Here is a 52,106-nt window from a genome sequence, read left to right as displayed (position 1 = left end):
CTTAATGATCATGCTTCTTTTTATTGTTTCTTGTGCTTCACCAGATATGTCTTTGAAAGAAGGCACTCCCTCCACTCCAGCTGAGTGTTTCCTCCCAGTGAGAAAGCACCCAAGCCAGAGCAAGAAAGATATATTCTGGGAGGTGCTGCAGTATTCTGATGCGGACAAGACGGAATGCAGGCAGTGGAGGGAAAGCGAGAAGCAGGAAAGTAAAGAAAAAGAGGCATACACTAGGGATGCAATGGAGAGGCTGTTAAAAGTTTTGGGGCAGCAAACCACCATTCTGCAGTCCCTCCTGATGCTCCAGACTGAGCAGATGGGTGCCCGCCCTCCCCTTCGGCACATTCAGAACTCTTTCCCATGTCCTCCCCAAACTCCAGCCGCACATTCCTTTCCGATTTCTGGGACGTCTCACTTTACCGTTCACTCCACCTCCGCAGACACCTTTTCAAATGAAAACTGGACTTATGGTCAGCTGTGCTTGTGTGCATCATGTTGCGTTTTTTTTGGCAATAAAAGCAAAGTTATTTAAATGATAAGCTCTGTTTATTTGTTTCTGTGGAAGTTATGATAGCAGATGGCAGCAGGAAACAAGCAGGCAGATTTATCATTTCCTTATATTGAACCCTAGGCCAGAACAATCAAAACTGCTTCCTACCCTACCAAAACTGGACTTCATTATACATTACAAACCCAAGGATAGCAACAAATATTACTCATTCTCCTTTTCAAAGTGCTACTGCAAAGCCTCCCTGATTCGAATTGCCCCCCATTATGCCCCTCTAACAGCCTTGGTGTCTGGCTGCTCAAAATCAACAGCCAAGTGCTCTGTCTCAGCAGTGCACCCCTGAGCAAACTTTTTACCCTTCCCTTTACAAATATTATACAACAAGCAACACATGGCTATGGGAATATTTTCCTCATTGAGGTCTAACTTGTTGTCATAAATATGGGGGAAGGGTAAACCCCTTTAAAATCCCTCCTGGCCAGAGGAAAAATTCTCTCACCTGTAAAGGATTAAGAAGCTAAAGGTAACCTCATTGGCACCTGACCAAAATGACCAATGAGGAGACAAGATACTTTCAAAAGCTGGGAGGAGGGAGAAAAACAAAGGCTCTGTGTCTGTCTGTATGATGCTTTTGCCGGAGACAGAACAGGAATGGAGTCTTAGAACTTAGTAAGTAATCTAGCTAGGTATGTGTTAGATTATGATTTCTTTAAATGGCTGATAAAATAGCTGTGCTGCCCCAACTGCGGAGGGGCGACAGACGGCACACATATTCCGATTTTGGCCCCAGATGCCTTGTGATGGAATATATCCATCGGAAGGGATATTTTTTCCATGGTGTTGCAGGCATTCATGGATCACCGCAGGTGATTCATAGTCATCAATGTAGTATGGTCCGGAAAAGTGCATGATGCATGAAAATAGGAACACCAGCCTTTACAAAATCCTAAAAGCAGGGACTTTCTTTCCAGACCAGAAGATCCCTGTAGGGGATGTTGAAAGACCCACAGTGATCCTGGGAGACCTGGCATACCCCTCAATGCCAGGGCTCATGAAGCCGTACACAGGGAAACTGGAGACAAGTAAGGAGCATTTCAACAATAGGCTGAGTAGGAGCAGGATGACCGTGGAATGGGCATTTGGCACGCTAGTGATGCCTTTTTGACAAGTGTCAGGGTTCCTTCCCCACTCTGAACTCTAGGGTACAGATGTGGGGACCTGCATGAAAACCTCCTAAGCTTACTTTTACCAGCTTAGGTTAAAACTTCCCCAAGGTATAAATTATTTTACCCTTTGCCCTTGGATTCCACTGCCACCACCAAACTTTATCTGGGTTCCTGAAAAAATGTAGTTTGGACACGTCTTTCCCTCCACAATCCTCCCAACCCTTGCACCCCACTTCCTGGGGAAGGTTTGGTAAAAATCCTCACCAATTTGCATAGGTGACCACAGACCCAAACGCTTGGATCTTAGAACAATGAAAAAGCATTCAGTTTCTTACAAGAAGACTTTTAATAGAAGTAAAAAAGGAATCACCTCTGTAAAATCAGAATGGTAGATACCTTACAGGGTAATTAGATTCAAACATAGAGAATCCCTCTAGGCAAAACCAATGTCATGCATGTTGCCAAGAGTCAAGGTCTTGTGCAGCAGGATGTGATTAATGCCCTGCCCAGTCGGGTTGACACAGCCCCAGCGAATGACTTCCCAACTCCAAACTGATTTGTGACCGAAGAGTAGCAGCCTGGAGTCACCAGCTTCCACACTGCAATCGCCACATGCTTCTCCACCGAGAAAGCAGGTCTCATTTGGGTGTCCTTCCACTGCAGGGCTGGGATAAGCACAGTACACAATTCCAGGAAGGTGGCTTTTCACATCCAAAAGTTCTGCAGCCACTACTTGTCATCTCAGACCTGCATAACAATGCGATTCCACCACTGCGTTCTAGTTTCCCAAGCCCAAATGTGACGTTCCCTCATGTTAACTGTTCCGTGAATGCCAAAATTAATCTAAAGCTGCTGCTATCCACATCAGACACCACATCAGCCAACTGTGACTCCTGTTGCCTTTGCAACTTCAAGATTGTTACCAGCAAATACACTGCTGGTAACACACCAGTCACTTTCCTACTGACTCTTGACAGGCACACATGCCTGTGAATACTACAAGCATGGTGAGTGTTCCCAGGGGTGGTGGACATTGTGCTTAGGAGAAAAGCAATGTGAAAAGGGTCGTGGGGCACTTCTCAGGGGACAACATTGCCATTCGTGATGTGCTACTGACAGCTAGCAGAGCTGTGCGGCATCCATTCCTGTAGAAAGAGGTATCAGGCTGAGCAGAAATCAAGGGACGTTGAAAAATGCTAGAAACTGGAGAGAGAAGCACATGGAATGTTGGGATGGAAAGCAATGCATCATGGGACATTGATTCCGGAGCTATGATGTGATGCAATCTGCTTTGCCTTCCCACAACACCAATCGGCACAAGATAGAGAACTGAACTGTGGGATAGCTACCCATACTGCACTGCTCTCACTGTCTTTGCGACTGCCCCACATGTGGACGCTCTATGCTGAAAGAGAAAGACAGCATGAACATACAACAATGATTTCCTTTTAAGGCTTTTTGGCCATTGACCAAACTTTCAGTGAAAAAAATCTGCCAATTTACACATAGGCTCAATACAATGAAACCCAGGCTAGCAAGCCCATGCTGCAGGGAGTTTCCATTCATGAAGTTACTGAAAATCTGAGAGTGGGGAAAAAACACCTTTGCCAAGACATATGCCGGGGGAAACATCCCAACTAGAACCCACCTCAGGGAAAAGACTTGGGCATCATTGATAGCAGCTCCACGGAAACACCTGCTCATTTGCAGTAGTGGCCACAACAAAGACAATGTTCAGATGCCTAAGGAATGGGAGGGAAAATATCCTGCTCTGGAGATGCACTCCCTTTTGGTCACCCAGTCTCTATAAAGGATGTAGAAGATAGAAAGGGGATTTCCCAAGCAGGCTGTGAGAATGGGGGAGGCTGCAGTATGGGGACAGACTGAAAAGTCTGGGACTGGTTAGTTTAGAGAAGAGACAATTAAGGGGGCATACAATAGAGGAGAACAAAATAAAGAATGGAACTGATTACATTGAAATGGACAAACAGAGAACAGCTCCCAGCCAGTAATAGCTATCTACAGATACCCTTCAAAAGGGCCAATTCCCCAAAGAGGAGGCAAATTATCAGCAAAACTGATTGTGAGGAAAAATTTAGACAGACAAATGGGAATGAAAAATGGAAGTTCTTTAAGAAGAGTTTATGAGAGAACCAAAAAGCATTGATTCCACAATCAAGAAAGTGGAGAACTTTGATTGAAAACCCAGTTCAGTAGCAAAGTGAAGGCAGCAATTGAGGGGGGGAAAGCAATATATAACAAATGGGGGAAAGGGAAAATCGATAGCAAGCAATAGAAATTGGAAGTTATGAAAATTGATACAGGATGTTACAGACATCGGGGGAAATCCATGCTTTGCAGGGCTAAGGATAAGAAAAAGGAGGTTATTAATTATCATAAGAACAAAAGAAACCCAAGAAAATGTATAGGCCAATTCCTAGAGGGAGAAAGGAAACTTGTTAATGTTGGAGAAAAGGGAGACGTGTTCAAGAAATAGTTTTGTTCTGCATTTGGAAAGGAGCAGTATCAGGTACTCAGCTCACACACAGTCATGAAATACTTTTCCAATCCATTAGCTGTCAAAGAGGATGTTAAACAGCATCTACAGTAGAACCTCAGAGTTACAAAAACCAGAGTTACGAGCTGACTGATCACCAAACATCTCATTCCGAATCAGAAGTAGGCAGTCGGGCAGCAACAGAGCCTCCCCACATCAGACCCCCAAATGAAATAAAGGACAGTTCTTCATTAAAGTGCTGCTCCGATTAATCTCTGGGAAGCTGTTTAAGGGGATCAGGTTGTATATTCACGCAGTGGCAGGTCTGTTATGTCACCTAAACTTTTGGCACCCAGGTGATCACTGGCCACATTGTGATATTCCTTGGTATGCCCACTTCAGAATATGCTGGTCTTTCACTCTAGCTATGTGTCCCCAGCAAGAAGGCTGCCAAGACTGGCACAACGCTGATGGGAGCGGTAGTGGGTTCAAGAATTCCTCACGCCTGTTCTTGTGCTGCTGATCTTGATACGGAGCAGCTGCTGGAGACTGTGAGCAATGAAAACATCAGCCTGGAGTTCCTCAGCCCCCCACATTTTCCTTTCATCCACTGGAGCTGGGGTACCCATTGTTCTATAGATCTCTAGCTTTGTAGCAAGCCTGCGGCCATGACATTCCCACAAATGCTGCACTGTAAGAGCGCAGCCCCCACATCTTTCTAGCAGCATCCAGCCCTATCTAAGAAGCTGCCTTCTGCCCAACAGTGCCTCTAGACAGGTTAATACTGAGCTGGTTGCAGTTTGCAATTGCAGGCTGCTTGGTGGTAATGATGAGGGACTTAGTGTTATGTGGATTATTAACCAGACTAATGCGCACTGCTTCATGCCCAGCCAGATCAGTGCTCAACCGCAGCAGTTCACAGTGCTACACCTGCTATTTCCACTGAAGTGGATGGACTTACAGAGCCTTGAGTGTTTGTAACTGGCACCTAGGGTGGGATGCGCATTAGAAGTGGCAGAGAGAGGGAGGCATGTGTGTGTGTGAGGAGTTAGAAAGGAAAGGGAGAGAAAAGGCACCAAAATTCATGGAGAGAGAGAGTGAGATGGGACAAAATCCACGAGAACAGGGACTCCCTGCCTCTTCCATTCTGCGGAGCACTTTCCAAGGGAGAGACTGTCAGGGTTCCCCCTCCCCACACACTCTGAACTTGGGGTACAGATGTGGGGACCCACATGAAAGACCCCGTAAGCTTATATTCTACCAGTTTAGGTTAAAACTTCCCCAAGGCACAAATTCCTGTCCTTGTCCTTGGACGGTATTGCTGCCACCATCGAGTGATTTTATCAAAAACTCAGGGAAGGATCACTTGGAATCCCTATTCCCCCAAAATATCCCCCCAAGCCCCTTCACCCCCTTTCCTGGGGAGACTTGAGAAGAATAGACCAACTAATTGCCTTAGCAATGTGTGCACAGACTAGACCCTTTGTCTTCAGGACACTGAAATTTATCAGGTTTTTAAAAGAAGAACTTTATGATAAAGAAAAAAGTAAAAGAATTACATCTGCAAAATCCAGATGGAAGGTAACTTTACAGGTTAATAAAAAGATTTCAAAGAAAGAGGATTCCCCTCTAGCTTCATCTTCACAGTTACAAAAACAGGAATCAAACCTCCTCGGTAGCATAAAAGATTTCTCAGTTGAAATCCCGGATGATTCACCACTTGTAACACCAACAGACGCTGGTCGTCAGTGGGCGGGATCGAACCTTGGACCTTTGGAGCTTAGTACATGACCCTCTACCACATGAGGTAAAAGCCAACTCCCTATTAGTTAAGGCTGTCAAGCAGACTCATTTTATCTCTCTCTTTAAGTGGTCTCGGTGCCACTAGATGGGACAGAACACCACACCCAGGAGGCGTGTGGGTTATACAGAGAGAGTTGCATGCCAAACGCCAGGGCCCAGAGACTAGATTTGGCTTCACTCCCCCAGACTCTCCAATTCCTTCAACACACCTTCCCAGAGCCCCTCCCCTCCCGCCCCCCCGCCTTGGGCAAACTCTGTTTTCAGTTTCCTTCTTTCAGGGCACAGGATCGTTAAAGCAAACAGATCCAGGCTTTCCAAAAGGGGTTGCTAAACCAATTCCTCTACTTTACACAGCACAAGAGATACCCGGATCCAGTTAAACACAGTACCACACTTGTACACTATTCCCACCTCAGTGTCCTCACTGCCCTGGAGCATTCTTTGGGATTTCGTCAGAGCCCTCTAAGGTGTCCAGAGGCCACCTCCTGGCTTCTCCTCCATCTGGAGTCTGCCTCTCTGCTGCAGCCATAGCTCTGAAACCAAAGAGTCCCCTCTGCCTCCATTGTGCCTCTCTCCTGCCCCAGCTTCTTCTGACTCATCCAGTCTCTGTGTTTGTAAAGGGCTGGACCAATACTGCCTCTCTCTGGTCCCTCTTCTGGGGAGGTTCCATTCCTTCCAAGCCCACCCCTCAGCAGAGAAGCTGGAGAAAACGGATTTTATCTAAAATGCAGTTACTCCTTTCTTCTATCCACTCAAGCCTCCTGCCTCTGAGCACAAGGAGCATGAGCGAAGAGTACAGTAAAAGCCCCAAGACATAAGGATAGAGATCATAGAATCATAGAATATCAGGGTTGGAAGGGACCTCAGGAGGTCATCTAGTCCAACCCCCTGCTCAAAGCAGGACCAATCCCCAATTAAATCATCCCAGCCAGGGCTTTGTCAAGCCTGACCTTAACAACTTCTAAGGAAGGAGATTCTACCACCTCCCTAAGTAACGCATTCCAGTGTTTCACCACCCTCCTAGTGAAAAAGTTTTTCCTAATATCCAACCTAAACCTCCCCCACTGCAACTTGAGACCATTACTCCTTGTCCTGTCCTCTTCTACCACTGAGAATAGTCTAGAACCATCCTCTCTGGAACCACCTCTCAGGTAGTTGAAAGCAGCTCTCAAATCCCCCCTCATTCTTCTCTTCTGCAGACTAAACAATCCCAGTTCCCTCAGCCTCTCCTCATAAGTCATGTGTTCCAGACCCCTAATCATTTTTGTTGCCCTTCGCTGGACTCTCTCCAATTTATCCACATCCTTCTTGAAGTGTGGGGCCCAAAACTGGACACAGTACTCCAGATGAGGCCTCACCAATGTCGAGATGGTTCCTACAATCAAATGTGAGTAAATAGGTGTGACATGGTCAGAAAGGGTTATGCAACTAGCATGCTAATTGACCAAAATTCAACCTTTAAAGACATATTAGAGAAGTATATAAATGGTCAATAGGACCATTTCTCATAAATAGCAACATAGCCATGGGAAATGGACTTGAGCTTTAAAATGCAAACCTGTACTGTTAGAGAATTAGAGGTGTCAGGGTTCCCTCCCCACTCTGAACTCTGGGGTACAGATGTGGGGATCTGCATGAAAGACCCCCTAAGCTTATTTCAGCTTAGGTTAAAAACTTCCCCAAGGCACAATTTCTTCCTTGCCCTTGGTATCGCTGCCACCACCAAGTGATTTAAACAAACATTCAGGGAGGGCCACTTGGAGCCCTATCTCCTCCAAAATATCCCCCCAAACTCCTACACCCCCTTTCCTGGGGAGGCTTGAGAATAACCACCTAACCAATTGGTTACAAAGTGAGCACAGACCTAAACCCCTGGGTCTTTAGGACACTGAAAATCAATCAGGTTCTTAAAAGAAGAATTTTATTTTTAAAAAAAGGTAAAAGAATCACCTTGGTAAAATCAGGATGGAAGGTAACTTTACAGGGTAACAAAAGATTTAAAACACAGAGGAATTCCCTCTAGGCAACTTTAAAGTTACAAAAACAGGAATAAACCTCCCTCTAGCACAGAGAAAAGTCACAAGCTCAAACAAATGATAACCTAATGCACCTCACCTTGCTTACTTTCACTTTTTGTAGTATGAGAGACTCGTTTCAGGATGGTCTGCAGGAGAAGGAGTTTTCTGCCTGGCCCTTCTCAGTCCCAGGAGAGAGCTCACAAACAAAGAGCCCAAACAAAGCCTCCCACCCCCCACCCCAGATTTGAAAGTATCTTCTTTCCCATATTGGTCCTTTTGGTCAGGTGTCAACCAGGTTACTTGAGCTTCTTAACTCCTTACAGGTAAAGGAGGAATTCTAGCCTACCCTTAGCTGTATGGTTATGACAAGAGGTAATCCTAATTGTATGTGTTTATATATATCTTGTTAGATGTTAACCATCTAAACAGATGGTTCCTGTCTGTTGGTATATCTGTTGATTCAAAGATCAAAAGAAAATAGTAACATTGAAATTAAACGTGGGTGTAATAATTTCATTGTCTAGACTTCTATTTGATGTTTGTAGTTAACTACCAATGCATGCTTAATGGATAATTACCTTATGCTGATGAATGGAAGAGTTACCAGTGTATTCACAGAAAATAGGTAATTCTATTTCAAAGCAACAATTCTTCATTATCATAGCCTGCAAATGGTCCTTAAAAGAATACTTGGGTCCTGATCCTGTCATCTCAAATCCGCTTCAGCTTCGTCAGGAGAAGCTCAAGTCACAAGGCTGAGGTCTGCAGCTCCATTCTGGATCACCTTGATCCTGAACATTGGGCTGCAAGCGAAGGGTTAATTCTGAAAGATCTCTTGGCAACTGTAAAGCTCACCATCTCGACCATGAAACTGACTTAAGAATTCTACTCATATCTCTATGTATAACGATGTCCAGTTACTGCAGGGCAGAGGGATGCACTGGGTCATTAACTGGGGCCGCCTCCTACCCGCACGCAGGCTCCTTGTCAGGCTGCAGCATCTCCCGTCCCATCCCCAGAGCAGAGGGAGCCCAACTGGGGGGGCTGGGTGGGAGGAGGAGATTGTGATGGGATGTACCTCTGCGAGAAGCCTGGAAGCTGTTGGAACTGCTGTGCCCCCAAACCATTCAGCTGGGTTGGCCTCTTCCCCTGCTCTGCTGGTGACACACAGCCAGCCCCTCCGGGCCCTGTTCTCACCCAACACGACAGCAGGTGTTGCCACACACTCAACTAAGTTACCTGAGTGCTTTACCTAAGCTACTCATGGACCATCAGCCAATATCCCAGCTCCCCAGCCTTGCACCCCTCCAGGAGCATAGAGTCAGAATTACACCGTCTTGCACAACACAGAGATGTGTACGGTGCAAGCTCATTAATTAGCCTCTCCCCCCTCGATGGGGGAAGATATGCACCTTTCTTTGCTAATGGAGCTAAGAGTCCCAAACACTTCACTCAAAAACACACTAGTTAAGATGAAACATAAATCAGGTTTATTAACTACAGAAGGATAGATGCTAAATGATTATAAGTGATAAAAGAACAGATCAAAACAGGTTGCTCAGGAAGTGAAACAAACCTGCAGCTTAAGACTTATACATGCTTGATAGGATTTGAATCAGCAATATCTCACCCTGACTGATGATACAAGCAGGCTTACAGATTCCTGAGGAAAAGGCTGTACCTGCTTTGAAGCCTGGGTTCCCCTGCCCCATTCAAACTCCTTTGTCTTCCTCTGAGCTTCTTGCAGATGTTGAGTTGTGGGGCAGTGAAGACAAGAGATGATTTCACTCCCCACCTTTTATAGTTTCTTCCAGTTTTCTGAAAAGTCTGTGTATGTGACGTGCAGGGTCCACCCCCATTGGCCAAACATTCTCCGTTGTCTCCGTACTCCCTCCGTGGAGGCTTTCTTATACAGAGTTCCTGTGCTAGTGGATTCTTCCCTCGATGAGTGTTTATGACAGCAATTAACACTGTCTAGCTAATCCTTTGACATAACTGAAAGGCTGGTTTTGGGTGTTTCCAGCCTCGTATCACACTTTAGGAACTCACACAAAGCATGATTTCATTACTTCATATACAACGCAAGGAGGTATCAATGTTAAGCAGATTAAGCCCTTTAGAATGATACCTCACAGGACATACTTTGTACAAAACGTACCATAATTGCATCACCATGGTAAATATGGAGTGCTTTGGAGTGCAGAGTGTCACAAGGACGATCCAGAGAGTTACAGGAGGTGGGGAGGAGAGGAGAGAGTGAGGGCCAGGGCCTTGAGGGGAAGACACATAGCAGGGGCGTAACCTGGGGGAAGATGCATGGTACATGGGTGGGGCCTCATGCTTCCAGTTACCAGGAATTAGAAAGGCGGCAACCCTCGGAGTTGCACATAGTCAGATTCCCCAGTTTGTCACACTGACACAGCACAGTAAAGTCAGGAAAGGGTTTCAGGTCTCTTTGACTGGCCAGTCAGTGATTCAGGGAAGAGGGCCCAGCACCATGTCACCAGCCAGCTCTGCATGGAGCTCAGTCTGAGAGCCAGATAACCAGGAGAAAGCTTTAGGACCCTTAATGAGTAAAGAGCTGGAGCAGACTATCCCGAATCTGTTGGCTCCTCAACCCATAGATGATGGGGTTTAACATGGGGGGCACCAGGAGATACATGTTGTTCATGAGAACGTGGAAATGCAGGGCCATATTGTGCCCAAACCGTTCCGTGAGGGCGGAGAAGAGATGTGCGATGTAACAGGCTAAGATGACACAGAAGTGGGAGCCGCAGGTCCCAAAAGTCTTGAGGCGGGCCTCCTTTGTTGGGAGGCTGAAGATGACCCTGAGGATCTGGGTATAGGACATGGAGATACAAAACACATCCACGCCGGTCACCAAGAATGCCACAGCCAGGCTGTAGTAACTACTGAGGCGGATGTCGGCGCAAGCCAGCTTCACTACAGCTATGTGCTTGCAGTATGTGTAGGGAATGATGTTGGTTCTGCAATATGGCCACCTCCTCGCCAGGAAGGGATAGGGCAATGCGAGCATGACGCCACGCAGCACCAGGGCCAGGCCAATTTTGGCCACCACAGGGTTTGTCAGAGTGGTGGAATATCTCAGGGGATCACAGATGGCCACGTAGCGATCAAAAGCCATGGCCACAAGGATCCCAGAATGCACCAAAGAGCAGCTGAGAAGGCAGAACATCTGGATGAGGCAGGCGCTGAAATTGATCTCCCTGGAATTGAACCAGAAGATACTTAGAATTTTGGGTACGACGGCCGTAGATGGGACCATGTCGGCGATGACCAGCATGCAGAGGAAATAGTACATGGGCCCATGGAGGCTTGGCTCCCTCTTCACGATGAACAGGATGGTGAAGTTCCCCAGGATGACTATGGCATACATGGCACAGAAGGGGATGGAGAGCCAGACTTGGGCTCCCTCCAGGCCAGGAATGCCCAGCAGGATGAAGGTGGAGGGGTTGGTGAAGTCGGTTGAGTTGGAATCTGACATGGAGTAGGAGAGAAGGTTTCCAACGCTGAGGCAGAATGGTGTTTCCTGCATGTACCGTGCGTTCCCCTGACTTCCTGTATGTGCCCAGGGTCTAGGGCGATGGTCGCAGGACAAATGTCTGGATGGAAAGAAAATGTTAATATTAGACACTACATACACAGCTGGAGGCTTGTCTCATGGAGGAAGCAGGTTGGTCGCTCTTCACACACTGAAAAATGACATTTTAATGATTAAGATAAATGAATTATGAACTGTCATCAATATAAAGGGAAGGGTAAACCCCTTTAAAATCCCTCCTGGCCAGAGGAAAAATTCTCTCACCTGTAAAGGGTTAAGAAGCTAAAGGTAACCCCGCTGGCACCTGACCAAAATGACCAATGAGGAGACAAGATAGTTTCAAAAGCTGGGAGGAGGAAGAGAAACAAAGGGTCTGTGTCTGCCTATCTGCTGCTTTTGCCCGGGATAGAACAGAAATGGAGTCTTAGAACTTTTAGTAAGTAATCTAGCTAGGTATGTGTTAGATTATGATTTCTTTAAATGGCTGAGAAAAGAATTATGCTGAATAGAATGACTATTTCTGTCTGTGTGTCTTTTTTGTAACTTAAGGTTTTGCCTAGAGGGATTCTCTATGTTTTGAATCTAATTACTCTGTAAGGTATCTACCATCCTGATTTTATAGAGGTGATTCCTTTACTTCTATTTACTTCTATTTCGATTAAAAGTCTTCTTGTAAGAAAACTGAATGCTTTTTCATTGTTCTCAGACCCAAGGGTTTGGGTCTGTGCTCACCTATGCAAATTGGTGAGGATTTTTACCAAACCTTTCCCAGGAAGTGGGGTGCAAGGGTTGGGAGAATTTTGGGGGGAAAGACGTGTCCAAACTATGTTTCCCAGTAAACCCAGTTAGAGTTTCGTGGTGGCAGTGGATATTCCAAGGACAAAGGATAAAATTAATTTGTACCTTGGGGAAGTTTTAACCTAATCTGGTAAAAGTAAGCTTAGGAGGTTTTCATGCAGGTCCCCACATCTGTACCCTAGAGTTCAGAGTGGGGGATGAACCTTGACATGGTGGCAGAGTGGTGGGATTAACCTGAAATCATTTTGAGATCAATTTGAGATTTTTTGAACTAGAAATATAGATTTTAAAAAGGAAATTATTTTTTCCTTTGGAGCTGCTGGAAAGCAGCTTGTTTTTTCTCTGCTTTGGGGCCAGAGCAGAGACAAAAGAGGATTATCTTTGTGAATTGCAGGTTTTCTTTGCCTGGAGGCAGGGTACTTAACTCCTGCAGGGAAATTCACAGTCTTGGTAAACCAGAAGGTTTTTTTTCTAAAAGTAAATAGGGGGTTGTTCTACCCATTTGCCTGGAGACAAAAGTGGCAGGGGCTTTTTTTTTTTAGGATTTTGATTTTTTTACAAGGAGCACAAGTTTGAAAAGGATTTTTTTTTCTTTTGGGCTGCTGGTAAGCAGGTTTCCAAGTAGTTGGAGGTTTTTTGCTTTGATTTGGGGCCAGAGCAGAGACAAGGGAATTGTCTTTTTCTGTATGCTGACAATCACTATCAGAGAATAGGTATTCTAGTCCAGCACAGCGAAACTTTACAGCCAAGTTTTGTTTCTTTATTTCTAAACCTCGGGTGTAAAGTTAGTTAAAAACAGAGGTTAGGATGACAAAATCCATGGCTCCACAAAAGCTGGAATTAGCCAGATTTCAGGCTGAGGAAAAACAAAGGGAACATGAAAGACAGATAGAACTCATGCGGCTGAAGGAGGAGGAGAGGGAAAAAGAGAGGAAGCATGCAATGGAGATGGAGAAGGTAAAGGCTCAGCAGAATATACCAACAAACCCTAGCAATCCTTCTCCAGGTACCACTCCCCATCCCAGAAAGTTCCCCACCTACAAGGCAGGCGATGATACGGAGGCCTTCTTAGAAAACTTCGAAAGGGCCTGCCTTGGGTACAACATCTCTACTGACCAATACATGATAGAGCTGAGGCCGCAGCTCAGTGGACCCTTAGCTGAGGTGGCAGCTGAAATGCCTAAAGAACACATGAACAAGTATGAACTGTTTAAATCCAGGGCGAGAGTCAGAATGGGGATAACACCCGAGCAGTCTCGTCGGAGGTTCAGAGCCCTAAGGTGGAAACCAGACGTGTCATTTACCCGACATGCCTACCACATTGTGAAACATTGGGATGCCTGGATATCAGGAGCAAGTGTTGAATCTCCAGTACATTTGCCCTTCCTAATGCAAATGGAACAATTCTTAGAGGGTGTTCCTGAGGAAATAGAAATACATCCTAGATGGGAAGCCCAAAACTGTAATTGAGGCAGGAGAGATTGGAGCCAGATGGGTGGAGGTGGCAAAGAAGAAGAAAACTGGTCGCAGTTGGAGCGGAGACCAGAAGGGACAACCCCAGACCATACCCTATTACCGGGGGCCGCCCAAAGCTCCACCTACCTCCCAAAGAACCCTCCAGACCCCTTATCATCCCACCACCCCATTCTCCAGCAACCCACCTCGCCCCAGTGACCCGTCAGCTGGACGATGTTTTAAATGTAACAAGCTGGGGCATGTAAAGGCCAACTGTCCCAAGAACCCCAACAGATTACAGTTCATTGCACCGGAATCACACCAGAGGTCCACAGGCCCAGATACCTCCCAGATACCCTTGGAGCAGAGGGAAACTGTGAGTGTGGGCGGGAAGAAGGTCACCGCATGGAGGGACACCAGAGCACAAGTGTCAGCTATCCATGCTTCCTTAGTGGACCCCAATTTAATCAACCCAGAGATCCAAGTGACGATTCAACCTTTCAAGTCCAACTCTTTCAATTTGCCTACAGCCAAGTTGCCTGTCCAGTACCAGGGCTGGTCAGGAATGTGGACTTTTGCAGTCTATGATGATTATCCCATCCCCATGCTGTTGGGGGAAGACTTGGCCAATCATGTGAAGCGGGCCAAGAGGGTGGGAATGGTCACCCGTAGCCAGGCTAAACAAGCCGTGAGGCCTAGCTCTGTTCCGGAAACTTCTATCAGGACCCGGTCAGAGGTGATGGACCCGGACCCCCGGCCAATGTCTGCAACAGCAGTAGTGGATCCAGTCCCAGAGACTCAGACGGAACCAGTCCCAGAACCGGAACCAGCGGAACAACCAGCACCAGACCATTTGCCAGCACTGAATCCATGACTTGCAACTTCAACACCAGAGGGCCCCACTGAACCTGAACTGGCAGCAGCCCATAACCCTGCACAAGAGGCTCAGCCAGAGCCTGAACCCCAACATAGTGTCCCAGCGGAAAGCGGGTCACAGTCAATGGAAACAGCCCCATCCCCTACATCGCTTCCAGAGGGACCAAGCATAGGTCCACAATCCAATGAGGAACTGATGTCTCCAGCATCAAGGGAACAGTTCCAGACTGAACAGGAAGCAGATGAAAGCCTCCAGAGAGCTTGGACGGCGGCATGGAGCAACCCACCGCCTCTCAGCTCTTCTAATCGACCCAGGTTTGTTGTAGAAAGAGGACTTTTATACAAGGAAACTCTTTCTGGTGGACACCAGGAAGACTGGCATCTTCAGAGACAGTTGATTGTTCCAACTAAATACCGGGCCAAGCTCTTGAGCTTAGCCCATGATCACCCTAGTGGCCATGCTGGGGTGAACAGGACCAAAGACCGTTTGGGGGGGTCATTCAACTGGGAGGGAATGGGCAAGGATGTTTCTACCTATGTCCGGTCTTGTGAAGTATGCCAAAGAGTGGGAAAACCCCAAGACCAGGTCAAAGCCCCTCTCCAGCCACTCCCCATCATTGAAGTTCCATTTCAGCGAGTAGCTGTGGATATTCTGGGTCCTTTTCCGAAAAAGACACCCAGAGGAAAGCAGTACATACTGACTTTCATGGATTTTGCCACCCGAAGGCTGGAAGCAGTAGCTCTAAGCAACACCAGGGCTAAAAGTGTGTGCCAGGCACTAGCAGACATTTTTTCCAGGGTAGGTTGGCCCTCCGACATCCTCACAGATGCAGGGACTAATTTCCTGGCAGGAACTATGGAAAACCTTTGGGAATCTCATGGTGTAAATCACTTGGTTGCCACTCCTTACCACCATCAAACAAATGGCATGGTGGAGAAGTTTAATGGAACTTTGGGGGCCATGATACGTAAATTCGTAAATGAGCACTCCAATGATTGGGACCTAGTGTTGCAGCAGTTGCTCTTTGCCTACAGAGCTGTACCACATCCCAGTTTAGGGTTTTCCCCATTTGAACTTGTATATGGCCGGGAGGTTAAGGGGCCATTACAGTTGGTGAAGCAGCAATGGGAGGGATTTACACCTTCTCCAGGAACTAACATTCTGGACTTTGTAACCAACCTACAAAACACCCTCCGAACCTCTTTAGCCCTTGCTAGAGAAAACTTACAGGATGCTCAAAAAGAGCAAAAAGCCTGGTATGATAAACATGCCAGAGAGCGTTCCTTCAAAGTAGGGGACCAGGTCATGGTCTTAAAGGCGCTTCAGGCCCATAAAATGGAAGCATCGTGGGAAGGGCCATTCACGGTCCAGGAGCGCCTGGGAGCTATTAATTATCTCATAGCTTTCCCCACCTCAAACCCAAAGCCTAAGGTGTACCATAGTAATTCTCTAAAGCCCTTTTATTCCAGAGAATTAAAGGTTTGTCAGTTTACAGCCCAGGGAGGAGACGATGCTGAGTGGCCTGAAGGTGTCTACTACAAAGGGAAAAGTGCTGGTGGTGTGGAAGAGGTGAACCTCTCCATGACCCTAGGGTGTATGCAGCGACAGCAGATCCAGGAGCTGTGCACTAGCTACGTGCCAACGTTCTCAGCCACCCCAGGACTGACTGAACGGGCATACCACTCCATTGACACAGGTAATGCTCGCCCAATTAAAGTTCAACCTTACCGGGTGTCTCCTCAAGCTAAAACTGCTATAGAACGAGAGATCCAGGTTATGTTACAGGTGGGTGTAATCTGCCCCTCTGGAAGTGCATGGGCATCTCCAGTGGTTCTAGTTCCCAAACCAGAGGGGGAAATACGTTTTTGCGTGGACTACCGTAAGCTAAATGCTGTAACTCGCCCAGACAACTATCCAATGCCATGCTCAGATGAACTATTAGAGAAACTGGGACGGGCCCAGTTCATCTCTACCTTGGACTTAACCAAGGGGTACTGGCAGGTACCGCTAGATGAATCTGCCAAGGAAAGGTCAGCCTTCACCACACATGTCGGGCTGTATGAATTTAATGTACTCCCTTTCGGGCTGCGAAATGCACCCGCCACCTTCCAAAGACTTGTAGATGGTCTCCTAGAGGGATTAGGATAATATGCAGTCACCTACCTTGATGATGTGGCCATATTTTCGGATTCCTGGGCAGACCACCTGGAACATCTATAAAAAGTCCTTGAGCACACAAGGGAGGCAGGACTAACTGTTAAGACTAAAATGTGTCAAATAGGCCTAAACAGAGTGACTTACCTTGGACACCAGGTGGGTCAAGGAACTATCAGCCCCCTACAGGCCAAAGTGGATGCTATCCAAAAGTGGTCTGTCCCAAAGACAAAGAAACAATACTTCTTCCAAGGATATTCCAAGGACAAAGGATAAAATTAATTTGTACCTTGGGGAAGTTTTAACCTAAACTGGTAAAAGTAAGCTTAGGAGATTTTCATGCAGGTCCCCATATCTGAACCCTAGAGTTCACAGTGGGGGAGGAACATTGACATGAACAATTGACCCTACTAATGTCAGTTCCATATTTTATGGTGCTCCTTTCGTCAATAATTCCTACACATCGTGGTATGGGAAACATTAATAGGCACCAGCAGGAAACACGAGTGGATGCTGGTTTTCCCTCATTGTTCCTTAGGCCTTATCTGCACTGCCAAGTTTTTTTGCCAAGAGGCAGCATTTGCTGAAGAAATAGTGGAGGTGTAAACACTACAAACACACTTTTGAAGACAGAACTCTTCAGTTTCAGTGACGTAATAAAGGCACCTTAACGAGAGGTGTAAGGGTTTGCAACAATGATTTCTTTTCAAGGCTCTTTGGTCATTGACCAAACTTTCAGTGAAAAAAGTCTGCCAATTTACACATAGGCTTAATGAAATGAAACCCAGACTAGAGAGTCCATGCTGTAGGCAGTTTCCCATTCACCTAATTACTGAAAATCTGAGAGTGGGGAAAAAACACCTTTGCTAAGACATGTGCCGGGGAAAACATCCCAACTAGAACCCACCTCAGGGAAAAGACTTGGGCACCATTGATAGCAGCTCCACAGAAACACCTGCTCATTTACAGTACTGGCCACAACAAAGACAATGTTCAGATGTGTAAGGAATGGGATGGAGAATATCCTGCTTTGGAGATGCACTCACTTTTGGTCACCCAGTCGCTATAAAGGATCTAGTAGATAGAAAGGGGATTTCCCAGGCAGGCTGTGAGAATGGGGGAGGCTGGTGTATGCAGATAGACTGAAAAGTCTGGGACTGGTTAGTTTAGAGAAGAGACAATTAAGGGGGCATACGATAGAGGAGAACAAAATAAAGAATGGAACTGATTACATTGATATGGACAAACAGAGAACAGCTCCCAGCCAGTAATAGCTATCTACAGATACCTTTCAAAAGGGCCAATTCCACAAAGATAAGGCAAATGATCAGCAAAACTGATTGGGAGGAAAAATGTAGACAGAAAAATGGGAATGAAAAATGGGGGAAGTTCTTTAAGAAGAGTTTATGAGAGAGCTAAAAAGCCATGATTCCACAATCAAGAAAGTGGAGAACTTTGCTTAAAAACCCAGTTCAGTAGCAAAGTGAAGGCAGCAATTGAGGGGGGGGGAAGCAATATATAACAAATGGGGAAAAGGGAAAAGAGATAGCAAGCAATACAAATTGGAAGTTATGAAAATTAATACAGGATGTTACAGACATCAGGGGGAAATCCATGCTTTGCAGGGCTAAGGATAACAAAAAGGAGGTTATTAATTATATTAAGAAGAAAAGAAATCCTAGAAAAAGTATAGGCCAATTCCTAGAGGGAGAAAGGAAACTTGTAAATGTTGAAGAAAAGGGAGATGTGTTCAAGAATTAGTTTTGTTCTGCATTTGGAAAGGAGCAGTATCAGGTACTCAGATCACATACGGTCATGAAACACTTTCCAGTCCATTAGCAGTCAAGGAGGATGTTAAACAGCATCTATAGTAGAACCTCAGAGTTACAAAAACTAGAGTTACGAGCTGACCGATCACCAAACATCTCATTCCGAATCAGAAGTAGGCAGTCGGGCAGCAACAGACTCCCCCACCCCAAAGGAAATAAAAGACAGTTCTGCATTAAACCTAAACTGCTAAAAAATAAAGGAAAGTTTTAAAAAGAAGATTTGACAAGATTAAGAAACAATGGAAAATCTGATTTTGGATAATTTAAAAAAAATCTAGCATGATCTAATTGTCCCTTCTGATCTTAAACCTATGAATCTATCGATAAAGAAAGTAGGTCAAGCATTTATATTTACTCTGTCTCATAACACAGGAACAAGGGAACATTCAAGTACATTGAAAGTCTGAATATATAACACTGAGAAAGGAAAATTGTTTACCTAATCCATATTTGGCCAGTGGAACTCATTGCCACAGACATTGTTGGAGCAAAGAGCACAGGTGAATGGGATTCACAAATGGATTGGCCATTGTAGGTGGTGCTGGGGACACCATGTTTAGTTAACGCTGTCTGACACATTCAATTAGGAGACCTCATTTTCAGTTGGTTATAAGTTTGCCAAATTTTAATCGTTTGGACTGAAATTTCCCACACTGGGTTTCTGCTTCTAGCTGAATTGTTTTTGAAAGTTTCAGGCATAACAGTTCAGCCAAGTTCTCAACTGAAGCCAGGAGAAAAGAGGTCTTGCCCATGTTGAAAAATTCAAATAATTCTTCCAGTGAGGAGCCCTAGCCCCTCCATGATTTCCATCACAAAGTCAGGTGAAAGCCACCCCTTTTAACAGCCAGAGGCCTGAAATGCAAGAGGAGGAGGGAGAGTCCCTGTGCATTAGCTCACACACAGCTGGCTCCTGAGGTCTTTACTCAATTCTTACTCCAAGGGGAGTTTTGCTTCTGTGGGGCCTGAGAACGTATGGGCCACAGCCTCATAATTTGGCCTTGTATTCTACATCTACTGAAACCTTTCATTCTGGAGCATCCCCTGTGCCACTGAAGTGCAGCCACCTCGGGGCTGGAGCCCATCAGCCAGGGGCAGAGAAAAGGGGACACTTTGGCCAGTGATATTGGAGCAAACTCATCCCCTGTAGCAAGGGCCCCAGCATGGTTAATGGTTTTGCAGAACGGAAAGGACCACAGACCTATTCTCTATCCCATCATACCCACGTTGCACTCGGTCTGTCGAGCAGGTGAGCTCCTCAGCAAGAGATGGGTACCTGTGAATTCTGAGCCAGACGTGTCTTCCCTGGGAACCCCCTGCAGGCAGCCGTTTCCCACACCTCTCTCACCCCAGCATCTGCAGCAGCATCCCACGCCGAGAGCCGACCATGGGTGTGCACCATTTATAATCTAGCTGTGCACACTCCCAGGTGGGTTCACTCAGCCTCTAGGGGAGAAGCGGCATCTGGATGCAAATAGGCTGGAAACCGTAGACACTCTAGCCAATGTCTCTCTTTCAGTGTCTGTGCTTCTGTGTTCTTTATCCAGGTTTAGAAGTAAACAATAATTAAGGGACGTTCCCCAAGGGAGATGAGAACTCTTGGGCTCTCCACTGAGTCAGAGAGGAATTGGCTGCTCTGTGTATTTGTGTATATTTAAAAAGTAGAGTTGATTCGGAAGAAAACTAGGGATAATGGGCAGCTCTCCAGAGGGTTTGATACCCTGTAAATGCCCAGTATTAATGGGTAGATAGTAGACAGAGAGATCTGGAGAAAAGTGACTATATGACGATAACAGGGTTTAAAAGAGAGCTGGATAAATTCATGGAGGTTAAGTCTATTTATGGCTATTAGCCAGGATGGGTAAGGAATGGTGTCCTTAGCCTCTGTTTGTCAGAGGGGGGTGATGGATGGCAGGAGAGAAGTCACTTGATCATTACCTGTTAGGGCACCTGGCATTGGCCACTGTCGGTAGACAGGATACTGGGCTGGATGGACCTTTGGTCTGACCCAGTACAGCCATTCTTATGTTCTTATGTTCTTATGTTCTTAAGGTAAGTGAGGAGAGATACGAACACTTTCTGCAGGCACACAGGGCTATCGCTAAGGCATCAGAAATCAGTAATTCTCATCAGTAACTGTCATCATACTGTGTAACACCTTTCATTGAAGGATCTTCAAAACACCAAGTAAAGGAAAGTCAACTATCAACATATCGTCATTATACTGAAAGGTAAACTGACGCAAAGGGAGACTGACTTGGTGAAGGTCACACAGAGAATGACAGACAGAACCCAGGACTCGTGACTTCCCTGCTCTAACCATGATCTCTCCATTAGTAACTGAGTGCATGAGAAGAAGGAAATGGACTCATGGTCTAGCAGGGCTTGTTCTTTAGGTGGGTGTGACGGACTTGCCCAGGATGCAACCTGGAAAGGGGGTATCGCTGAGCCCTCTGGCATACCAACCTGGGCTCTCTTTCACACTTTGAGGATGTGACAAACTGCAATCCTCTCCAGGTTTGGACTCTCACAGCCAGACAACTGCACCCAGCTGCAGTTACATGAATGTTTTCACGAGGCACTCATGAACCAACAATAGAGACGCTAAAGCCAATTCCCCGCCTGCCCGCCCCTACCCCCAGAGTTCCCCAGGCTAGGAACCCAGAGCTGTACAGTCTTACTCTGGTCAGAAGCCCAGAGACTGTAAGTTTATTACCCAGTCCACCCCTCCCTCAATGTGGAGAGGACAATACATTAGCCCCTGTTCCTGAGCACATTTCCCTTTTGCATTTCACACAACACACTGTTTTAGATTAAAAAAATATATATAAAACTGAGTTATTAACTGCAGAAGGATAGATTTTAAGTGACTATAAGTAATAAGTGTACAGATCAAAGGAGATGACCTAAGAAATAAAGGAAAATGACTATCTGAGTTCTATAAACTTGACAGGATTTGAATCACACAGTGTGTCACCCTGATGGTACAAACAGTCCACCGTTCCTCCATGCACAGGCTAGAAATGCCTTCAGCCTGGGAGAAAATCCTCAGTTCTGTCCTTGTTCCTAAGATTTTTCCAGGTGTTGAGTTATGCAGGGGAGTGACGCCAAGCGATTTTCTTACTTCCACCTTTTATGGCTTCTGTCATTCAGAGGGACCTTCATTTTTCCAAGCAGAAGGCCCCAGCACAATTACCAGAAATGCTCAGGCACAAATGGAGTCCAGTGTCACATGAGCTGCTCATATGCCCTCACATGCTTTCAGAATTTTTGGCACAAAAATGAGACATGCATACAAATAGGGTAATCATATTCAGCAAATCATAACTTTTTCACTGATACCATTGATACCTGTTCCTTTGGGGGCACAGAATGTCACACCTCCCCCCTTAGTTTACTGCAGAAGTGTTAGTCACTGACTGGGTTGGAGGGAGTGTGCCCAAGGCCTTCTTAAGGTTTGGAACACACAATGCCCAAGCGTTGCAAACCTTGGAGTGTGATCCACATGTTTTTTTACAAAGTTCTGTGTGCCTTCTATTTGTCACTAGAAAGCCTGTCTTTGTAAATGTGCAGGATTGTCAACCATTGTGTTTTTCCAACTGGTGATAACTCAATGCAGATAGTCATCAATGCCATGAAGTGGTTTGCCTCAGTTTCCCCTTCCACACAGCAGACCAGGTTTATTATGCTTTCCCTGCCGTAACAAGCTTTGAGACTGTTTAGAGGTGTTAGCTGAGAAGTAGTATTCCCATAGGGCTTCTTTTTTACTACATGTAGCAGGTTACAACTTTTGATAGAATTTACCATCAGTACCAAATTCTTTGTTATAAGATTTACCATTAGCAACAAACATTGGATGAGGCTTTCTTCCAGCAACTCACGGAAGTTACTAGATGGCAGGCCCTGGTTCTCATGGGAGACTTCAATCACCCTGATATCTGCTGGAAGAGCAATACAACGGTGCACAGACAATCCAGGAAGTTTTTGGAAAATGTAGGGGACAATTTCCTGGTGCAGGTGCTGGAGGAATCAACTAGGGGCAGAGCTCTTCTTGACCTGCTGCTCACAAACCAGGAAGAATTAGTAGGGGAAGAAAAAGTGGATGGGAACCTGGGCAGTGACCATGAGATGGTCGAGTTCAGGATCCTGACACAGGGAAGAAAGGAGAGCCTGCAGAATATGGACCCTGGATTTCAGAAAAGCAGACTTTGACAACCTCAGGGAACTGATGGTCAAGATCCCCTGGGAGAATAACATGCGAGGGAAAGAAGTCCAGGAGAGCTGGCTGTATTTTAAAGAATCCTTACTGAGGTTACAGGGACAAACCATCCCGATGTGTAGAAAGAATAGTAAATATGGCAGGCGACCAGCTTGGCTTAACAGTGAAATCCTTGCTGGCCTTAAACACAAAAAAGAAGCTTACAAGAAGTGGAAGATTGGGCAAATGACCAGGGAAGAGTATAAAAATATTGCTCGGGGATGCAGGAGTGAAATCAGGAAGGCCAAATCACACCTGGAGTTGCAGCTAGCGAGAGATGTTAAGAGTAACAAGAAGGGTTTCTTCAGGTATGTTAGCAACAAGAAGAAAGTCAAGGAAAGTGTGGGCCCCTTACTGAATGAGGGAGGCAACCTAGTGACAGGGGAAATGGAAAAAGCTAACGTACTCAATGCTTTTTTTGCCTCTGTCTTCAGGTACAAGGTCAGCTCCCAGACTACTACATTGGGCAGCACAGCATGGAGAGAAGGTGACCAGCCCTCTGTGGAGAAAGAAGTGGTTCGGGACTATTTAGAAAAGCTGGACGAGCACAAGTCCATGCGGCCAGATGCGCTGCATCCGAGAGTGCTAAAGGAGTTGGCGGATGTGATTGCAGAGCCACTGACCATTATCTTTGAAAACTCATGGTGATCGGGGGAAGTCCCAGAGGACTGGAAAAAGGCTAATGTAGTGCCCATCTTTAAAAAAGGGAAGAAGAAGGATCCTGGGAACTACAGGCCAGTCAGCCTTACCTCAGTCCCTGGAAAAATCATGGAGCAGGTCCTCAAGGAATCAATTCTGAAGCACTTAGAGGAGTGGAAAGTGATCAGGAACAGTCAGCATGGATTCACCAAAGGCAAGTCATGCCTGACTAATCTAACTGCCTTCTATGATGAGATCACTGGCTCTGTGGATGAGGGGAAAGCAGTGGACATGTTGTTCCTTGACTTTAGCGTAGCTTTTGACACTGTCTCCCACAGTATTCTTGCCAGCAAGTTAAAGAAATATGGGCTGGATGAATGGACTATAAGGTGGATAGAAAGTTGACTAGATTGTCGGGCTCAACGGGTAGTAATCAATGGCTCCATGTCTAGTTGGCAGCCGGTATCAAGTGGAGTGCCCAAGGGTCAGTCCTGGGGCCGGTTTTGTTCAATATCTTCATAAATGATCTGCAGAAAAGGACCTAGAGGTTACAGTGGACGAGAAGCTGGATATGAGTCAGCAGTGTGCCCTTGTTTCCAAGAAGGCCAATGGCATTTTGGGATGTATAAGTAGGGGCATTGCCAGCAGATCGAGGGACGTGATCGTTCCCCTCTATTCGACATTGGTGAGGTCTCATCTGGAGCACTGTGTCCAGTTTTGGGCCCCACACTACAAGAAGGATGTGTAAAAATTGGATAGCGTCCAGCGGAGGGCAACAAAAATGGTTAGGGGACTGAGGAGAGGCTGAGGGAACTGGGATTGTTTAGTCTGCGGAAGAGAAGAATGAGGGGGGATTTGATAGCTGCTTTCAACTACCTGAGAGGTGGTTCCAAAGAGGATGGTTCTAGACTATTCTCAGTGGTAGAAGAGGACAGGACAAGGAGTAATGGTCTCAAGTTGCAGTGGGGGAAGTTTAGCTTGGATATTAGGAAAAAAATTTTCACTAGGAGGGTGGTGAAACACTGGAATGCGTTACCTAGGGAGGTGGTAGAATCTCCTTCCTTCGAGGTTTTTAAGGTCAGGCTTGACAAAGCCCTGGCTGGGATGATTTAATTGGAGATTGGTCCTGCTTTGAGCAGAGGGTTGGACTAGATGACCTCCTGAGGTCCCTTCCAACCCTGATAGTCTATGATTCTATGATTGCATCATGAGATGTAACAATAACTCTGGATTTGGGTACCCGCCGTCCCCCTTTTCTCTATCCACGAGAGGTCAGTTGTGTGACTGCTCGTCTTCAGTAAGTCACTTACACAGTTCCCTCTCAATGCTGGAGCCACAGGTTGGGTGCCTGGGAGCACAGATGCTGAATCAGCCATTCTGTCCTGGGCATCGTTCCCCATGTGATCAGTGAGGAGACATTCCTGTAATCCCACTGTTCCTCCCCCATTTTCCTCCTCTGCGACCCCCTTTAGGACACATACCCCTGTGCTCTCTAGAGTGGGAGCTATCCCCTGTTCATGCGTGAAGGACTAACAGCTAACAGCCTGGACAGATGTCTCAGTGGCAGGCTCCAAACCCCTCTCCCTTTCTCAGGTGGCCTTGCCTCCTGCTGCTTTGTTAAAGGAACCCATAACCACCTCTTCAGTAGTTTCTATGATTCTATCAGTCTTCTCTGGGCTCCTGTAGAGGGGTGAGCACCCCACTCCGGCCCTGAAGGGGTTAAAACAGCCCTGGGAGAGGGCTGCTCTTGGGAGCCAATAGTAAAAGCAGCCCTGCAGAGGGCTGTGGCTGGAGAAAGGGAGTGAAAGCAGCAAACCCAGTTGATTGGGGAAGCAGCCACAGCTGTGGCCAGCCCAATCAGGGCCCAGCTGGCCCTTTGAAGAGGGCTGCCCCACTGAGGCAGGGTGGGGATAGAGGGTTGGGGGGCTCCCCTGGGAGGGGAAACCCAGAGTAAGGGGGTACTGCTGGAGGCAGAACCCTGACATTAAAGGGCACCGGGGTTCAGGAGGTACATGGGGCCTGAGGCAGGTGAGACACTGGCCAGAAAGAGGCGCTCCGAAGCTGCAAAGGGCTAATTCCCAGGACCACCAGCACAATGTGCCGCACCAGTGAATCTTTCCTTCACTACAGCTCCCCTCTGGAACACATCTCCCTGTGCTCCCTAGCATTGGGTTTTCCCCTTGTTTAGCTTCAACATTGACATTTTTTCCCTAAGGCAACGCTGGCCTTAGCTATAGGGCAGGAGCTGGTCTCAACCACCCCTACCCCTGGAAACATGCAGCTTCCCTCTCTTGTAGAGGAATCAAGGAGACCTCTCATTCTTTGAGCAGTTCCTGGGACTTTCCCCTTTCCCTCTGAGGTCCCAACAGAAAGCACCTTCTTGCTGAAGGTGGACACTCTAACAGCCTGAGCTACATGAAAGAAATCATTGCCAATTAGCTTATCAATAGGATTATCGTCTCCTACCCCCACTGATAAAACAGCTTCCAAACCTTTGGTTTCTATGTGCACTTTAGCCAAAGGCAAAAGGATTTTGTAACAGCAAAATAATAAAAGTTCTGCCATCTGTGCTGTCAGTATGTCTCCTTGTTGCAGTATACCTCTCCTAACCACTGAAATTTCTGCCCCTGTATCTTCCCACCCAAGGTGTTCCCTGCTATTAATGCTGACAGCCTTTAAGTGCTTCATGCCTAGTTCAGCAGAAGCTAATTTTAGAAACCTTATGATAAATGACAGGTGCCCAAGGGGCTTCTGTGCTCAGAATCGCAGCATTCACATGGGCTATCCTGCTTTCTTTGAGCACAGGGCATTTATTCCTCAGGTGATCAGTGAAATTACAATGATAGCACCTCCTGGACTCTTCCGTTTTCACAGGAGATTAGGGTTGGGAATTAGAAGAATGGGGTAAAATGGGACCATACTTCCCATCAAGTGTAAACCCCTCTGTCTGTGGTTTATTCACAATAATTGCTTGTCTTCTCAAAATCATCAGCTACAGAAGCCATCTCATCCACAGTTTTCACCTTTTTGTCCCATAGACACTGTTTCACATCATCTTTACCTGTGTTTAAAAAGTGTCCTGAGAAACAAGTTCAAACATTCCTTCAAACCTTGTAACACCTGTGCCCCTTACCCACTTTCCCATCTAGCCCGGGGCAGTAGCCTGACCAGTGTAAGTTTATTTTCCACTACAATCCTCCCTCAATGTGGAGAGGACAATGCACCAGCCCCCGTTCCTTAGCAGATTTCCCTTTACACTTCAAACAACAACTATCTTAGATAAAAATATTAAAATGATTTATTTACTACAGAAAGTGATTATCACTAAGAAGTGTACAGCTCAAAGTAGATGACCTAAAAAATAAAGCAAAATCGCAATCTGAGTACTATAAACTAGACAGGGTTTGAGTCAAGCAGAATCTCACCCTGATGGCACAAACACCCTGATTGGACAATCTTCCATACACAGGCCAGGATTTCTCCTTTCCAATCTGGGACCACCTCCCCAGTCAAAATCTTTTCCCTCCAGATGTGTCTTCTGGTGTTTTATTGTGGGGGGAGTGTGGCTAAGTGTTGATGTCACTTCCCTGTTTTATAGCTTCTGCCATGTTCAGGGAACTTCATTTTTCCAAACAAAGCCCCAAGCACTGTCAGTGGGAAAGTATAGGCACAAGATGGAGTCCAATGTCACATGACCTGGTCACATGTCCTTGTATCCTTCAATGAGTCATCACAGGGACCATTACCCACATTCTGGCCAGACATCTACAGGAAAGTCCACCAGGTGGGGAGAAGGCAGGAATGTCTGTGAGGGGAGGGCTCCTGCCTCATACTGGGAATGAGGGGCGATCAACAGGTTATCTCAAGTGCTTATATACAAATGCACAAAGCCTTGGAAACAAGCAGGGAGAACTGGAGGTCCTGGTGATGTCAAGGAACTATGACGTGATCGGAATAACAGAGACTTGGTGGGATAACTCACATGACTGGAGTACTGTCATGGATGGTTATAAACTGTTCAGGAAGGACAGGCAGGGCAGAAAAGGTGGGGGAGTAGCACTGTATGTAAGGGAGCAGTATGACTGCTCAGAGCTCCGGTACGAAACTGCAGAAAAACCTGAGTGTCTCTGGATTAAGTTTAGAAGTGTGTGCAACAAGAGTGATGTACTGGTGGGAGTCTTCTATATACCACCGGACCAGGGGGATGAGGTAGATGAGGCTTTCTTCCGGAAGCTCACGGAAGCTACTAGATCGCATGCCCTGATTCTCATGGGTGACTTTAATTTTCCTGATATCTGCTGGGAGAGCAATACAGCGGTGCATAGATAATCCAGGAAGTTTTTGGAAAGCGTAGGGGACAATTTCCTGGCGCAAGTGCTAGAGGAGCCAACTAGGGGGGGCGCTTTTCTTGACCTGCTGCTCACAAACCGGGTAGAATTAGTGGGGGAAGCAAAAGTGGATGGGAATCTGGGAGGCAGTGACCATGAGTTGGTTGAGTTCAGGATCCTGATGCAGGGAAGAAAGGTAAGCAGCAGGATACGGACCCTGGACTTCGGGAAAGCAGACTTCGACTCCCTCAGGGAACGGATGGCCAGGATCCCCTGGGGGACTAACTTAAAGGGGAAAGGAGTCCAGGAGAGCTGGCTGTATTTCAAGGAATCCCTGTTGAGGTTACAGGGACAAACCATCCCGATGAGTCGAAAGAATAGTAAATATGGCAGGCGACCAGCTTGGCTTAATGGTGAAATCCTAGCGGATCTTAAACATAAAAAAGAAGCTTACAAGAAGTGTAAGGTTGGACATATGACCAGGGAAGAGTATAAAAATATTGCTCGGGCATGTAGGAATGATATCAGGAGGGCCAAATCGCACCTGGAGCTGCAGCTAGCAAGAGATGTCAAGAGTAACAAGAAGGGTTTCTTCAGGTATGTTGGCAACAAGAAGAAAGCCAAGGAAAGTGTGGGCCCCTTACTGAATGAGGGAGGCAACCTAGTGACAGAGGATGTGGAAAAAGCTAATGTACTCAATGCTTTTCTTGCCTCTGTCTTCACTAACAAGGTCAGCTCCCAGACTGCTGCGCTGGGCATCACAAAATGGGGAAGAGATGGCCAGCCCTCTGTGGAGATAGAGGTGGTTAGGGACTATTTAGAAAAGCTGGACGTGCACAAGTCCATGGGGCCGGACGAGTTGCATCCGAGAGTGCTGAAGGAATTGGCGGCTGTGATTGCAGAGCCATTGGCCATTATCTTTGAAAACTCGTGGCGAACCGGGGAAGTCCCGGATGACTGGAAAAAGGCTAATGTAGTGCCAATCTTTAAAAAAGGGAAGAAGGAGGATCCTGGGAACTACAGGCCAGTCAGCCTCACCTCAGTCCCTGGAAAAATCATGGAGCAGGTCCTCAGAGAATCAATCCTGATGCACTTGCATGAGAGGAAAGTGATCAGGAACAGCCAGCATGGATTCACCAAGGGAAGGTCATGCCTGACTAATCTAATCGCCTTTTATGATGAGATTACTGGTTCTGTGGATGAAGGGAAAGCAGTGGATGTATTGTTTCTTGACTTTAGCAAAGCTTTTGACACGGTCTCCCACAGTATTCTTGTCAGCAAGTTAAGGAAGTATGGGCTGGATGAATGCACTATAAGGTGGGTAGAAAGCTGGCTAGAGTGTCGGGCTCAACAGGTAATGATCAATGGCTCCATGTCTAGTTGGCAGCCGGTATCAAGTGGAGTGCCCCAAGGGTCGGTCCTGGGGCCGGTTTTGTTCAATATCTTCATAAATGATCTGGAGGATGGTGTGGATTGCACTCTCAGCAAATATGCGGATGATACTAAACTGGGAGGAGTGGTAGATACGCTGGAGGGGAGGGATAGGATACAGAAGGACCTAGACAAATTGGAGGATTGGGCCAAAAGAAATCTGATGAGGTTCAATAAGGATAAGTGCAGGGTCCTGCACTTAGGATGGAAGAATCCAATGCACCGCTACAGACTAGGGACCGAGTGGCTAGGCAGCAGTTCTGCAGAAAAGGACCTAGGGGTGACAGTGGACGAGAAGCTGGATATGAGTCAGCAGTGTGCCCTTGTTGCCAAGAAGGCCAATGGCATTTTGGGATGTATAAGTAGGGGCATAGCGAGCAGATCGAGGGACGTGATCGTTCCCCTCTATTCGACATTGGTGAGGCCTCATCTGGAGTACTGTGTCCAGTTTTGGGCCCCACACTACAAGAAGGATGTGGATAATTTGGAGAGAGTCCAGCGAAGGCCAACAAAAATGATTAGGGGTCTAGAACACATGACTTATGAGGAGAGGCTGAGGGAGCTGGGATTGTTTAGCCTGCAGAAGAGAAGAATGAGGGGGAATTTGATAGCTGCTTTCAACTACCTGAAAGGGGGTTCCAAAGAGGATGGCTCTAGACTTTTCTCAATGGTAGCAGATGACAGAACAAGGAGTAATGGTCTCAAGTTGCAGTGGGGGAGGTTTAGATTGGATATTAGGAAAAACTTTTTCACTATGAGGGTGGTGAAACACTGGAATGGGTTACCTAGGGAGGTGGTGGAATCTCCTTCCTTAGAGGTTTTTAAGGTCAGGCTTGACAAAGCCCTGGCTGGGATGATTTAACTGGGAATTGGTCCTGCTTTGAGCAGGGGGTTGGACTAGATGACCTTCAGGGGTCCCTTCCAACCCTGATATTCTATGATTCTATGATTCTTCCATGGCCCATTATGTGCTCATTGATGGGCCATCAACTTGAATAGTCCTCTCATAATGTGCTGGCTCAACTAGATGTAAGCTACCATGTGGGAGTTACCATAGGAACAAACACATTTGAAATACAGGTCATTGTAAATATTCTTATCTTCAGATACAAAAATGAGACATGCATACAAATAGGATAATCATATTCAGCAAACCATAGCTTTTCCACTAACACCTCACATGACATAGTTTGTACAAGATTTGTGGCAACTATATAACAGTGGTGAATATGGGGGTTCCAGGGTGTTGCTTTGGGGTACAGTGAGTTACAGCAACATATCTATCAAACTAGAGCTCTCTAAGGTCTAATTTTGTGTTTTAATATAAGCCATACATCCATGTCCCAAGCCATGGTTCAGAGCAAAGAAAATTGAATGAGTGATTTTCCAGCTACCCATCACATGTGCAATATGTGACCCCCTGAAAATGTCCATCTCACTTTCATTGTTCAGCGAGTGTCTCCTGCACTTTCCGTTTGTCAGACCTCAGCCTCACACACATTGCTGGATAAACAGACAAGGAAGGAATTTGTGCCTTGGGGAAGTTTTTAACCTAAACTAGTAGAAATAAGCTTAGGGGGTCTTTCATGCAGGTCCCCACATCTGTACCCCAGAGTTCAGAGTGGGAAGGGAACCCTGACAAGGGCCCAGCACCATGTCACCAGCCAGCTCTGCATGGAGCTTGGTCTGAGAGCCAGAGCACCAGGAGAAAACTTGAGGTCCCTTTATGAGTAAAGGGCTGGAGCAGCCTATCCCAGATCTCTTGGGTCCTCACCCAGTAGATGTTGGGGTTTAGCATAGTGGGCAGCAGGAGGTACCTGTTGGCCATGAGAATGTGGAAATGCAGGGCCACATTGTGCCCAAACCAGTGCATGGGGAAGGAGAAGAGAGCTGGGATGTAAGAGTTTAAGATGACACAGAGGTGGGAGCCACAGGTCCCAAAACTCTTGAGCCAGGCGTCCTTTGTGGGGAGGCTTAAGATGGCCCTGAGGATCTGGGTATAGGACACAGCAATAAAAAACACATCCAGACAGATCACCAAGAATGCCACAGAGAGGCTGTAGTAACTACTAGTGTGGATGTCAGCACAGGCCAGCTTCACCACAGAGATGTGCTCACAGTGTGTGTGGGCAATGATGATGGTTCTGCAATATGGCCACCTCCTCACCAGGAAGGGAGTGGGCAGTAGGAGCATGGATCCGCGAAGCACCATGGCCAGGCCAATTTTGGCCACCATGGGGTTTGTCAGGGTAGTACAATGTCTCAGGGGATCGCAGATGTCCACATAGCGATCAAAAGCCATGGCCATGAGGATCCGAGACTCCATCGTAGAGAAGCTGAGAATGAAGTACAGCTGCAAGAGGCATGCACTGAATTTGATCTCCCTGGAATTGAACCAGAATATGCTCAAAATTTTGCATAGGATAGACATAGAAAGGACTAGGTCGGTGATGACCAGCATGCAGAGGAAATAATACATGGGCCCATGGAGGCTCGGCTCCCTCTTCACGATGAACAGGATGGCGAAGTTCCCCAAGATGGCTATGGCGTATATGGTGCAGAAGGGGATAGAGATCCAGATATGGGCTGAGTCCAGGCCAGGAATGCCCAGCAGGATGGAGGTGGAGGGCTTCGTGAAATTGGTTCAGTTGGAATCTGACATGGAGTAAGAAAGAAGGTGTCCTATCCTGAGGCACAGTGGTGTCTCTTGAATGTACTGTACATTCCCTGACTTCCTTTATGTGCCCAGGGTTTAGGGTGATGGTGGCAGGACAAATACCATATTCACCCTCCCAACAAAGGACACCCAGCTCAAGATTTTTGGGACCTGCAGCTCCCACCTCTGTGTCATCTTAGCCTTTTACATCCCTCATCTCTTCACTGCCCTCACGCAATGGTTTGGGCATAATGTGGCCCTGCATTTCCATGTTCTCATGGACAATGTGTATCTCTTGGTGCCCCCCACGCTATACCCCATCATCTATGGGGTGAAGACCCAACAGATCCGGGATAGGCTGCTCCAGCTCTTTACTCAGAAAGGGACCTAGAGTTTTCTCCTGATTCTCTGGCTCTCAGACCACGCTCCATGCAGAGCTGGCTGGTGATATGGTGCTGGGCCCTTTTCTTTGAATCACTGACTGGCCAGTCAAAGAGACTGTCAAGGTTCCTTCCCCACTCTGAACTCTAGGGTATAGATGTGGGGACCTGCATGAAAACCCCCTAAGCTTATTTTTACCAGCTTAGGTTAAAACTTCCCCAAGGTACAAACTATTTTCCTTTTTCCCTTGGACTTTATTGCTGCCACCACCAAGCGTCTAACAGATATATAACTGGGAAAGAGCCTGCTTGGAAATGTCTTTCCCCCCAAAATCCTCCCCAAACCCTACACCCCCTTTCCTGGGGAAGGCTTGATAAAAATCCTCACCAATTTGCATAGGTGAACAAAGACCCAAACCCTTGGATCTTAAGAACAATGAAAAAGCAATCAGGTTCTTAAAAGAAGAATTTTAATTGAAGAAAAAGTAAAAGAATCACCTCTGTAAAATCAGGGTAGTAAATACCTTACAGGATAATCAGATTCAAAACATAGAGAATCTCTCTAAGCAAAACCTTAAGTTACAAAAAGACACAAAAACAGGAATATCCATTCCATTCAGCACAGCTTATTTTCTCAGCCATTTAAACAAAACATAACGCATATCTAGCTAGATTACTTACTAAGTTCTAAGACTCCATTCCTGTTCTGTTCCCAGCAAAAGCATCACACACAGAGAGAGAACCTATGTTTCTCCCCCCGTCCAGCTTTGAAAGTATCTTGACTCCTCATTGTCATTTTGGTCAGGTGTCAGCGAGGTTATCTTAGCTTCTTAACCCTTTACAGGTGAAAGCGTTTTTCCTCTGGCCAGGAGGGATTTTAAAGGTGTTTACACTTCCCTTTATATTTATGACAGAGACATTAAATCCTTTCCTGACATTACTGTGCTGTGTCAGCATCACAAACTGGGCAATCTGTCTATGAACAACTCATAGAGTTGCCACCTTTCTAATTGGTGGTAACTGGAAGCATGATGCCCCACCCCTGTACCATGCATCTTCCCCCAGGTTCCGCCCCTGCTCTGCCTCTTCCTCTCAAGGCCCCTCCTGCAACTCTCTCCTCCCCTCCCCACCCCCTGTCACTCTATGGATTGTCCCGGTGACACTCTGCACTCCAAAGCACCCCATATTTACCACTGTGATGTTGTCAAGGTTCCTTCCCCACTCTGAGCTCTAGGGTACAGATGTGGGGACCTGCATGAAAACCTCCTAAGCTTACTTTTACCAGCTTAAGTTAAAACTTCCCCAAGGTACAAATTAATTTTACCCTTTGCCCTTGGAATTTCCACTGCCACCACCAAACTTTAACTGGGTTTACTGGGAAACGTAGTTTGGACACGTCTTTCCCCCAAAAATCCTCCCAACCCTTGCACCCCACTTCCTGGGAAAGGTTTGGTAAAAATCCTCACCAATTTGCATAGGTGACCACAGACCCAAACCCTTAGAATCATAGAATATCAGGGTTGGAAGGGACCTCAGGAGGTCATCTCATCCAACCCCCTGCTCAAAGCAGGACCAATCCCCAATTAAATCATCCCAGCCAGGGCTTTGTCAAGCCTGACCTTAAAAACTTCTAAGGAAGGAGATTCTACCACCTCCCTACGTAACGCATTCCAGTGTTTCACCACCCTCCTAGTGAAAAAGTTTTTCCTAATATCCAACCTAAACCTCCCCCACTGTAACTTGAGACCATTATTCCTTGTCCTGTCCTCTTCTACCACTGAGAATAGTCTAGAACCATCCTCTCTGGAACCACCTCTCAGGTAGTTGAAAGTAGCTATCAAATCCCCCCTCATTCTTCTCTTCTGCAGACTAAACAATCCCAGTTCCCTCAGCCTCTCCTCATAAGTCATGTGTTCCAGACCCCTAATCATTTTTGTTGGCCTTCGCTGGACTCTCTCCAATTTATCCACATCCTTCTTGTAGTGTGGGGCCCAAAACTGGACACAGTACTCCAGATGAGGCCTCACCAATGTCGAATAGAGGGGGACGATCATGTCCCTCGATCTGCTCGCTATGCCCCTACTTATACATCCCAAAATGCCATTGGCCTTCTTGGCAACAAGGGCACACTGCTGACTCATATCCAGCTTCTCGTCCGCTGTCACCCCTAGGTCCTTTTCCGCAGAACTGCTGCCTAGCCATTCGGTCCCTAGTCTGTAGCTGTGCATTGGGTTCTTCTGTCCTAAGTGCAGGACCCTGCACTTATCCTTATTGAACCTCATCAGATTTCTTTTGGCCCAATCCTCCAATTTGTCTAGGTCCCTCTGTATCCTGTCCCTGCCCTCCAGTGTATCTACCACTCCTCCCAGTTTAGTATCATCCACAAACTTGCTGAGAGTGCAATCCACACCATCCTCCAGATCATTTATGAAGATATTGAACAAAACCGGCCCCAGGACCGACCCTTGGGGCACTCCACTTGATACCGGCTGCCAACTAGACATGGAGCTATTGATCACTACCCGTTGAGCCCGACAATCTAGCCAACTTTCTACCCACCTTATAGTGCATTCATCCAGCACATACTTCTTTAACTTGCTGACATCTTGGATCTTAGAACAATGAAAAGCATTCAGTTTTCTTACAAGAAGACTTTTAATAGAAGTAAAGGAATCACCTCTGTAAAATCAGGATGGTAGGTACCTTACAGGGTAATTAGATTCAAAACATAGAGAATCCCTCTAGGCAAAGTTACAAAAAAGACACACAGACAGGGATAGTCATTCTATTCAGCACAGTTCTTTTCTCAGCCATTTAAAGAAATTATAATCTAACACATACCTATCTCAATTACTTACTAAAAGTTCTAAGATGCCATTCCTGTTCTGTCCCCGGCAAAAGCAGCATACAGACAGACACAGACCCTTTGTTTCTCTCCCTCCTCCCAGCTTTTGAAAGTATCTTGTCTCCTCATTGGTCATTTTGGTCAGGTGCCAGCGGGGTTACCTTTAGTTTCTTAACCCTTTACAGGTTAGAGGATTTTTCCTCTGGCCAGGAGGGATTTTAAAGGGGTTTACCCTTCCCTTTATATTTATGACAGATGTAATTATGGTATGTTTTGTACAAAGTATGTCCTGTGAGGTATCATTCTAAAAGTCTTAATCTGCTAAACATGGATATCTCCTTTGGTCGTATGTGAAGTTATGAAAACGTGCTATGTGTGAGTTACTAAAGTGTGATGTGAGACTGGAAACACCCAAAACCAGCCAGTCAGTGGAGTAGCCAGTGGATGTTTTTGGAGTAGCCAGACACTGTTAATTGCTGTCATCAACACCCATCCAAGGCAGAATCCACTAGCACAGGAACTCTGCATAAGGAAGCTTCCTCGGAGGGAGTAGAGAGAAAATGGAGAATGATTGGCCAATGGGGGTGGACCCCCCATGTCACATACACAGACTTTCCAGCAAGCTGGAAGAAACTATAAAGGATGGGGATTGAAATCATCTCGTCTTCACTTCCCCACAACTCAACACCTGCAAGAATTTCAGGAGGACCAAGGACTTTGAATGGGAGAGGGGACCCCAGGCTGCAAAGCAGATACAGCCTGTGCCTCAAGAATCTGTAAGCCTGCTTGTATCATCAGTCAGGGTGAGATATTCTGATTCAACTCCTACCTAGTGTGCTCAAGTCTTAGATTGCACGTTTGTTTGATTTCCTAATTAACCTGCTTTGATCTGTTTTCTATCACTTATAATTACGTAACACCTATCCTTCTGTAGTTAATAAACCTGATTTATGTTTTATCTTAACCAGTGTTGTCATAAATATAAAGGGAAGGGTAAACCCCTTTGAAATCCCTCCTGGCCAGGGGAAAGCTCCTCTCACCTGTAAAGGGTTAAGAAGCTAAAGGTAACCTCGCTGGCACCTGACCAAAATGACCAATGAGGAGACAAGATACTTTCAAAAGCTGGGAGGAGGGAGAGAAACAAAGGGTCTGTGTCTGTCTGTATGCTGGTCTTTGCCAGGGACAGAACAGGAATGGAGTCTTAGAACTTTTAGTAAGTAATCTAGCTAGGTATGTGTTAGATTATGATTTCTTTAAATGGCTGAGAAAAGAATTGTGCTGAATAGAATAACTATTTCTGTCTGTGTGTCTTTTTTGTAACTTAAGGTTTTGCCTAGAGGGGTTCTCTATGTTTTTGAATCTAATTACCCTGTAAGATATCTACCATCCTGATTTTACAGGGGGGATTTCTTTATTTCTATTTACTTCTATTTTTTATTAAAAGTCTTCTTGTAAAAACTGAATGCTTTTGCATTGTTCTCAGATCCAAGGGTTTGGGTCTGTGGTCACCTATGCAAATTGGTGAGGCTTTTTATCCAACATTTCCCAGGAAAGGGGGGGTGCAAGTGTTGGGAGGATTGTTCATTGCCCTTAAGATCCAAGGGTCTGGGTCTGTAGTCACCTAGGCAAATTGGTGAGGCTTTTTACCAAACCTTGTCCAGGAAGTGGGGTGCAAGGTTTTGGGAAGTATTTTGGGGGGGAAGGACGCGTCCAAACAGCTCTTCCCCAGTAACCAGTATTAGTTTGGTGGTGGTAGCGGCCATTCCAAGGATAACGGGTGTAATATTTTGTACCTTGGGGAAGTTTTGACCTAAGCTGGTAAAGATAAGCTTAGGAGGTTTTTCATGCAGGTTCCCACATCTGTACCCTAGAGTTCAGAGTGGGGAGGAACCTTGACACTTCTTAGCCTTAACAGTTAGTCCTGCCTCCCTTATGCGCTCAAGGACTTTTTGTAGATGTTCCAGGTGGTCTGCCCAGGAATCCGAAAATATGGCCACATCGTCAAGGTAGGCGACTGCATATTCTCCTAATCCTGCTAGGAGACCATCTACAAGTCTTTGGAAAGTGGCGGGTGCATTTCGCAGCCCGAAAGGGAGTACATTAAATTCATACAGCCCGAGATGTGTGATGAAGGCTGACCTTTCCTTGGCAGATTCCTCTAGCGGTACCTGCCAGTACCCCTTGGTTAAGTCCAAGGTAGAGATGAACTGGGCCCGTCCCAGTTTCTCTAATAGTTCATCTGTGCGTGGCATTGGATAGTTGTCTGGGCGAGTTACAGCATTTAGCTTACGGTAGTCCACGCAAAAACGTATTTCCCCCTCTGGTTTGGGAACTAGAACCACTGGAGATGCCCATGCACTTTCAGAGGGGCGGATTACCCCCATCTGTAACATATCCTGGATCTCCCGTTCTATAGCAGTTTTAGCTTGAGGAGACACCCGGTAAGGTTGGACCCTAATTGGGTGAGCATTACCTGTGTCAATGGAGTGGTATGCCCGTTCAGTCAGTCCTGGGGTGGCTGAGAACGTTGGCGCGTAGCTAGTGCACAGCTCCCGGATCTGCTGTCGCTGCATACGCCCAAGGGTCATGGAGAGGTTCACCTCTTCCACACCACCAGCACATTTCCCTTCGAAGTAAATACCTTCAGGCCACTCAGCGTCGTCTCCTCCCTGGGCTGTAAACTGACAAACCTTTAATTTTCTGGAATAAAAGGGCTTTAGAGAATTAATATGGTACACCTTAGGCTTTCGGTTGGAGGTGGGGAATGCTATGAGATAATTAACAGCTCCCAGGCGCTCCTGGACCATGAATGGCCCTTCCCACGATGCTTCCATTTTATGGGCCTGGAGCGCCTTTAAGACCATGACCTGGTCTCCTACTTTGAAGGAACGCTCTCTGGCATGTTTATCATACCAGGCTTTTTGCTCTTTTTGAGCATCCTGTAAGTTTTCTTTAGCAAGGGCTAAAGAGGTTCGGAGGGTGTTTTGTAGGTTGGTTACGAAGTCCAGAATGTTAGTTCCTGGAGAAGGTGTAAATCCCTCCTATTGCTGCTTCACCAACTGCAATGGCCCCTTAACCTCCCGGCCATATACAAGTTCAAATGGGGAAAACCCTAAACTGGGATGTGGTACAGCTCTGTAGGCAAAGAGCAACTGCTGCAACACTAGGTCCCAATCATTGGAGTGCTCATTTACGAATTTACGTATCATGGCCCCCAAAGTTCCATTAAACTTCTCCCCCATGCCATTTGTTTGATGGTGGTAAGGAGTGGCAACCAAGTGATTTACCCCATGAGCTTCCCAAAGGTTTTTCATAGTTCCTGCCAGGAAATTAGTCCCTGCATCGGTGAGGATGTCGGAGGGCCAACCTACCCTGGAAAAAATGTCTGCTAGTGCCTGGCACACACTTTTAGCCCTGGTGTTGCTTAGAGCTACTGCTTCCGGCCATCGGGTGGCAAAATCCATGAAAGTCAGTATGTACTGCTTTCCTCTGGGTGTCTTTTTCGGAAAAGGACCCAGAATATCCACAGCTACTCGCTGAAATGGAACTTCAATGATGGGGAGTGGCTGGAGAGGGGCTTTGACCTGGTCTTGGGGTTTTCCCACTCTTTGGCACACCTCACAAGACTGGACATAGGTAGAAACATCCTTGCCCATTCCCTCCCAGTGGAATGACCCCCCCAAACGGTCTTTGGTCCTGTTCACCCCAGCATGGCCACTAGGGTGATCGTGGGCTAAGCTCAAGAGCTTGGCCCGGTATTTAGTTGGAACTACCAACTGTCTCTGAGGATGCCAGTCTTCCTGGTGTCCACCAGAAAGAGTTTCCTTGTATAAAAGTCCTCCTTCTATAACAAACCTGGATCGATTAGAAGAGCTGAGAGGCGGTGGGTTGCTCCGTGCCGCCGTCCAAGCTCTCTGGAGGCTTTCATCTGCTTCCTGTTCGGTCTGGAACTGTTCCCTTGATGCTGGAGACATCAGTCCCTCATTGGATTGTGGACCTAGGCTTGGTCCCTCTGGAAGCGATATAGGGGATGGAGCTGTTTCTGTTGACTGTGAACCGCTCTCCGCTGGTGCACTATGTTGGGATTCAGGCTCCAGCTGAGCCTCTTGTGTAGGGTTATCGGCTGCTGCCAGTTCAGGTTCAGTGGGGCCCTCTGGTGTTGAGGTTGCAAGTACTGGATTCAGTGCTGGCACGGGGTCTGGTGTTGGTTGTTTGGCTGGTTCCGGTTCTGGGACTGGTTCCGTCTGGGTCTCTGGGACTGGATCCACTACTGCTGTTGCAGACATTGGCCTGGGGTCCGGGTCCATCACCTCTGACTGGGTCCTGATAGAAGTTTCCGGAACAGAGCTAGGCCTCACGGCTTGTTTAGCCTGGCTGCAGGTGACCATTCCCACCCTCTTGGCCCGCTTCACATGATTGGCCAAGTCTTCCCCCAACAGCATGGGGATGGGATAATCATCATAGACTGCAAAAGTCCACATTCCTGACCAGCCCTTGTACTGGACAGGCAACTTGGCTGTAGGCAAATTGAAAGAGTTGGACTTGAAGGGTTGAATCGTCACTTGGATCTCTGGGTTGATTAAATTGGGGTCCACTAAGGAAGCATGGATAGCTGACACCTGTGCTCCGGTGTCCCTCCACGCGGTGACCTTCTTCCCGCCCACACTCACAGTTTCCCTCCGCTCCAAGGGTATCTGGGAGGTATCTGGGCCTGTGGACCTCTGGTGTGATTCCGGTGCAATGAACTGTAATCTGTTGGGGTTCTTGGGGCAGTTGGCCTTTACATGCCCCAGCTCGTTACATTTAAAACATCGTCCAGCTGACGGGTCACTGGGGCGAGGAGGGCTGCTGGAGAACGGGGTGGTGGGACGATAAGGGGTCTGGAGGGCTCTTTGGGAGGTAGGTGGGGCTTTGGGCGGCCCCCGGTAATAGGGTGTGGTCTGGGGTGGTCCCTTCTGGTCTCCGCTCCAACTGCGACCAGTTTTCTTCTTCTCTGCCACCTCCACCCATCTGGCTCCAATCTCTCCTGCCTCGATTACAGTTTTGGGTTTCCCATCTAGGATGTATCTTTCTATTTCCTCAGGAACACCCTCTAAGAATTGTTCCATTTGCATTAGGAAGGGCAAATTTACTGGAGATTCAACACTTGCTCCTGATATCCAGGCATCCCAGTGTTTCACAATGTGGTAGGCATGTCGGGTAAATGACATGTCTGGTTTCCACCTTAGGGCTCTGAACCTCCGACGAGACTGCTCGGGTGTTATCCCCATTCTGACTCTCGCCTTGGATTTAAACAGTTCATACTTGTTCATGTGTTCTTTAGGCATTTCAGCTGCCACCTCAGCAAAGGGTCCACTGAGCTGCGGCCTCAGCTCTACCATGTATTGGTCAGTAGAGATGTTGTACCCAAGGCAGGCCCTTTCGAAGTTCTCTAAGAAGGCCTCAGTATCATCACCTGCCTTGTAGGTGGGGAACTTTCTGGGATGGGAAGTGGTACCTGGAGAAGGATTGCTAGGGTTTGTTGGTATATTCTGCTGGGCCTTTATCTTCTTCACCTCCTCCACATGCTTCCTCTCTTTTTCCTTCTCCTCCAGTTCTTTGGCCCTTGCTTCCATTTCTTTAGCTGAGATTTGGGGGGCGTGTCATAAATGTAAGCAGTGTCAGGATGAGCTCCACCCTGACATCTGGTGGTGAGGTGTGGCAAGTTGTGGAAAAGAACTTCAGGGGCCGATCTCATTTGCATAGGCACACCCACCCCGCCTAGAATGAGACCATAGCTGCCCAAATGGTCACTTTGGCTGCTGTGGGATCCCCAGTGTCTCTGTTATTGGGGCAGGAAGAATAAATTGTTATTACCCTGATTATGGGAACTGTGCTTGGAACTGTACGTGGCCTTTTGTTATGATGGAGGGATTCACCATCAACTAAGTAGCACTCGCTAGGCAAGGGTCATGGGTTCCAAAACTGTGTGAATGGAGAGAGGCTGGGGACAAGTATTAATACTTGGTGGTATGGGCCCGTTGGTGAGGGCCTTACATGCTAATTGCACTTCCTCCTCTCTCCAGTGTGGAATATCAGAGCTAATTTTGATTTCATTAGAAGTCTAGTTATAGGCTGCTGAGCTCACTTTGGGCTGACAGTGCACCAGCACTGGGGCTCCCCTACTACAAGCTGAATTCACCTAAGAGCTGAAATCACTGAGTGTTGTGTTAAGTAGTGGGGGAGCCTGAACATATATTGTGGAGCAGTTTGTGGGACGGCTGGTGAAGCAGTTCGACGCGGAGCAGTGTGTGGATGGCAGGAGCAGCTTGTGGGCCGTGGAGCTGAGCGAAGGAGTTTGTGGGGCGGCTGGCGGAGCGGAGTGCCGCTATGGAGCTATGGGGCGGTCAGCTTCAGATCACGTAAGGTGCCTCTTACCCCCGTCCCATTTCCACCCAGGTTGGGAGGTAAAGCTCCGCAGATAAACTTTCAAACTCTGGGGCTGCCCTGACCAGGGACAGAGACTTTTGGGGCATTGGACTTTTGGGACTTTGGGTGATTTGGGGTTGCTGGACTCAAGAACCAAAGGGAAAAGGGCATGCCCCAATTTGCCTGGGGTGGGTTCTTTTTTTTTGCTCATGGGTTGTGTTATGAATCCTGTTGGTGGTGTTTCCCCAACATAATGCCACATTGTTTCTCTCTGTTATTAAAAGGCTTTTGCTACACTCAGACTATGTGCTTGCGAGAGGGGAAGTATTGCCTCTTGGAGGCGCCCAGCGGGGGTGGTATATATTTGTCCCAGGTCACTGGGTGGGGGCTCGAGCCGGTTTGCATTGTGTTATTGGAATGGAACCCCTAGATATTGAACCCGGCCCTTGTTGCTGCCAACTCTGACGGGCAGAAGGGTTACATTTTTGGGGGCTCGTCCGGGATCGCCTGGGTCAGTACCCCTCGCAAGCACCTGTTGAGTGATCCACTACATTGGGAAACAATTTATATTTTTTTGTTTGTGCTTATATTTTGAGGAAATTACTGTTTGTATAATGGCTAATATGTCAGGTTTGTTGGGCCCTGGCTCAGCAGCTTCTAGCTCAGAGGCTGCAGCCTCGGCTGATGATTGGACAAAAGCTCTGGGGCAAATATTGGAAAAGGTTGTGCTGCCCCATGCTGAGTCAGACTCTTGTCGTAAGTTAAGATTATTTGCTGGGGAGGAGGAGTTTGAACCCTGGTTAGAGCATACCACTGAAATGCTGCAAGAGTGGGCCGTACCAGATGCAGAAAAGCGAAGATGCCTTATAGAGAGCCTTGGCGGCCCAGCATTAGATGTGATTCGCACCCTGAAGCTCATTGACCCTGGGGTCAGTGTGAAGGACTGCCTAGAGGCCCTTGAACACAACTTTGGGAGCGTAGAGGGCCCTGAAGACAGCTACTGTAAGTTCCTTAATTCCCGACAACAAAAGGGCGAGAAGGCTTCAGCCTACATACAGAGACTGGAGAGACTGCTTCAGAGAGCTGTCATGAGGGGAGCAGTGACTGCTGAGCAGATGGATCAGACCAGACTGGCTCAAATTGTAAGAGGAACTCAGTATCAGAACCCGATTCTATTTCATCTCCAGCTAAGAGAACGACGGGAACATCCCCCAAGTTACTACCAGCTGATAAAAGAGGTCCGAGAGGAGGAAGAGAGGCAGGCTGCCAGTGAGTTTTGGGAAGCCCAAACATCGGATCCAGCCAGCACAACACCACTGCAAATGGCCAGTGTACGGATGGTGAGCACCAGAGAGGAACTTGCCCAACAAATGCAGGTCCTGACGGAACGGATAGCTGAGCTGCAAAGTACCGTTGACCGAGTTAAGACTTCCAGGAATAAGAAGCCTCAAACTGTGGCGATTGAGAAGCCCGCACTTAGAGCCACCATCCCCCCCAGGCGAAGGGGGAAAGGTCAATTCTTCTGCTACCGATGTGGTCAGGATGGACACAGTGCTGCCAAGTGCCGTAATGAAGAAAACCCCTCCTTAGTGTATGGAAAGCTGAGGATCAGTTGGGAGAGATCTGGTAGCTGCCAAAGGGTCTGGGGACGGGGACCCCCCAGGTCTGCAGGATTTGAAGATTCCCCCAGAAAAGACTGTCCAGCTGGGATCCCTGCAGGACTGATAGGGCCTCGAGCAGAGGTCAAGGTGAGGATCGAAGGGGTGGAGTGTAAAGCAGTGCTTGACACTGGATCTCAAGTGACTATTATATTTCAGTCATTCTACCAACAGATGCTTAGGCACCTGCCTATACAGCCACTGACTGGCCTTGGCCTGTGTGGCCTCAGCATGGATGAATACCCCTACCAAGGGTATGTCATAGTGCACCTGGAATTCCCAGAGGAGGTTGCTGGGGTAAGAGAAGAGGTAGACACAGCTGCCTTAATATGCCCTGACCCTAAAGGGACTTCTGATGTGTCTGTGCTGATAGGGACCAACTCCAGTCTCTTCAAGGTACTGGCGGATTACTGCAGAAGGCGGGCTGGGGACCAGTACCTGAATACCCTGATGATCCATACGCTTTGTGCTGAAGCCTATAGGAAAATTGAGAGCGCTAAAAGGGACACATCTGAGCTACCACTTGGGGCACTGAAGTACGCGGGCACAACCCCCTTAGTAGTGCCTGCAAGGACGGAGCAAGAAGTGCTTGTCATGAGTACCTGTCTGAAAGGCAGTAAAGGGACGTTAGCAATGATAGAGCAGCCAATGGGAGGAGAGCTCCCTGAAGGAGTGCTGGTCCCCAGTGGAGTCATAACCCTACCTGCTGACGCCCAGGAAAGGGTGACTATACTGATTGCTAATGAAACGAGTCGTGATATTTTTGTGAAGCAAGGACAAAAGATAGCAGACCTCTTTGAGCCTGAGTCGATTGTAAAACCCCAGTGTGAAACTCAAGTTCCGACAATAGACCCAGCAAAGTTTGACTTTGGAGATTCACCAGTGTCCGAGGACTGGAAAGATCGCCTGAGGAAGAAACTTTATGAAAGATCCAAGGTGTTCTCACTGCATGAGTGGGATGTGGGATGTGCAAAAGGAGTAGAGCACAATATCAGACTACATGACTCTCGACCTTTCAGGGAGAGATCTAGGAAGATTGCTCTCTCTGAGATGGAAGATGTGCGACATCATCTTCAGGAGCTGGCTGCGAATGGCATCATTACAGAGTCCCGCAGCCCATACGCCTCACCCATTGTGGTAGTCCGCAAAAAGAATGGGAAAATCCGGATGTGTATTGACTACCGCACCCTAAACAGCCGTACTGTGGTCGACCAGTACACTATGCCTCGAGTGCAAGACGCCTTAGACTGTTTGCTGGGAAGCCAGTGGTTCTCTGTGTTGGATCTTCGAAGTGGATACTACCAGATCCCTCTGGGAGAAGAAGATAAGGAGAAGACAGCCTTCATCTGCCCATTAGGGTTTTATCAGTTCGAACGCATGCCCCAAGGGATTTCTGGAGCACCTGCCACCTTTCAACGTCTCATGGAGAAAGTTGTGGGAGACATGAATTTACTGCAAGTGTTAGTTTATTTGGATGACCTGATTGTGTTTGGAAGAACCTTAGAGGAGCATGAAGAAAGACTTCTTAAAGTGCTTGATAGGTTGGAGGATTATGGTCTGAAGCTTTCAATTGACAAATGCCAGTTCTGCAGAACCTCAGTGAAGTATGTGGGTCACATTGTGTCCCAAGAAGGTGTGAGTACTGATCCTGATAAAATAGAAGCACTCACTACATGGCCACGTCCAAGTAACTACAGAGAACTCAAGACCTTCCTTGGATTTAGTGGCTACTACCGCAGATTTGTGAAAAACTATGCTACGATTGTAAAGCCTCTGAATGATCTTACCAGGGGACATCAGTCCAGCAAGAACAAATCTAAGTCCAAGAATAAGGGGAGGTCCCCAAAGCCTCCTGTGCAGAGACACAATGGCCCCTTTGCACCATTTGGGCCACGGTGGGATGAGAGATGTGAAAGGGCTTTTCGAGAAATCATTACTTGCCTAACTCATGCTCCAGTCCTAGTTTTTGCTGACCCAAGCAAACCATTTATCCTGCACACTGATGCCAGTTTGGAGGGTCTGGGAGCAGTCCTGTACCAGGAAGTGGAAGGCAAATGTAAACCGGTAGCCTTTGCCAGCCGAGGATTGTCTGATAGTGAAACTCGCTATCCCACCCACAAGCTGGAATTTTTGGCCTTGAAATGGGCCATCACTGAGAAATTTCGAGACTACTTGTATGGTGCTCAGTTCCAGGTGTGGACAGACAACAATCCACTGACTTATGTGTTAACAAGTGCTAAGCTGGATGCTACAGGGCAGAGATGGGTGGCCGCCTTGGCTAGCTATGAGTTCAGCATTCAGTACCGATCAGGGAGAAGCAATGTAGATGCAGATGCATTGTCCAGGCGTCCGCAGGCTCCAGAAGTTGCTGTGATACCCACAGATGGAGTGAGAGCTATTTGCAGTGTGAGTCGCCGAGAGCCAGAGGCCCGTGAGGGCTTTCAGGGATGTGTTGCAGAAGCTTTGGGCCTGCCCCCTGAATGCATGCCTTCTGCTTCGGTGAACTATATTGCATTAGACCAATCTCCTTTGCCCATGCTCAATGCGGCTGACTGGCAAGAAGCCCAGCGGCAAGATATTGACATTCGTGATACACTACTTGCCAAAAGGGAGGGGCGAAGCCCAGCTGCGGTTGTCCCACCTAACCCGGAGGGTAAACTACTATTGAGAGAATGGACCAAACTAAAACTGATTCAGGGAGTGCTACACCGAATGACCACTGACCCTTTACAAAAACAACGAGCACAACTAGTACTGCCAAAAAAGTACAGAGCCCTGGCCATGAGGGCCCTTCATGATGACTTTGGGCATTTAGGGATGGAGAGGACCCTGGAACTTATTCGTAGTAGGTTCTATTGGCCCCGAATGGCTGAAGATGTTCGCAGGAAATGTGAGACTTGCGCTCGATGTGTTCAAAGGAAAACTCTGCCCACAAGGGCTGCATATCTCAAGAACATCACCAGCAACAAACCTTTGGAGTTGGTATGCATTGATTTCTTGTCTGTAGAGGTAGACAAGAGGAATGTTGGAAACATTCTAGTAGTGACTGACCATTTTACACGGTATGCACAAGCATATCCCACACGTGATCAGAGGGCCACCACCGTTGCTCGAGTATTGTGGGACAAATATTTCTCAGTCTATGGATTCCCGGCTCGGATACACTCTGATCAGGGGAGGGATTTTGAGAGTCACCTTCTGAAGGAGGTGCTGAAGATAGCAGGAATTAAAAAGTCTAGGACAACGCCTTATCACCCCCAAGGTGATCCTCAGCCAGAGAGGTTCAATCGAACCCTATTAGATATGTTGGGAACTTTGCGACCAGAGCAGAAGGCAACCTGGAGCCAGCATGTCGCATTTCTGGTGCATGCCTACAATGCCACAAAGAACGATGCTACGGGAGTCACCCCATATCTCTTGATGTTTGGGCGAGAACCAAGATTACCCATAGACTTGTGCTTTGGTGTATCAGAGGATGGAGATAGCTATGAAACTCATCAGCAATATGTATCCCGACTAAGAGAAAAGCTGCGGGATGCTTATCACTTAGCTACCGCTGCGGCTCGGAAGAACGCAGACCGCAACAAACATCGATATGATGCTAGAGTGCGTTCGCAGGAGCTCCAGCCGGGGGACAGAGTCCTGCTGTGAAATTTGGGTATTGCTGGCAAACACAAGATAGCTGACAGATGGAAGGCAATACCTTACCTGGTGATGGAAAAGCTGGGAGATCTGCCGGTCTACAAGATCAAACCTGAAGACGGTCCAGGGCAAATAAAGACGGTGCATAGAAACCTTTTGCTCCCTGTGGGGGAATTGGTAAGCACCCCTTGTGAGATGGGCCACGGCAGGGCCGCCGGGCAGAACAGAGGTGCTAGACCAAAGCCGCCATCCAACACAGACAGTGGGCCCCCTGCAGCTAACTTATCCCTATTCTGCACATCTGAGAGTGAGTCTGAGGAGGAAGACACAACCCTGGTGTATCCTGGGATGGAGACAAGATTTCAGTCTCGATCAGCTGAACCAAACGAGAGTTTTCCCTCTTCCGCCCTAAACCCAATGGCGGAACTATTTAGGCCCCTTTCTGATACCCCGGTGCTGCTGATGAGACCCCCCTGTGATGACACACACAGGTTATTGGACAATGGGGACAGACAGGTAGAGGATGTCCTGGGCACCTTGGACCCTCCAGCGTTAGAACTAGGAGTGCAGGGGCCTACGCCAGTAGCCGAGGGACCCTCCAGGGAAGCCTCTCCATCCGTCACTCAAGAGGATGTTCCCCCTACCTCGACAACAGAGATTCTCAATAGACGAGACAGGGTGATAAGACCAGTGAAACGGTTAACTTATGATGCACCTGGGGTGACTAGTGAGGAGCCAATACATTTAGCACACAGGCTTGTGGAAGCTAAAGTGGGCTTCCTGAGGCCCTTTGGAGGAAACCAATGAGTTGGTATAAAGGGAGTGTGATTTGTCGGGACGACAAAGTCTCGGCTGGGGGGAGGATGTAAGCAGTGTCAGGATGAGCTCCACCCTGACATCTGGTGGTGAGGTGTGGCAAGGCTCCACCCTGACATCTGGTGGTGAGGTGTGGCAAGTTGTGGAAAAGAACTTCAGGGGCCGATCTCATTTGCATAGGCACACCCACCCCGCCTAGAATGAGACCATAGCTGCCCAAATGGTCACTTTGGCTGCTGTGGGATCCCCAGTGTCTCTGTTATTGGGGCAGGAAGAATAAATTGTTATTACCCTGATTATGGGAACTGTGCTTGGAACTGTACGTGGCCTTTTGTTATGATGGAGGGATTCACCATCAACTAAGTAGCACTCGCTAGGCAAGGGTCATGGGTTCCAAAACTGTGTGAATGGAGAGAGGCTGGGGACAAGTATTAATACTTGGTGGCATGGGCCCGTTGGTGAGGGCCTTACATGCTAATTGCACTTCCTCCTCTCTCCAGTGTGGAATATCAGAGCTAATTTTGATTTCATTAGAAGTCTAGTTATAGGCTGCTGAGCTCACTTTGGGCTGACAGTGCACCAGCACTGGGGCTCCCCGACTACAAGCTGAATTCACCTAAGAGCTGAAATCACTGAGTGTTGTGTTAAGTAGTGGGGGAGCCTGAACATATATTGTGGAGCAGTTTGTGGGACGGCTGGTGAAGCAGTTCGACGCGGAGCAGTGTGTGGATGGCAGGAGCAGCTTGTGGGCCGTGGAGCTGAGCGAAGGAGTTCGTGGGGCGGCTGGCGGAGCGGAGCACAGCTGAGTGAAGGAGTTCGTGGGGCGGCTGGCGGAGCGGAGCGGAGCGAAGGAGTTCGTGGGGCGGCTGGCGGAGCGGAGCGCAGCTGAGTGAAGGAGTTCGTGGGGCGGCTGGCGGAGCGGAGCGGAGCGGAGCGAAGGAGTTCGTGGGGCGGCTGGCGGAGCGGAGTGCAGCTGAGCGAAGGAGTTTGTGGGGCGGCTGGCGGAGCGGAGTGCCGCTATGGAGCTATGGGGCGGTCAGCTTCAGATCACGTAAGGTGCCTCTTACCCCCGTCCCATTTCCACCCAGGTTGGGAGGTAAAGCTCCGCAGATAAACTTTCAAACTCTGGGGCTGCCCTGACCAGGGACAGAGACTTTTGGGGCATTGGACTTTTGGGACTTTGGGTGATTTGGGGTTGCTGGACTCAAGAACCAAAGGGAAAAGGGCATGCCCCAATTTGCCTGGGGTGGGTTCTTTTTTTTTGCTCATGGGTTGTGTTATGAATCCTGTTGGTGGTGTTTCCCCAACATAATGCCACATTGTTTCTCTCTGTTATTAAAAGGCTTTTGCTACACTCAGACTATGTGCTTGCGAGAGGGGAAGTATTGCCTCTTGGAGGCGCCCAGCGGGGGTGGTATATATTTGTCCCAGGTCACTGGGTGGGGGCTCGAGCCGGTTTGCATTGTGTTATTGGAATGGAACCCCTAGATATTGAACCCGGCCCTTGTTGCTGCCAACTCTGACGGGCAGAAGGGTTACATAAATATAAAGGGAAGGGTAAACCCCTTTGAAATCCCTCCTGGCCAGGGGAAAGCTCCGCTCACCTGTAAAGGGTTAAGAAGCTAAAGGTAACCTCGCTGGCACCTGACCAAAATGACCAATGAGGAGACAAGATACTTTCAAAAGCTGGGAGGAGGGAGAGAAACAAAGGGTCTGTGTCTGTCTGTATGCTGGTCTTTGCCAGGGACAGAACAGGAATGGAGTCTTAGAACTTTTAGTAAGTAATCTAGCTAGGTATGTGTTAGATTATGATTTCTTTAAATGGCTGAGAAAAGAATTGTGCTGAATAGAATAACTATTTCTGTCTGTGTATCTTTTTTGTAACTTAAGGTTTTGCCTAGAGGGGTTCTCTATGTTTTTGAATCTAATTACCCTGTAAGATATCTACCATCCTGATTTTACAGGGGGGATTTCTTTATTTCTATTTACTTCTATTTTTTATTAAAAGTCTTCTTGTAAAAACTGAATGCTTTTTCATTGTTCTCAGATCCAAGGGTTTGGGTCTGTGGTCACCTATGCAAATTGGTGAGGCTTTTTATCCAACATTTCCCAGGAAAGGGGGGGTGCAAGTGTTGGGAGGATTGTTCATTGCCCTTAAGATCCAAGGGTCTGGGTCTGTAGTCACCTAGGCAAATTGGTGAGGCTTTTTACCAAACCTTGTCCAGGAAGTGGGGTGCAAGGTTTTGGGAAGTATTTTGGGGGGGAAGGACGCGTCCAAACAGCTCTTCCCCAGTAACCAGTATTAGTTTGGTGGTGGTAGCGGCCATTCCAAGGATAACGGGTGTAATATTTTGTACCTTGGGGAAGTTTTGACCTAAGCTAGTAAAGATAAGCTTAGGAGGTTTTTCATGCAGGTCCCCACATCTGTACCCTAGAGTTCAGAGTGGGGAGGAACCTTGACAAGTGTGTTTTTGAGTGAAGTGTTTGGGAATCTTAGCTCTGTTAACAAAGGCTGGTGCATATCTTCCCCCATCAAGGGCGGAGCAAACTAATTAATGAGTTCACGCTGTACACATCTCTATGCAGTGCAAGACGGTCTAATCCTGGGTTTATGCTCCAGTAGGGTTGCCAGGCTGAGGAGCTGGGAGATTGTCTGGTTCCTCCATTGTTGGTCTATGAGTGGCTTTGGTAAAGCACTCAGGTAACTCAGTTGAGTATGTGGCGCCACCTTCTGTTCTGTTGGGTGATAACAGGGCCCAGAGGGGATGGCTCTGTGTCACCATGAGAGCAGGGGGAGAGGCCAACCCAGCTGAATGGTTTGGGGGCACAGCAGTTCCAACAGCTTCCAGGCACTACCCCAAAACAACACCCTGGCACCGCCGTTTTCACCACTGTTATATAGTTGCCACAAATCTTGTACAAACTATGTCATGTGAGGTGTCAGTAGAAAAGCTATGGTTTGCTGAATATGATTATCCTATTTGTATGCATGTCTCATTTTTGTATCTGAAGATAAGAATATTTACAATGTACCTGTATTTCAAATGTGTTTGTTCCTGTGGTAACTCCCACATGGCAGCTTACATCAAGAAACAACAAGAAAGTGAGAGGAAAGAGAGAGAGAGCGGAATTACCAATTGGACTTGCTGGAAAAGCAGAACCAGAACCCTTCCACTCCACTGATTCCCACCTCTCCAAAAATCCTCAAATGGGAACAGCTGTGTCCTGCATACAACGAGGCAGCTGACGTTGCTGAATACCTTTGAGAGTCTGTGTGTAATTCATAAGATTCCTGATGCCCAGAAGATGCCCACTTTAGTTGCTAATTTAACTGGTAAAGTTCTGGCTATAATCAATAAAATGCCAACTGATGATGCTTTAGATTATTGTAAATTCAAAGAAAGGGTTTTGAAACAATTTCAGATTTCCCCCTGAAAGATATAGTGTGAAATTTAGGAATCTTAAGGGGGTGCTGGTGTGTAACATGGAATATGTTTAAAAAATGAAAGGTTTGATGGGAAAGTGGGTAAGGGGCACAGCTGTTATAAAATGTGAAGGAATGTTTGACCTAGCTGGCTGGTTAGGAGCACTTCTTAAACATATGTAAAGATGATGTGAAACAGTGTCTATGGGACCAAAAGGTGAAAACTATGGATGAGATGGCTTGTCTAGCTGATGACTTTGAGCAGACACAAGCATCTATTGTGAATAAACTACAGATAGAGGGGTTTACACTTGGTGGGAAGCATGGTCCCATTTTATCCCATTCTTCTAATCCCCAACCCGAATCTCCTGTAAAAACAGAAGAGTCCAAGAGGTGCTATGATTGTAATTCCACTGATCACCTGAGGAATAAATGCCCTGTGCTCAGATGAAGCAGGGTGCAGGTAGCCCATGTGAATGCTTCGATTCTGAGCACAGAAGCCCCTCAGGCACCTGTCACTTATCATACTAGGTTTGTAAAATTAGCCTCTGCACAACTAGGCATGAAGCACTGAATGGCAGGGAACATCGTGGGTGGGAAGATACAGGGGCAGAAATTTTGGTGGTTAGGAGGAGTATAGTGCAACAAGGAGACATACTGACAGGACAGATAGCAGAGCTTTTATTATTTGGCAGTTACAAAATCCTTGTGCCTTTGGCTAAAGTGCACACAGAAACCAAGGTTTTGGAAGCTGTATTATCAGTGGGGGTAGTAGACGAAACCCCTATTGATATGCTAATTGGCTATGATTTCTTCTGTGTAGCTCAGGCTGTTAAAGTGTCCGCATGCAGCAAGAAGAAGCGTTCTGCTGGGACTTCAGAGGAAAAGGGGAAAGCCCCAGGAACTGCTGAAAGAAACAGAGAGAGTCTCCTTGATTCCTCTGCAGGAGGAGGAAGC

General features: G+C 47.3%; 2 protein-coding genes across 2 annotated transcripts; both read right to left on the bottom strand.

Moving 5' to 3' along the window:
- Positions 1-10,558: 10,558 nt before the first annotated feature.
- LOC125629693 (olfactory receptor 52P1-like) lies at positions 10,559-11,497 on the bottom strand. The gene has a single exon (XM_048835082.2). It carries the CDS (start codon positions 11,495-11,497, stop codon positions 10,559-10,561), a length of 939 nt encoding a protein of 312 aa, XP_048691039.2.
- Positions 11,498-26,885: 15,388 nt separating this feature from the next.
- On the bottom strand, positions 26,886-32,247 carry LOC142069069 (olfactory receptor 52P1-like). The gene is made up of 3 exons (XM_075119414.1): positions 32,211-32,247; positions 31,095-31,861; positions 26,886-26,915 (listed from the first exon to the last, which is right to left on the bottom strand). Exons 1-3 carry the CDS (start codon positions 32,245-32,247, stop codon positions 26,886-26,888), a joined length of 834 nt encoding a protein of 277 aa, XP_074975515.1.
- Positions 32,248-52,106: the final 19,859 nt, after the last annotated feature.

Source organism: Caretta caretta, chromosome 1, assembly GCF_965140235.1.
Source record: "Caretta caretta isolate rCarCar2 chromosome 1, rCarCar1.hap1, whole genome shotgun sequence".
Taxonomy (NCBI): Eukaryota; Metazoa; Chordata; order Testudines; family Cheloniidae; genus Caretta; species Caretta caretta.
This window is presented reverse-complemented; position numbering and strand designations above follow the sequence as displayed.

Bases quoted from the DNA above. Each gene is read 5' to 3' on its own strand.
- LOC125629693 (XM_048835082.2), bottom strand. From the start codon at position 11,497: ATGTCAGATTCCAACTCAACCGACTTCACCAACCCCTCCACCTTCATC.
- LOC142069069 (XM_075119414.1), bottom strand. From the start codon at position 32,247: ATGGAAATGCAGGGCCACATTATGCCCAAACCATTGC. The intron at 31,862-32,210 runs GTGAGGGCAGTG...TATACGCCATAG, and splicing joins CATTATGCCCAAACCATTGC to CCATCTTGGGGAACTTCGCC. The intron at 26,916-31,094 runs GTGAGGACCCAA...TTTATTTTTTAG, and splicing joins TAAACCCCAACATCTACTGG to GTCATCTACTTTGAGCTGTA.